We start from the raw sequence: 60,948 nt of genomic DNA, 5'->3' as shown, positions 1-60,948 counted from the left end.
CAAGTATTATCAAGCATGAGAGTATTCATACTTGAGCAAATCTTTACAAATCTAAAGAATGTAAAAAATCATTTATTGTGATATCATGACTTATTAATTAGTAGAAAATTCATAATGGGAAAATAGTTCAAATTGCCAAAAAATGTGGCAAAGTTTTCATCAAAGCCAAACACTTTTAAAATGTCAAGAATATTACAGCAGTCATTAAGCCCTACAAATGTAAAGAATATGACAAAGTTTTTAATGAAAGATTATACCTTACAAATCTCTATGGATTTAGAATTCAAGAGAAGTTTTGTACTTGCCAAGAATATGTCAGAACTTTCTTCAATTTTTTTTAAATCATAATCTATCCAAACCTGATACTTATACTATCTGTAGTGAGAACACTGTAACATGCATAACTTACATGTTAGCAAAATGTTTAGTACTGAGAAAAATGATCACATATGTGAAATACAGCAACATCATTATAGTCCATATATTTCTCAATATGAGAAATATCAGAGAGAATTTCTGTATTTATAGGGTCTGTGGCCTTCTTTTGAATAGTTGCTTAAAATTTAATAAGGAGTCTTAATTAATGTGACAGAAATTTTTTAAAAAGTACTCAAATATCAGCATAGTGCAGATAGCTCAGCCCTGAGAAGATACTTGTGTGTGATAAATCTCAAGTTAAAGAACAAATTTTAAAAAAAATAGACTCAAGTCTTGAAAATTAGATAAAATATTTTTTTTTCTCTAGGTAATGTTATCAATGTTATAGGAGTCACTAATGAGAATTTTCAATCTCTATTTTTAGATTGACGTGGTGGAGGAGATTGAACCCAGGGATATTCCATGCTAGGCAAATTCTCTGCCACTGTGTCATATCTTCAGCCATTTTTCCTATACTGCATGTGTTTTGATCCTATGCAACAGTGAATATTTCTCAATGTGTTTAACACAACCATGTATTCAATTTGATTTTGCTGAATTTTGTAGGTAATAAATAAAAAAAGGATACTGTTTTGTTAATAGTTGGAGATTGCTCTTAATTCTTTAAGGCAGTATGACTAAACTTCCAGTTTCAGTTTAATTATTTATCTTTTTGTATCTACTAGGAAATGAAGACTGGGATAGAGAATATATATATTATGCCCAGATTTCTAAATTTTTAATTACTATTTCAAAATTTTATTCTGTAATTTGTGGCTGTTTTGTTGACACCCCTTCATGTAGGATACATTGCTTTTGTTTAAAATTGATTTGAATATGCACATTTTCCAATCAATGGTCCACTTTAGAACTAAGTATCATTGGACCTTTAATTATGCATGCATATGTGTGTTTGTGTGTGAAAATGGATATGTTTGATTATGCCTCTCTTTAGAAGAAAGGGATTCACATAACTAAAAGAGAATTTTAAGATTTCTTAATGAATTACCATATTCAATTAACATTGAATAGTATTAGCATAATTGCAGCCATCTTTCTTTTACCCATCCCTAATTCATAAATACTGTCTTTATTCCCAAGAAATAGAATGTAGCCTGAGATAAAACCTACCAGCCTGAAAATGTGCTGGTCTCTCCCTGTTCTTTCAGTGAGAGATTAGAGACAACTTGCCAACCCCCGATATGGAGACATACTACTTTCCCTGTTCTCTTCTTGAGAAGATAAAACAGACATACCAGTTTCCCTATTCTTTTTCCATGAAACAGAAAAATTGCCAGCCTTGCTTGTTTCCTAAGAAATAAACTTGCCTTCCATAAGATCAAGAGATGCTAACTATATCAGTAAAGATTAAAACCACCCCTAGTGTGTGGTCATGTTTCTATCCTATAAAAGGTAACATGCAAGGGGGAGTTGGGTCTGATTTTCATCCTTGCTGGTACTGTTCCTCTATTTTTGCAGAGCAGCCTTGTCAGCTCCTGATAATAAACCTGCTTTTTATCCCAAGTGTGTGTGATTATACCTGCACAACTTTTCTTTCCCAAAATGTCCCCTTGAGGTACACTGAAAAATTTCTCTAAAATACATGCTTTCTGATTTAAAATCATGTTATTCTAATTGTTTAGTCTCTACTTTCTTGGTACTCATGGAACATATGAATTCCTCACTCATGGTTTATAACACATTGCTTTTATTAACTGTTCAGGGAATTTAAGAATAATTTTAATGAAAGAAACAGGTATTCAGAAATTAGTTTGATTTCACAGGAAAATAAATTCAATGGATCAACAAACTTATGAAGAAAGGTTCAATATCTTTAGCAATTAGAGTAATGCCAATCAAAACTACCCAAAAATTTTATCCCACTCCATTCAGAATAGCAATCATCAAGAATATAGGCAACAATAAATGTGCCAAGTATGTGGGGGATAGGTACACTCACGCATTGGTGTGGGACTTCAAATTGTTAGAACAACTGTGGATAGCAGTATGCAGCTTCTGCAGAATACATGGAATAAAATCACCTTTAAACCAAGCCATTTATTCCTTGATTTAAAGGAAAGGACTAAAATCAGCATGCTACAGTGATGAAGTTACGTCAATGTTTATAGCAGCTCAATTCCCTGTAGCTAAACTATGGAACCAAACTAGGTGTCCTTCAATAGATGAATGAATAAAGAAAATGTGGAATATATATATTCAATGGAGTATTACTCAGCTTAAAAAAAGAATGAAGTCATAATATTTGCTGATATATGGGTGGACATGGAGAATATTACCTTCAGTGAAACAAGCTAATCCCATGAAATCAAAAGACAAATGTTTTCTCTAATATATGAATGCTAATTTTCAATAAGGTTGGGAGGCACTACAGAAGAATGTTGTTACTTCAGATGATGTAGAGGAGAGTGGGGTAAGGTGAGAGGATATGGAGTAAGGAAGATTAGTATTATGTACCTGTATTATTATATGTATATAATATATAATTCCATATATATGATTATATATATATATATATATATATATATATATATATATATAATGTCATATATATATGAGATAATACAACATGTATAATAAGAAAAATAGAAAATATAACCCATGTATGTATGATATTTCAATCTGCATAAAGACATTCCACTGTCATTTAGAGAAAACAGAAAAGGGGGCTTGCTTCGGCACATTCTTGCCAAGCACCAATCCTGTAGGAAACAGAGTTTAAGATTCCTAATTTCTGGGGCAGGGACAGGTCTTCTCCAATGGGTTAAAATATAGCAGTGGGAGGTGGAAGAACCCACTTGGGAACCAGAAAACATGACTTTCAACGTTATCCACTCAATTGAGGGGAAACATTCAGCAAGGTGTTCAGGAATGACTCCAGAAAAGCCAGCTTTTATCTGCTTTGCATATTGTAGTCATGAGACAGATTTCATTTGTAACAAGATTTGATACATTTAAGGTTTAATAATTGCTAAAGTATAATCTAGAACAGATTGTCCCTTGGCTTGAGCCACGCCTGCCTAGTCAAAAACAAGGAGTCCCTCTACAAAACCAGATACTAGCATAACCACTTACTGGGTGGCTGATACATAAGAGAAGGAATATTTATAAAGCCCCAAGGTGCCCACACTTTGTTGGGTATTTTGACAAAAATTAGTTACCTCAGTTTCCGGTGGCTTGTTAGGTGAATGGTGCACTTCCCATTTTGACCAACAAGGAAAATCTCTGAGGGTTAGATAATCAGAGTGTCAAGGACAGCACTCAAAGCAGGGCTATATGCCTCCAGAGTCTCTGCCTTTCTACATGTCACCTCAGAGGTGGAAAGGAGGAGGAAAACCCAGACAGAGGACAGAGGCAGCAGCCAGCAGCTTCTCTGATCCACCCCACCTTGTCCCCAAAGCCGGGGTCACACAAAGGAGGCCCAGGCCAGGCAGTGCCCACAGCGCACATTCAGACAGCCTGCCTTCCTCCCCTCTTCCTCCTGGGCCTGGTGGGAACATTAGGTTACTCAGCCCCCAATAGAGGACAATGACTACACTGTAGGGAGTCACAAATCCACCACAGCAGAGGGACAGAATAATCCACTAGGGAATCACCTCCACCCACTCTGGAACAGCCCCTTCCTCCCTATGTCGAGCTCACTTTTATGTCCTGCCCACCCCTCCCTGTGACTCAGGGCAAGAAGTCAGCTTCCCAGGGTTAACATGTGTCCCTCATCACCAACACACATGAAGGAGCAGCTCATCACACCTGCAGTTCATCACACCTTCATAGCTACCCTCACTTCCTCCTTCCCCAGGGAGGGGAGCCAAACTCCACCCAGCTAGATTCCCAGCCCTGCAGTCAGGGAGAAAGAGTGGGTGGGCTCTGGAGTTGAAATGAAATCTAGGCTGTTGGGAAGAGGGAGGGAGCTAGAGCTTGGGCTGGGAGAAGCCCCAAAAGAAATGACAAATGAGGACCAAGTCCCTCCACCAACTAGGCAGGGAGCACAGGGCACAGGGTATGGTAGGTAACCTGATCTCTGCCTCAAACCTAGTTTTTCCTCAGTCCCACATCCTGTCATGCTGGGCTGAGCTCTTCTAGTCCCTGCATTCCACCACCTCACATTATATAGCCTGGGTCTGCTTTTTAGGAAGCAGAATACTCCAGCCCCAGGCTGTTTCTCTTCAACAGTGGGATGCTAGGCAGCCCCTCCCTCTCCTCCACTTACACCTTCAGAAAACTGGGATGTGGGGGAAGAGGACATGAGTCACTGAGAATTTATCGGAACCACTCTCCGGATCACAGAGGGGCTCTTGCTGATACCCCAAATGACAGGGAAGATGTGCCCTGCCAGTACATCCCTTTCCAAACAGGGGTTCATTGAAGTCTACCCAGGTGACTGACACTAGGATTTCTTCCAACTCCCCCACCTACTCCCATTAGTTCAACTTATGCAGCTGTGTAAACACGGGCTGGGGTAACTCCAACCCAGGGTAACTCCAACCCAGGCAGTACGGATAGAGAACAATCACTACTGATCTACCAGTCACTTAGGCAAGAGTGCGCCACTGCCATCCCCCAGCAAGGCAACTGGCACCAGATGGTGGGAGGCAGAGGCCAGAACTTCAGAACAAGGACATGAATTAAGTGACCTGGAACCCCCAGCTCAGAAGACTTTCCCTCCAGGCTCTGGTTGGGCCAGAAGAGCAAGCAGCCCAGGCCAAGCCAGGACACAAGGCCACAAGGGGCAACCAAACCCCACGCAGAGACTGAAGTGGAGCTGGAACGGAGCCTGGAACCTCTGGCGCCTCCCCTGAGACAAGATATGTGGGACACCTAGCTCATTCTCTTGATTTTCCCGAAGATCCAGTGGGCCTCCTACCTGGAGTTTGGGAAAGACTCACTCTTCAATTGACACCTCTTCCTCAACTTTAAAGCCAGAACTGAGAGAACTCTGTGCCCTGAGCTCCCCAGCCGACACCCCTAAAATAAATCTTTAGCCCTAGCTGGGGAGTGTGGAGGGTGGATTCCTTCACACACTCGCATGAACGAACACACGAACACACACGGGCTGGATCCTTCCCGGTCTCCCCTACCCCATGCCCCAAGCAGTTTCCAAGGACTGTGGAGGGCAGTGTTCAACCTCCACCGAACAGTGGCAGCCCCCAAGGGTCACACCGCGCCCTTATTCCCGCCATTCCACCGTCTGGGCCTGGAAGAACTCCCAGCCCATCCCCAGCACCCCAGGCCAGGTCCGCGCTGGGCCGTCTAGCCTGGGGCTAGCCAGGGCGTCTGGGCTGGGTTCCCTCGCCTAGGAGGCCGTTCCCTTGTTCCCTGGGGGGGGGGGGGGCTAGGGGAAACCGGGAGGGAAGGGAAAGGGCTCTGATCAGGGCCTCAGCAGGAGAGAGACGCTGCCAGGCCGCTCCTGGGGCCCCTGGCTGCAGTCCGGGGAGGAGCCAAGCAGGCCGGACCCCAGCGCAGCCCGGACGCCTCGTCTAAGGGGAGGGAACGGGCCCAAACCCCTCGCCAGACCCGCCTGAGCTCCCAGCGAGTGGAGAGGAGGAAAGTGTTCTCCTGGGAACTGGGACGCCCTTCTCCCCCTGCCTGGACCCCTGTACCTTCCGCTCCGTTGCCTCGAGTTGCGTGGCCATTGCAGTAGGCTGAGACCGACCCTAGGAGCCGGGCCCCGCCCCCGCCCTCCTTCAGTCCTTGGCTCGGCTGGCCTCTGGCCAAGCCCCAGGCGGCCAAGGGTCGCCTCAGCTGCGGCGCGAGGATTGGGGGCGCCTGCCCTGGGCTGGGTGTGAGGCTGGAAGGAGAGTCGCTGCGAGCTGCCAGGACTGCAGAGGAGTGGGCGATGACCAGAGCGGGTGGGACCCCGGAGGACTAGGCCTCTGCCCCGCCTTCCAGCCCCTAGGGGCAGATGGGCATAGAGAAAGTTGAGAGGCGCTCAGGGTGGCGTCAGGAAGGGCCGCTGCTGCCCTCCCGCGGCCAAACAGCACCCGCTCCTGCCCCACCTGGGCGCTCGCGGGAGGCAGGACTGGGAAACCCGGGTGCCAGCGCGGGCGATGGAGTGGGATGTGGTGTGTGCAGAAGACCACTCTCTGCCACTAGAATCCTTCTGGGACCTGCAGACCCGGAGCACCATTCTGCCTCATATTCCCTTCCTTCCACTTCCTGGAATTTCCGAGTCAAATTCCTACCTACTTCTCCAAGGGTACTCTTGGAAGTGCTTCTGGATCCCCAACCAGGAATATAGTTCCCACTCCTATTGTATTATTGTGCCTTTAGTGACGCTTAGCCCCGTCTGATGTGTTACATACCGTATTTACCTACATGTAGATCTTTCTTGTAAAATGACTGAGGAGGTGGACAAAAAAGGAGGAAATCTATCAACATTTTATTGACTTGTATATTCTAGGAACTACATAACTCAACCTTTTAAATACTTGTCACAATTCTTTCGGGGGAAGTATACCCATCTCCTTTTGCCTGTAAGGAAACTGAGATTTGAAGACGCAGCTTAGCAAATGTTTGAGATTTCTGATAGCAAGAATTCATACAGTCAGTCCTGTGTGACTACAATGCTGGTGCTGTCTTCTGATGACTACCGTGCTCCTCCAGTCTTCCCTCCCCCTCGTCTAGCACAGTGTGTGTCCCATGATTGATTTTTAAGAAATATTTGCCAAATGGATGCATGTTAGAAGTATTACAGACTTTAAAGATCTGAAGTACAGCCAACGCATTTGGTAAATGAGCAAACTGAGTTCAAGAGCAGTTTGGTCCCCAGGCCTCTTAATCCACTCAATAGTTCACTCAGTATGAAGTGAGAGCTATGTGCTGAAGATTGATTTATGCCTTCAAATAATTTATAGTTTAAATGAGGAATACAGACAATCTCAAGATATCTAACGCTTAGGGAACCTGACTCTATATACATTAACTATTTCAGTCCTCACAATAACCTGATGGCCTAGTAGTGTTATCTCCATTTTACTGAGAAAACAAATGGGGGCTCAGAGAGATTACAGAGTTGATGTTGGGTCTGGTCCTAGAATTCAAACCAATGGACTCTAGAGACCTTGCTCTTAATTGCCATTCCCTATGGACAACTCTTGCAGGCGGCCATACAGGAGGCATTTGCTGTTGGGGGGTGGAGAGAATGCATTAGCTGTGGGATGCCCAGCCCTGAAGAACAAATGAAGTATTCAAATTAGGTTGATGTCTATATGTTAAATAACAAATTGAAGCTACTGCAGGCCTACAGAAGACAGTGATGGTGATGGAAGAAGAGGCTGGAGAAGGAAACAGAGACAGACCATGAAGGTCCTTATATGCCATGTCCAGGAGTTGACTGTGAATTTTGCTCAGGTACAGCAAGGAGCTGCTAGAGTTAGGAAACTAATATAATGAAAAAATAAGGAGGTGACAGTGGGAGTGAAGATATGTGGGAAAAGGTACACACACGGATGCATAAATGTATATATTCAACAATACAGTCATGCATCATTTAATGATGGGGATATAAGAAATGCATCATTAGGCAATTTTATTGTTGTGTAAACATCATAGAGTGTACTTACACAAACTGAGAAGGCATAGCCTACCACACACCAAGGCTATATGGTGTATACCATCATAAATGCAGCTCATTGTCATCATATAGCACATGATGGTACTTAGTGACGATTAGCATGATGAAGAGGAAATTAAAGGGTTACCAACTCCAAGATTTCTAATTTGAGCAGCCAAGCTGATGCCCTTTGAGAAGACGAAGTAGGAGAAGTAACATGCTGTGGGGAAAATAGTGGATTGAGGTGTGTTGAGGTGAAGTGTCAGTGGGCTTTCACGGAAATGTTTGGAAGATGATTGGTATGTATGAAACTAAAGCTCAGGAAAGATTTGGGAAGAGAGCCCAATTTGGAAGAAACATCAGCAGATGGATGAAGATACAGAAGTGTCTGAGAACACTTAGGGCAAGTGAGTGGATTGAGGAGAGGAGAGGGCAGAAAGAAGAACCTGGAAAAAATTCATTTTGGGGGGGGCCTGTCCTGATGTCCTTTCCATCACAGCACAGAACTTTTCCTTAACTTTTAGTTTCTAATCAAAGCAAATAAAGACACACACCTTTATTCATCGGGTTTATTTGCCAAAAGCGCTAATTCTGGATCTAGTGGATATCCCTTTTTGGGTTAAACTGCCACTAAAGGGAGACAACTGCAGAATTTGGGCTGAGAGAGGGGTAAGCATGGAGAGGCTGGGTGGTGGTGGGAGGGATGGGCTGATCCCCTCAGAAGTAACTGCCCGGCCCTCCTAGGGGGATGACAAAGACCGAGATGTCATCCCCGGAACCCAGCTTGTTGGTAGGGAGATGCCAGCCATGGTCCTGGGGGGTGCCCCGTGCCCCCAGGACCAGAGCATGGGCCAGAGCTGTATTCCTGCCAGGAGCACATGTGCAGATTCATGTATAAGGGAAGATAGACACAGAGGCCCACATGGGGTCCCCAAGCATTGCTTCCCTTTGCCCTTTCCTTTGCCAGTGCCATCCCCTTACCATCATGTCATGCAACCCCTACCTGCTGGGGTCATTGGGTTCTTAGGCCGACAGCACCCTGTCCACACTGGCAGCTACCTCACAATCATTGGTGATATCCCATCGGCCATCTGTTCCCAGGACTAGCACATCGTCTGGGAAGTGCTCATACTGTGTCAGGTCATATACTTGAACCTGGTGGGGAAAGAGTATAGGGAGGATTGAGGTGTGGGGTTTGCTGGACAGGAAGCTTGGGGATAAAAGGACCCTGGATGAAAGCCAGCTTGAGACCCACAGAGGAGGGAAGGTATAGTTAAGGAGGCCCCCATACATCTCATCTCAGGTAAGCAGGAGAGGAAAGGCTTGATGGGCAGAGTGGCTCTGCAGATATTAAGGTTGTGGTCTCCCAATCCCTGGGTTACCCCAATAGTGGCCATCACTCGGGCCTGAGGGAAACATGGAGGGGGGCAGCTATTTAGTCCTCTGCCAAGCTCTCTGAAACCACACAGCCCTCCCACACCTACCCTCAGGTAGAACCTCCACCTCTCTAGACAAATTGTGGTGGGTCCTCCTGCCCTCTCCCACCTCTACCATGGATTTTACCTTTTTGCCCTCTCTACAGACCAGAGGAAACCTGAAGTCCTCCAACTGGATCTTTCTGTAGGCTCTGGGGAGGGGGGTAGTAGAGGCATCACCTAGGCATCAAAGCCTCCTCTCTTCTAGGAGCTGGACACCCACACACAAACCCCTTAGAAGGGCCCTATCCCCCAACTCCCAGCCTGGCCCAGCCTTCAGCTTCCACCTTGCTACTGGTGAGGGACTGGTTGGGTTGCCATGGGAATGACCCAGCTCTGAGGGAAGTGTTACCAGCCAGTCATGTTCTGGTCCCCGTAGAGCATCCTCTGCCCCAGCTCCTTGGGCTGAGCTCTGCAGGAGAACTCAAGGTGGGTGAATTCACCACCCAGCAGCTCTAGTTTCAGGAAGCCCTGGGGTTGAGAATGGCCAGACAGAGCAAAGGGCCAGGGGGTGTTACACTCACAACATACCCTAGTACAATATATAGATAATGTTAATTTTTTTCTTCTTTTGCAGTAATGGGGATTAAACTGAGGGGTGCTTTACCACTGAGCTACATCCCCAGCCCTTTTTAATTTTTATTCTGAGACAGGGTCTTGCTAATTTTTTGAGGCTGTCATTGAACTTATGCTCTTCCTGCCTCGGGCTCCTGAGTTGCAGGAATCACACGTGTGCCACACTGTATCTGGCTAGATGATATTTATTATAGCAGGCCTTTAAGTAAAGATCCACATGCTACACACTATTCTGATACACACATTAACTCAGTTACTCTTCAAAACAACCCATGGGGCAGGAACTATTACTGCACAGAGAGGTTAAGGAATTGTCAAAGGTCACATAATTAGCAGAGAACAACAAACCAGGATTCAGTATCCAGGCAGTCCAGTTCCAGAGCCCAGGGGCCTTTTCTGTTCCCTCCCCCCACCTCTGATTTTACTTCCTTCCTCAGCTGGGGCCACGGTGGGTGCTGCAAACCATCTCAGGCTCCTTCCTGTAGCATTATCCCCTGGGCTCAGCCCTGCACTCAAGAGCCCACACAGCCGCCTTCCCAAGAAGCTCCCAGTAGGGAGTGTTCTGTGTTTGGTGGTGGTGGTGGTGGTGGTGGTGGTGGTGGTGGTGGTGTGTGTGAGAGAGAGAGAGAGAGAGAGAGAGAGACAGAGAGAGATAAAGAGAGAGAGGGTAGGGTTGGGGGGATGTTCTCAGGGACAAGAGTGCAGAGAGGCACAAGAACCAGTAAACGATGTGGGTAGGAAGTTTGGTTCCTACTTACAAGCAGCTGAAGATGCTGGCTCTCAGTCTCCGGAGTAAACTCCCGGGACATTGGAATGATTTCACCATTCCAGACAATGATGGCCCTGCCCAGAGACAGAAAAGGCCTGGCTCTCCTCAGCCCCCTTCATGGATAATTACAGAGGGACCAGGCCTTCTGCTTAGGATTCCTTACCCAGGACTCCATCTTTCCTCTCCTTGTGGATATATCAGGCCTTTCTTTATATCTATGGTCCTCCAAGTTCCTTCAATCTTTAGGGTTTCTTTAAATATTTTATTTTTTTTACAGTACTGGGGATTTAAGCCAGGGCAGCTTTACCACTGAGCTATATCCCCAGCTGTTTTGATTTTATTTTGAGACCCAATTTATTATAGGGTCTCACTAAAGTTCTGAGGTTGATCTTGAGCTTGTGATCCTCCTGCCTCAGCCTCCTGAGTTCCTGGGATTACAGGCATGTGCCACCATGCCAAGTCCAATATTTGACTTTGAACCCCACCACCTCACTCTTCTATCCCCCCATCCTAGAGAATATGGCCCCTTGTAGCCACTTTTAAAGCCCTTCTCCTTCATACCTGCTGTCACCTGCATTGGCCACATACACCTTGCCTAGCAGATACACCACAACCAGTGCACAGCAGCCCCCTCTACTTGGTGGCCAAGACACTCCTGTTCCCGAGCCATCTGCTCATCCTGCCAAGTGAGGAAGGGTCAAGAGGGAAGAGAGTAAAAGAAGAGTTTGCAGACACCGAGTCACCCTCCCCACTCCCATCTGCAGAAATCATCTGGCACAGCCAAACCACAACTGGAAAAATAGTGAAACACATGGGGGTAACTATCCCTTCTGCCTCCCCTCAGAACCAAACTCTGCTCTGGCTTTAAATAGTGTTGTGGGTTCTCAGGGTCAGTCCCTGAGGCCACCTGACTCTCACACAGAGTTGGCCAGAGTGTCTGCCTAGCCAGCCATGAGCTGGAAGTCATTCTCAATGGCCCCTACTACCAGGCTTTCATGGGTCACTTCCTTCTGTGAAGACCAGCAGGACTGAGGACCAATCAAGTGAGTAGAATCAGAGGAACCTGGGGTCCATGAGGTGCATGGGAGGCAGAGGGGAGGTGGTGGTGGTCTTGAAGTGTTTCTACTAGGTCCTTTAGTTGCTCCCGGATGTGGCGATGCAGGAGCCGTGAGGCCATTTTGGCAGCACCACCACTGGCATGTCCATCAAACAGGCCCCAATAATAGAAGCAGAGTCCCTGGTGGGGGAATGAATGCTAATTCCCAATAAGGTTGGGAGGCACTACAGAAGAATGTTGTTACTTCAGATGATGTAGAGGAGAGTGGGGTAAGGTGAGAGGATATGGAGTAAGGAAGATTAGTATTATGTACCTGTATTATTATATGTATATAATATATAATTCCATATATATGATTATATATATATATATATATATATATATATATATATGATGTCATATATATATGAGATAATACAACATGTATAATAAGAAAAATAAGAAAATATAACCCATGTATGTATGATATTTCAACCTGCATAAAGACATTCCACTGTCATTTATTACTAAATAAAACAAATAAGATATTTCTTTAGAAATATAAAAATAGATTAAAATAGTTTGAAATGAGAATAACATAAATTTTAAAAGTTCACATTCTTATTTTCTTATCTATTGGAAAATCCTGTCATTTCAAATTGTTCCTTCAATTTATTGAGCATCTTATAATTTAGTCAACGTATTGAGCCATCTTGTTTTGGTGAAATATGAATAGGATTCAATAGTCAAGGGTTTTTTTTTTAGTTTTATGAAATTAAAAAAAAGCACAAAACAATTTAGTGTATGTAATATGTGGTCTTTAACTGAGAAAAAAATTGTTTTATGCAATAAGCTAATTGCTCCATGTGGGGGAAAAGAACCAGGTTATCCTTTTTAAGTCTCTACTATAAAGTTCTCTATGGAAGGCTCTTATCCCTTAAAGATACAGTCAGAAGGCACCAGTGGTAAAGGCAAAGTGGAAATGAGGGTAAGTATTTACTCCCCCTGAAGAACCTTTTCATTATACAGAAGTAGCCCTCTGGATAGAAGAATTACCATCTTCTGAGAGAACAACTAAGAACCCACAAAGAGTGAAGTGCAGGTTATATTTTATCCTAAACTTATATCCCTTCAACAATGCTTCTCTGTGAAGAAACACTCTATATGAGCATCCATAAGGACTTGCTGATTGTGTGGGTACTATGTACTAGATGTTTTCTCTGAGCCTGTCTCTTCAGATGACTTAGACTGCTGGCTAGTCTGTTTTTCTGATACTTAAAGGACTGATCATAATTAAACCTCATTGTCTTTGTAGTATTAAATAATAGCATGTTTCAAACAAAGGCATTTTACCCATAGCCTTCCCATTTTATTTTTGTAACATCTGCTATATTTAAGAAAAGAAAAACATTCAAACAAAATTTTAATCAAATTAGATAGCTTTAAAAAGGAAACAAAATATCTAGATCCATGTCCTAAAATTAAATTATTTTAAAGAGCTCCATTTCCAACTGGACAAATTTGGAATACTTGTGTGTAAATGAGAAAGAATTACTGCTTTGTTGGTTTTATTATAGACTGTTTGGGCCACGCATGGGCCATGCAACAACAGTAGACCCTATTATCCCACTTACAATATACATTTCTGCCAAATGTGGTAAGTGTTGTGATTTAAATGTCTTTGATGATGTTGGTATGGTGGCATATTAAGTGCTTTTGAATATTCTGAATTTAAAATATACTGCCAGGTTGTATTAATTAGATAATAATATATACAAGGTAATCATAAAAATAGAAAATTTTTGAGAAATATGTCTGTTTTGATTGCCAGAGCCTCATGCAAATAAAAGTTTAATTTTACATGTTAACTTTTTTTCTGGACAGTTTAGACGTTTTGCTTACAAATAAAACTTAAGAGATTGGTAATCACATTACCCAACACTTAATGTTTGTAAGGCAATGTAGTAGGGCCTTTACTTGAATTCATTCCATGTAGTCTTTAAAACAATGCTATGAGGTAGGTATTCATCACCATCCTGATGTCCGTTTTACAAATGGGGAACTGAAGTTCTAATGCACAGAATAACTTATTCATGATGCCTCAGATAGAAAATGGCACAGTGTCAATCATGAACTCAGGACTTGTCAGTCTTAGGGTTTGAGCTCTCTACTAATTCTGGTATATTCCTTTCTTAATTAATGTTAACAATGAAAACTGAAAGATGGTCTTCTATTGTAAAGTAGATTCAAATTCTCAATAATACTAACTTAGTGATTTGTACAAAAATCAAAACTCCTCCTCCAGGATTCAAATTAGTGGAAATGAATAGTTGGGGCTAAACATATGCAAATACACTTACATAAATATAAACAAATGACCTTAAAAGAAGTTTGGTTCAGCTAAATTTAAGCAACACATTGTATTGTTCCTTTGTGTAGAGATAAATTAATAATAGACCACTCCAAACATGGAATTATAAAAAAAATACTCATCTGTTAAGTCAAATGATGTTTAAACAGAAATTATATTTAAATGCTAAATTTGAAAGCCTTACATCACATGCATTCAAATGTATTCATTAACAAACTACACCAATTGGTATATACAATTTCAAGTGGCTATTCGTTAATATAGAAACTGCAATACAAATATATTGAAATCACAAAAACTGAGCAAGGAAAGACACTGGGTGTTATAGGACATATTTATATTTCTGCAAAATAAAAATCAAGATCTTGACCAGTGTTACTTATTTAGAAGACATCCACTGTTCTTAGAAACCAAATTATTAATGATTTTATTATGGAAAAACTGAAGGAGCTAAGAATACAACAATTACTAATAGGGCATTATGTAAAATTGTGGATGTGTAACCGACATGATTCTGCAATCTGCATTTGGGGTAAAATTGGGGGTTCATAACCCACTTCAATCTGATGTATGAAATATGATATGTCAAGAGCTCTGTAATGTTGTGAACAACCAATAAAAAAATAAAACATAAAGTATAACATTAGGAAATATTTTAAAAAATTTAAAGGTCATATCGGGACTGGGGTTGCGGCTCATTGGTAAAGAACTCACCTAATACATGCAAGAGGCCGGGTTCAATCCTGAGCAACACGTAAAAATAAAAATAAAAAAATAAAGATATTGTGTCCAACTACACCTAAAATATTTTAAAGATTTTAGTGTTATATTTTAGTAGAAGAAAGCTAAAGTGATGATGAAATATCAGTAATATTATGCATTTTCACAACTATAAGAGTAAATATTTGTGAAAACACAAACTTAAATTTCCTTAATTAGTGATATTATTAGAAACTTAAAATGCTTGACAAATAGACTTTAAAAACACTATACATCTTTCTGATGTATGTACAGAATCCAGTGACTGATCAGCACTGGAGTGGCTCCAAAGCTCAGTAACCTCCAACAACCTATCACTGTGTTAAAAACATGGTCACCCATCTTGGTGTATGGCATCTAATAACTCACCTATGGTAGTACTTTAGCAAAATTTTGCTCAGCAGAAACTCTGCTCAAGGTTCCATGGGGAATTAGAACTATCTATCAGATGTAGGTAATCAAGCACTATAGACTCCTAGGGTAGCAGAAAAATTGGGGTTTATATGGACATTTTCCTGATGCTCTGTTTTTATACAGAGTCCCATTTACAAAATTCATTGTCCTTTTAGTGTTTCCCCAAGGATGTTGGTTTTAATGTTATTCTCAATTAGTTCTCTGCAAAAATAAGTTTTCCAAGGTCAAACACATTTGAGAAGAAATAGCTACCATAGAGGCTCTGAGTATTCCTGCTAAAATTGAACCTACTTAAATTAACCTGGAGTTTGTACCAACCAATTTGATTACAAAAAAAATCTTTCACATATTACTTTCAGTATTCTATTTAGTATTGTATTCACAGAAAATGACTCAGTGTATCCTTTTTCAGATAATACGTACTTATTTATAGAAACATAAAATTGTGTTTGGCTTCTTGAACTCATATGTAGCTGTTCTTTGACTCTTTGAGTTTTTTTTTTTTTAGTGTGCTTACTTTTTAGACACATCTTCATGATTTACTTTGCTTGACTTCTTAAATGTAAATACCAGTTTTCTTTCTTTTTTAAAAAATGTTATTTTATTGGATCCAACCTATGTTTCAGCTTTCCATTTTGGATCGTCGGTATTTTATATTAAGCACACATCATCAGTTTGAGATCTTTGCTATTTACAAATGCCATGAGCATCTTTATTTCAATTATAGAAAAGAGATAAGGAGAAGTAATGGTTAATAGTGGAACCATACTATAAACCATCACTCTCTGATTATGACTGTTGATCTCATTAACTAGTGACACATCCTTCAGAAGGGAAATTCCCATAGCTCATGCCTCTAGTCTTTGTGATTTGCAAATGTTTATTCAAGAGGGAAATAATATTTTCCTATTCTTAGCTCCTTCAGTTTTTCCATAATAAAATCATTAATAATTTGGTTTCTAAGAACAGTGGATGTCTTCTAAATAAGTAACACTGGTCAAGATCTTGATTTTTATTTTGCAGAAATATAAATATGTCCTATAACACCCAGTGTCTTTCCTTGCTCAGTTTTTGTGATTTCAATATATTTGTATTGCAGTTTCTATATTAACGAATAGCCACTTGAAATTGTATATACCAATTGGTGTAGTTTGTTAATGAATACATTTGAATGCATGTGATGTAAGGCTTTCAAATTTAGCATTTAAATATAATTTCTGTTTAAACATCATTTGACTTAACAGATGAGTATTTTTTTTTATAATTCCATGTTTGGAGTGGTCTATTATTAATTTATCTCTACACAAAGGAACAATACAATGTGTTGCTTAAATTTAGCTGAACCAAACTTCTTTTAAGGTCATTTGTTTATATTTATGTAAGTGTATTTGCATATGTTTAGCCCCAACTATTCATTTCCACTAATTTGAATCCTGGAGGAGGAGTTTTGATTTTTGTACAAATCACTAAGTTAGTATTATTGAGAATTTGAATCTACTTTACAATAGAAGACCATCTTTCAGTTTTCATTGTTAACATTAATTAAGAAAGGAATATACCAGAATTAGTAGAGAGCTCAAACCCTAAGACTGACAAGTCCTGAGTTCATGATTGACACTGTGCCATTTTCTATCTGAGGCATCATGAATAAGTTATTCTGTGCATTAGAACTTCAGTTCCCCATTTGTAAAACGGACATCAGGATGGTGATGAATACCTACCTCATAGCATTGTTTTAAAGACTACATGGAATGAATTCAAGTAAAGGCCCTACTACATTGCCTTACAAACATTAAGTGTTGGGTAATGTGATTACCAATCTCTTAAGTTTTATTTGTAAGCAAAACGTCTAAACTGTCCAGAAAAAAAGTTAACATGTAAAATTAAACTTTTATTTGCATGAGGCTCTGGCAATCAAAACAGACATATTTCTCAAAAATTTTCTATTTTTATGATTACCTTGTATATATTATTATCTAATTAATACAACCTGGCAGTATATTTTAAATTCAGAATATTCAAAAGCACTTAATATGCCACCATACCAACATCATCAAAGACATTTAAATCACAACACTTACCACATTTGGCAGAAATGTATATTGTAAGTGGGATAATAGGGTCTACTGTTGTTGCATGGCCCATGCGTGGCCCAAACAGTCTATAATAAAACCAACAAAGCAGTAATTCTTTCTCATTTACACACAAGTATTCCAAATTTGTCCAGTTGGAAATGGAGCTCTTTAAAATAATTTAATTTTAGGACATGGATCTAGATATTTTGTTTCCTTTTTAAAGCTATCTAATTTGATTAAAATTTTGTTTGAATGTTTTTCTTTTCTTAAATATAGCAGATGTTACAAAAATAAAATGGGAAGGCTATGGGTAAAATGCCTTTGTTTGAAACATGCTATTATTTAATACTACAAAGACAATGAGGTTTAATTATGATCAGTCCTTTAAGTATCAGAAAAACAGACTAGCCAGCAGTCTAAGTCATCTGAAGAGACAGGCTCAGAGAAAACATCTAGTACATAGTACCCACACAATCAGCAAGTCCTTATGGATGCTCATATAGAGTGTTTCTTCACAGAGAAGCATTGTTGAAGGGATATAAGTTTAGGATAAAATATAACCTGCACTTCACTCTTTGTGGGTTCTTAGTTGTTCTCTCAGAAGATGGTAATTCTTCTATCCAGAGGGCTACTTCTGTATAATGAAAAGGTTCTTCAGGGGGAGTAAATACTTACCCTCATTTCCACTTTGCCTTTACCACTGGTGCCTTCTGACTGTATCTTTAAGGGATAAGAGCCTTCCATAGAGAACTTTATAGTAGAGACTTAAAAAGGATAACCTGGTTCTTTTCCCCCACATGGAGCAATTAGCTTATTGCATAAAACAATTTTTTTTCTCAGTTAAAGACCACATATTACATACACTAAATTGTTTTGTGCTTTTTTTTAATTTCATAAAACTAAAAAAAAAACCCTTGACTATTGAATCCTATTCATATTTCACCAAAACAAGATGGCTCAATACGTTGACTAAATTATAAGATGCTCAATAAATTGAAGGAACAATTTGAAATGACAGGATTTTCCAATAGATAAGAAAATAAGAATGTGAACTTTTAAAATTTATGTTATTCTCATTTCAAACTATTTTAATCTATTTTTATATTTCTAAAGAAATATCTTATTTGTTTTATTTAGTAATAAATGACAGTGGAATGTCTTTATGCAGGTTGAAATATCATACATACATGGGTTATATTTTCTTATTTTTCTTATTATACATGTTGTATTATCTCATATATATATGACATCATATATATATATATATATATATATATATATATATAATCATATATATGGAATTATATATTATATACATATAATAATACAGGTACATAATACTAATCTTCCTTACTCCATATCCTCTCACCTTACCCCACTCTCCTCTACATCATCTGAAGTAACAACATTCTTCTGTAGTGCCTCCCAACCTTATTGGGAATTAGCATTCATTCCCCCACCAGGGACTCTGCTTCTATTATTGGGGCCTGTTTGATGGACATGCCAGTGGTGGTGCTGCCAAAATGGCCTCACGGCTCCTGCATCGCCACATCCGGGAGCAACTAAAGGACCTAGTAGAAACACTTCAAGACCACCACCACCTCCCCTCTGCCTCCCATGCACCTCATGGACCCCAGGTTCCTCTGATTCTACTCACTTGATTGGTCCTCAGTCCTGCTGGTCTTCACAGAAGGAAGTGACCCATGAAAGCCTGGTAGTAGGGGCCATTGAGAATGACTTCCAGCTCATGGCTGGCTAGGCAGACACTCTGGCCAACTCTGTGTGAGAGTCAGGTGGCCTCAGGGACTGACCCTGAGAACCCACAACACTATTTAAAGCCAGAGCAGAGTTTGGTTCTGAGGGGAGGCAGAAGGGATAGTTACCCCCATGTGTTTCACTATTTTTCCAGTTGTGGTTTGGCTGTGCCAGATGATTTCTGCAGATGGGAGTGGGGAGGGTGACTCGGTGTCTGCAAACTCTTCTTTTACTCTCTTCCCTCTTGACCCTTCCTCACTTGGCAGGATGAGCAGATGGCTCGGGAACAGGAGTGTCTTGGCCACCAAGTAGAGGGGGCTGCTGTGCACTGGTTGTGGTGTATCTGCTAGGCAAGGTGTATGTGGCCAATGCAGGTGACAGCAGGTATGAAGGAGAAGGGCTTTAAAAGTGGCTACAAGGGGCCATATTCTCTAGGATGGGGGGATAGAAGAGTGAGGTGGTGGGGTTCAAAGTCAAATATTGGACTTGGCATGGTGGCACATGCCTGTAATCCCAGGAACTCAGGAGGCTGAGGCAGGAGGATCACAAGCTCAAGATCAACCTCAGAACTTTAGTGAGACCCTATAATAAATTGGGTCTCAAAATAAAATCAAAACAGCTGGGGATATAGCTCAGTGGTAAAGCTGCCCTGGCTTAAATCCCCAGTACTGTAAAAAAAATAAAATATTTAAAGAAACCCTAAAGATTGAAGGAACTTGGAGGACCATAGATATAAAGAAAGGCCTGATATATCCACAAGGAGAGGAAAGATGGAGTCCTGGGTAAGGAATCCTAAGCAGAAGGCCTGGTCCCTCTGTAATTATCCATGAAGGGGGCTGAGGAGAGCCAGGCCTTTTCTGTCTCTGGGCAGGGCCATCATTGTCTGGAATGGTGAAATCATTCCAATGTCCCGGGAGTTTACTCCGGAGACTGAGAGCCAGCATCTTCAGCTGCTTGTAAGTAGGAACCAAACTTCCTACCCACATCGTTTACTGGTTCTTGTGCCTCTCTGCACTCTTGTCCCTGAGAACATCCCCCCAACCCTACCCTCTCTCTCTTTATCTCTCTCTGTCTCTCTCTCTCTCTCTCTCTCTCTCTCACACACACCACCACCACCACCACCACCACCACCACCACCACCACCAAACACAGAACACTCCCTACTGGGAGCTTCTTGGGAAGGCGGCTGTGTGGGCTCTTGAGTGCAGGGCTGAGCCCAGGGGATAATGCTACAGGAAGGAGCCTGAGATGGTTTGCAGCACCCACCGTGGCCCCAGCTGAGGAAGGAAGTAAAATCAGAGGTGGGGGGAGGGAACAGAAAAGGCCCCTGGGCTCTGGAACTGGACTGCCTGGATACTGAATCCTGGTTTGTTGTTCTCTGCTAATTATGTGACCTTTGACAATTCCTTAACCTCTCTGTGCAGTAATAGTTCCTGCCCCATGGGTTGTTTTGAAGAGTAACTGAGTTAATGTGTGTATCAGAATAGTGTGTAGCATGTGGATCTTTACTTAAAGGCCTGCTATAATAAATATCATCTAGCCAGATACAGTGTGGCACACGTGTGATTCCTGCAACTCAGGAGCCCGAGGCAGGAAGAGCATAAGTTCAATGACAGCCTCAAAAAATTAGCAAGACCCTGTCTCAGAATAAAAATTAAAAAGGGCTGGGGATGTAGCTCAGTGGTAAAGCACCCCTCAGTTTAATCCCCATTACTGCAAAAGAAGAAAAAAATTAACATTATCTATATATTGTACTAGGGTATGTTGTGAGTGTAACACCCCCTGGCCCTTTGCTCTGTCTGGCCATTCTCAACCCCAGGGCTTCCTGAAACTAGAGCTGCTGGGTGGTGAATTCACCCACCTTGAGTTCTCCTGCAGAGCTCAGCCCAAGGAGCTGGGGCAGAGGATGCTCTACGGGGACCAGAACATGACTGGCTGGTAACACTTCCCTCAGAGCTGGGTCATTCCCATGGCAACCCAACCAGTCCCTCACCAGTAGCAAGGTGGAAGCTGAAGGCTGGGCCAGGCTGGGAGTTGGGGGATAGGGCCCTTCTAAGGGGTTTGTGTGTGGGTGTCCAGCTCCTAGAAGAGAGGAGGCTTTGATGCCTAGGTGATGCCTCTACTACCCCCCTCCCCAGAGCCTACAGAAAGATCCAGTTGGAGGACTTCAGGTTTCCTCTGGTCTGTAGAGAGGGCAAAAAGGTAAAATCCATGGTAGAGGTGGGAGAGGGCAGGAGGACCCACCACAATTTGTCTAGAGAGGTGGAGGTTCTACCTGAGGGTAGGTGTGGGAGGGCTGTGTGGTTTCAGAGAGCTTGGCAGAGGACTAAATAGCTGCCCCCCTCCATGTTTCCCTCAGGCCCGAGTGATGGCCACTATTGGGGTAACCCAGGGATTGGGAGACCACAACCTTAATATCTGCAGAGCCACTCTGCCCATCAAGCCTTTCCTCTCCTGCTTACCTGAGATGAGATGTATGGGGGCCTCCTTAACTATACCTTCCCTCCTCTGTGGGTCTCAAGCTGGCTTTCATCCAGGGTCCTTTTATCCCCAAGCTTCCTGTCCAGCAAACCCCACACCTCAATCCTCCCTATACTCTTTCCCCACCAGGTTCAAGTATATGACCTGACACAGTATGAGCACTTCCCAGACGATGTGCTAGTCCTGGGAACAGATGGCCGATGGGATATCACCAATGATTGTGAGGTAGCTGCCAGTGTGGACAGGGTGCTGTCGGCCTAAGAACCCAATGACCCCAGCAGGTAGGGGTTGCATGACATGATGGTAAGGGGATGGCACTGGCAAAGGAAAGGGCAAAGGGAAGCAATGCTTGGGGACCCCATGTGGGCCTCTGTGTCTATCTTCCCTTATACATGAATCTGCACATGTGCTCCTGGCAGGAATACAGCTCTGGCCCATGCTCTGGTCCTGGGGGCACGGGGCACCCCCCAGGACCATGGCTGGCATCTCCCTACCAACAAGCTGGGTTCCGGGGATGACATCTCGGTCTTTGTCATCCCCCTAGGAGGGCCGGGCAGTTACTTCTGAGGGGATCAGCCCATCCCTCCCACCACCACCCAGCCTCTCCATGCTTACCCCTCTCTCAGCCCAAATTCTGCAGTTGTCTCCCTTTAGTGGCAGTTTAACCCAAAAAGGGATATCCACTAGATCCAGAATTAGCGCTTTTGGCAAATAAACCCGATGAATAAAGGTGTGTGTCTTTATTTGCTTTGATTAGAAACTAAAAGTTAAGGAAAAGTTCTGTGCTGTGATGGAAAGGACATCAGGACAGGCCCCCCCCAAAATGAATTTTTTCCAGGTTCTTCTTTCTGCCCTCTCCTCTCCTCAATCCACTCACTTGCCCTAAGTGTTCTCAGACACTTCTGTATCTTCATCCATCTGCTGATGTTTCTTCCAAATTGGGCTCTCTTCCCAAATCTTTCCTGAGCTTTAGTTTCATACATACCAATCATCTTCCAAACATTTCCGTGAAAGCCCACTGACACTTCACCTCAACACACCTCAATCCACTATTTTCCCCACAGCATGTTACTTCTCCTACTTCGTCTTCTCAAAGGGCATCAGCTTGGCTGCTCAAATTAGAAATCTTGGAGTTGGTAACCCTTTAATTTCCTCTTCATCATGCTAATCGTCACTAAGTACCATCATGTGCTATATGATGACAATGAGCTGCATTTATGATGGTATACACCATATAGCCTTGGTGTGTGGTAGGCTATGCCTTCTCAGTTTGTGTAAGTACACTCTATGATGTTTACACAACAATAAAATTGCCTAATGATGCATTTCTTATATCCCCATCATTAAATGATGCATGACTGTATTGTTGAATATATACATTTATGCATCCGTGTGTGTACCTTTTCCCACATATCTTCACTCCCACTGTCACCTCCTTATTTTTTCATTATATTAGTTTCCTAACTCTAGCAGCTCCTTGCTGTACCTGAGCAAAATTCACAGTCAACTCCTGGACATGGCATATAAGGACCTTCATGGTCTGTCTCTGTTTCCTTCTCCAGCCTCTTCTTCCATCACCATCACTGTCTTCTGTAGGCCTGCAGTAGCTTCAATTTGTTATTTAACATATAGACATCAACCTAATTTGAATACTTCATTTGTTCTTCAGGGCTGGGCATCCCACAGCTAATGCATTCTCTCCACCCCCCAACAGCAAATGCCTCCTGTATGGCCGCCTGCAAGAGTTGTCCATAGGGAATGGCAATTAAGAGCAAGGTCTCTAGAGTCCATTGGTTTGAATTCTAGGACCAGACCCAACATCAACTCTGTAATCTCTCTGAGCCCCCATTTGTTTTCTCAGTAAAATGGAGATAACACTACTAGGCCATCAGGTTATTGTGAGGACTGAAATAGTTAATGTATATAGAGTCAGGTTCCCTAAGCGTTAGATATCTTGAGATTGTCTGTATTCCTCATTTAAACTATAAATTATTTGAAGGCATAAATCAATCTTCAGCACATAGCTCTCACTTCATACTGAGTGAACTATTGAGTGGATTAAGAGGCCTGGGGACCAAACTGCTCTTGAACTCAGTTTGCTCATTTACCAAATGCGTTGGCTGTACTTCAGATCTTTAAAGTCTGTAATACTTCTAACATGCATCCATTTGGCAAATATTTCTTAAAAATCAATCATGGGACACACACTGTGCTAGACGAGGGGGAGGGAAGACTGGAGGAGCACGGTAGTCATCAGAAGACAGCACCAGCATTGTAGTCACACAGGACTGACTGTATGAATTCTTGCTATCAGAAATCTCAAACATTTGCTAAGCTGCGTCTTCAAATCTCAGTTTCCTTACAGGCAAAAGGAGATGGGTATACTTCCCCCGAAAGAATTGTGACAAGTATTTAAAAGGTTGAGTTATGTAGTTCCTAGAATATACAAGTCAATAAAATGTTGATAGATTTCCTCCTTTTTTGTCCACCTCCTCAGTCATTTTACAAGAAAGATCTACATGTAGGTAAATACGGTATGTAACACATCAGACGGGGCTAAGCGTCACTAAAGGCACAATAATACAATAGGAGTGGGAACTATATTCCTGGTTGGGGATCCAGAAGCACTTCCAAGAGTACCCTTGGAGAAGTAGGTAGGAATTTGACTCGGAAATTCCAGGAAGTGGAAGGAAGGGAATATGAGGCAGAATGGTGCTCCGGGTCTGCAGGTCCCAGAAGGATTCTAGTGGCAGAGAGTGGTCTTCTGCACACACCACATCCCACTCCATCGCCCGCGCTGGCACCCGGGTTTCCCAGTCCTGCCTCCCGCGAGCGCCCAGGTGGGGCAGGAGCGGGTGCTGTTTGGCCGCGGGAGGGCAGCAGCGGCCCTTCCTGACGCCACCCTGAGCGCCTCTCAACTTTCTCTATGCCCATCTGCCCCTAGGGGCTGGAAGGCGGGGCAGAGGCCTAGTCCTCCGGGGTCCCACCCGCTCTGGTCATCGCCCACTCCTCTGCAGTCCTGGCAGCTCGCAGCGACTCTCCTTCCAGCCTCACACCCAGCCCAGGGCAGGCGCCCCCAATCCTCGCGCCGCAGCTGAGGCGACCCTTGGCCGCCTGGGGCTTGGCCAGAGGCCAGCCGAGCCAAGGACTGAAGGAGGGCGGGGGCGGGGCCCGGCTCCTAGGGTCGGTCTCAGCCTACTGCAATGGCCACGCAACTCGAGGCAACGGAGCGGAAGGTACAGGGGTCCAGGCAGGGGGAGAAGGGCGTCCCAGTTCCCAGGAGAACACTTTCCTCCTCTCCACTCGCTGGGAGCTCAGGCGGGTCTGGCGAGGGGTTTGGGCCCGTTCCCTCCCCTTAGACGAGGCGTCCGGGCTGCGCTGGGGTCCGGCCTGCTTGGCTCCTCCCCGGACTGCAGCCAGGGGCCCCAGGAGCGGCCTGGCAGCGTCTCTCTCCTGCTGAGGCCCTGATCAGAGCCCTTTCCCTTCCCTCCCGGTTTCCCCTAGCCCCCCCCCCCCCCAGGGAACAAGGGAACGGCCTCCTAGGCGAGGGAACCCAGCCCAGACGCCCTGGCTAGCCCCAGGCTAGACGGCCCAGCGCGGACCTGGCCTGGGGTGCTGGGGATGGGCTGGGAGTTCTTCCAGGCCCAGACGGTGGAATGGCGGGAATAAGGGCGCGGTGTGACCCTTGGGGGCTGCCACTGTTCGGTGGAGGTTGAACACTGCCCTCCACAGTCCTTGGAAACTGCTTGGGGCATGGGGTAGGGGAGACCGGGAAGGATCCAGCCCGTGTGTGTTCGTGTGTTCGTTCATGCGAGTGTGTGAAGGAATCCACCCTCCACACTCCCCAGCTAGGGCTAAAGATTTATTTTAGGGGTGTCGGCTGGGGAGCTCAGGGCACAGAGTTCTCTCAGTTCTGGCTTTAAAGTTGAGGAAGAGGTGTCAATTGAAGAGTGAGTCTTTCCCAAACTCCAGGTAGGAGGCCCACTGGATCTTCGGGAAAATCAAGAGAATGAGCTAGGTGTCCCACATATCTTGTCTCAGGGGAGGCGCCAGAGGTTCCAGGCTCCGTTCCAGCTCCACTTCAGTCTCTGCGTGGGGTTTGGTTGCCCCTTGTGGCCTTGTGTCCTGGCTTGGCCTGGGCTGCTTGCTCTTCTGGCCCAACCAGAGCCTGGAGGGAAAGTCTTCTGAGCTGGGGGTTCCAGGTCACTTAATTCATGTCCTTGTTCTGAAGTTCTGGCCTCTGCCTCCCACCATCTGGTGCCAGTTGCCTTGCTGGGGGATGGCAGTGGCGCACTCTTGCCTAAGTGACTGGTAGATCAGTAGTGATTGTTCTCTATCCGTACTGCCTGGGTTGGAGTTACCCTGGGTTGGAGTTACCCCAGCCCGTGTTTACACAGCTGCATAAGTTGAACTAATGGGAGTAGGTGGGGGAGTTGGAAGAAATCCTAGTGTCAGTCACCTGGGTAGACTTCAATGAACCCCTGTTTGGAAAGGGATGTACTGGCAGGGCACATCTTCCCTGTCATTTGGGGTATCAGCAAGAGCCCCTCTGTGATCCGGAGAGTGGTTCCGATAAATTCTCAGTGACTCATGTCCTCTTCCCCCACATCCCAGTTTTCTGAAGGTGTAAGTGGAGGAGAGGGAGGGGCTGCCTAGCATCCCACTGTTGAAGAGAAACAGCCTGGGGCTGGAGTATTCTGCTTCCTAAAAAGCAGACCCAGGCTATATAATGTGAGGTGGTGGAATGCAGGGACTAGAAGAGCTCAGCCCAGCATGACAGGATGTGGGACTGAGGAAAAACTAGGTTTGAGGCAGAGATCAGGTTACCTACCATACCCTGTGCCCTGTGCTCCCTGCCTAGTTGGTGGAGGGACTTGGTCCTCATTTGTCATTTCTTTTGGGGCTTCTCCCAGCCCAAGCTCTAGCTCCCTCCCTCTTCCCAACAGCCTAGATTTCATTTCAACTCCAGAGCCCACCCACTCTTTCTCCCTGACTGCAGGGCTGGGAATCTAGCTGGGTGGAGTTTGGCTCCCCTCCCTGGGGAAGGAGGAAGTGAGGGTAGCTATGAAGGTGTGATGAACTGCAGGTGTGATGAGCTGCTCCTTCATGTGTGTTGGTGATGAGGGACACATGTTAACCCTGGGAAGCTGACTTCTTGCCCTGAGTCACAGGGAGGGGTGGGCAGGACATAAAAGTGAGCTCGACATAGGGAGGAAGGGGCTGTTCCAGAGTGGGTGGAGGTGATTCCCTAGTGGATTATTCTGTCCCTCTGCTGTGGTGGATTTGTGACTCCCTACAGTGTAGTCATTGTCCTCTATTGGGGGCTGAGTAACCTAATGTTCCCACCAGGCCCAGGAGGAAGAGGGGAGGAAGGCAGGCTGTCTGAATGTGCGCTGTGGGCACTGCCTGGCCTGGGCCTCCTTTGTGTGACCCCGGCTTTGGGGACAAGGTGGGGTGGATCAGAGAAGCTGCTGGCTGCTGCCTCTGTCCTCTGTCTGGGTTTTCCTCCTCCTTTCCACCTCTGAGGTGACATGTAGAAAGGCAGAGACTCTGGAGGCATATAGCCCTGCTTTGAGTGCTGTCCTTGACACTCTGATTATCTAACCCTCAGAGATTTTCCTTGTTGGTCAAAATGGGAAGTGCACCATTCACCTAACAAGCCACCGGAAACTGAGGTAACTAATTTTTGTCAAAATACCCAACAAAGTGTGGGCACCTTGGGGCTTTATAAATATTCCTTCTCTTATGTATCAGCCACCCAGTAAGTGGTTATGCTAGTATCTGGTTTTGTAGAGGGACTCCTTGTTTTTGACTAGGCAGGCGTGGCTCAAGCCAAGGGACAATCTGTTCTAGATTATACTTTAGCAATTATTAAACCTTAAATGTATCAAATCTTGTTACAAATGAAATCTGTCTCATGACTACAATATGCAAAGCAGATAAAAGCTGGCTTTTCTGGAGTCATTCCTGAACACCTTGCTGAATGTTTCCCCTCAATTGAGTGGATAACGTTGAAAGTCATGTTTTCTGGTTCCCAAGTGGGTTCTTCCACCTCCCACTGCTATATTTTAACCCATTGGAGAAGACCTGTCCCTGCCCCAGAAATTAGGAATCTTAAACTCTGTTTCCTACAGGATTGGTGCTTGGCAAGAATGTGCCGAAGCAAGCCCCCTTTTCTGTTTTCTCTAAATGACAGTGGAATGTCTTTATGCAGATTGAAATATCATACATACATGGGTTATATTTTCTATTTTTCTTATTATACATGTTGTATTATCTCATATATATATGACATTATATATATATATATATATATATATATATATATATATATATATAATCATATATATGGAATTATATATTATATACATATAATAATACAGGTACATAATACTAATCTTCCTTACTCCATATCCTCTCACCTTACCCCACTCTCCTCTACATCATCTGAAGTAACAACATTCTTCTGTAGTGCCTCCCAACCTTATTGAAAATTAGCATTCATATATTAGAGAAAACATTTGTCTTTTGATTTCATGGGATTAGCTTGTTTCACTGAAGGTAATATTCTCCATGTCCACCCATATATCAGCAAATATTATGACTTCATTCTTTTTTTAAGCTGAGTAATACTCCATTGAATATATATATTCCACATTTTCTTTATTCATTCATCTATTGAAGGACACCTAGTTTGGTTCCATAGTTTAGCTACAGGGAATTGAGCTGCTATAAACATTGACGTAACTTCATCACTGTAGCATGCTGATTTTAGTCCTTTCCTTTAAATCAAGGAATAAATGGCTTGGTTTAAAGGTGATTTTATTCCATGTATTCTGCAGAAGCTGCATACTGCTATCCACAGTTGTTCTAACAATTTGAAGTCCCACACCAATGCGTGAGTGTACCTATCCCCCACATACTTGGCACATTTATTGTTGCCTATATTCTTGATGATTGCTATTCTGAATGGAGTGGGATAAAATTTTTGGGTAGTTTTGATTGGCATTACTCTAATTGCTAAAGATATTGAACCTTTCTTCATAAGTTTGTTGATCCATTGAATTTATTTTCCTGTGAAATCAAACTAATTTCTGAATACCTGTTTCTTTCATTAAAATTATTCTTAAATTCCCTGAACAGTTAATAAAAGCAATGTGTTATAAACCATGAGTGAGGAATTCATATGTTCCATGAGTACCAAGAAAGTAGAGACTAAACAATTAGAATAACATGATTTTAAATCAGAAAGCATGTATTTTAGAGAAATTTTTCAGTGTACCTCAAGGGGACATTTTGGGAAAGAAAAGTTGTGCAGGTATAATCACACACACTTGGGATAAAAAGCAGGTTTATTATCAGGAGCTGACAAGGCTGCTCTGCAAAAATAGAGGAACAGTACCAGCAAGGATGAAAATCAGACCCAACTCCCCCTTGCATGTTACCTTTTATAGGATAGAAACATGACCACACACTAGGGGTGGTTTTAATCTTTACTGATATAGTTAGCATCTCTTGATCTTATGGAAGGCAAGTTTATTTCTTAGGAAACAAGCAAGGCTGGCAATTTTTCTGTTTCATGGAAAAAGAATAGGGAAACTGGTATGTCTGTTTTATCTTCTCAAGAAGAGAACAGGGAAAGTAGTATGTCTCCATATCGGGGGTTGGCAAGTTGTCTCTAATCTCTCACTGAAAGAACAGGGAGAGACCAGCACATTTTCAGGCTGGTAGGTTTTATCTCAGGCTACATTCTATTTCTTGGGAATAAAGACAGTATTTATGAATTAGGGATGGGTAAAAGAAAGATGGCTGCAATTATGCTAATACTATTCAATGTTAATTGAATATGGTAATTCATTAAGAAATCTTAAAATTCTCTTTTAGTTATGTGAATCCCTTTCTTCTAAAGAGAGGCATAATCAAACATATCCATTTTCACACACAAACACACATATGCATGCATAATTAAAGGTCCAATGATACTTAGTTCTAAAGTGGACCATTGATTGGAAAATGTGCATATTCAAATCAATTTTAAACAAAAGCAATGTATCCTACATGAAGGGGTGTCAACAAAACAGCCACAAATTACAGAATAAAATTTTGAAATAGTAATTAAAAATTTAGAAATCTGGGCATAATATATATATTCTCTATCCCAGTCTTCATTTCCTAGTAGATACAAAAAGATAAATAATTAAACTGAAACTGGAAGTTTAGTCATACTGCCTTAAAGAATTAAGAGCAATCTCCAACTATTAACAAAACAGTATCCTTTTTTTATTTATTACCTACAAAATTCAGCAAAATCAAATTGAATACATGGTTGTGTTAAACACATTGAGAAATATTCACTGTTGCATAGGATCAAAACACATGCAGTATAGGAAAAATGGCTGAAGATATGACACAGTGGCAGAGAATTTGCCTAGCATGGAATATCCCTGGGTTCAATCTCCTCCACCACGTCAATCTAAAAATAGAGATTGAAAATTCTCATTAGTGACTCCTATAACATTGATAACATTACCTAGAGAAAAAAAAATATTTTATCTAATTTTCAAGACTTGAGTCTATTTTTTTTTAAAATTTGTTCTTTAACTTGAGATTTGTCACACACAAGTATCTTCTCAGGGCTGAGCTATCTGCACTATGCTGATATTTGAGTACTTTTTAAAAAATTTCTGTCACATTAATTAAGACTCCTTATTAAATTTTAAGCAACTATTCAAAAGAAGGCCACAGACCCTATAAATACAGAAATTCTCTCTGATATTTCTCATATTGAGAAATATATGGACTATAATGATGTTGCTGTATTTCACATATGTGATCATTTTTCTCAGTACTAAACATTTTGCTAACATGTAAGTTATGCATGTTACAGTGTTCTCACTACAGATAGTATAAGTATCAGGTTTGGATAGATTATGATTTAAAAAAAATTGAAGAAAGTTCTGACATATTCTTGGCAAGTACAAAACTTCTCTTGAATTCTAAATCCATAGAGATTTGTAAGGTATAATCTTTCATTAAAAACTTTGTCATATTCTTTACATTTGTAGGGCTTAATGACTGCTGTAATATTCTTGACATTTTAAAAGTGTTTGGCTTTGATGAAAACTTTGCCACATTTTTTGGCAATTTGAACTATTTTCCCATTATGAATTTTCTACTAATTAATAAGTCATGATATCACAATAAATGATTTTTTACATTCTTTAGATTTGTAAAGATTTGCTCAAGTATGAATACTCTCATGCTTGATAATACTTGAATTGTACATAGAATTTTCCCCACATTCTTTACCTTTCCAGTGTGATTTCCCCTGTGTTGAGTAAGGCCTACTCTTCAAATAAAAGCCTTGACACATTCTTTACATTTTTATGCATTTTCTCCAGTATGAATTCTCTGATTTTATTAAGGTATGATGTTTCATTAAAAGCTTTCTCACATTCTTTACATTTATATGGTGTCTCTCTATTATGAATTCTATTGTGAACAATAGGCTTTGCCTAACACTAAACTTTTGCCACATTGTTTACATTTATATCTGTTTTCTCTAGTGTGATTTCCTTGGCGCACATCAAAGCTGTTCTGAACAGTAAATTCTTTGCCACATTCCTTACATTTCTACGGTTGCTCTCCAGTGTGAATTCTCTGGTGCACAATAAGTGTGCCTAACATTAAAATATTTGTCACATTCTTTATATTTGTAAGGATTCTCTCCAGTATGAATTCTCTGGTGTTGAATAAAATGTGATCTTTGATTAAAACCTTTGCTACATTCTTTACATTTGTATGGTTTCTCTATAGTATGAATTCTCTCATGTTTACCAAAGAATAAAATTTGATTAAAAGATTTGCCACATTCTTTACATTTGTATCATCTCTTCAGTTTGAATTCTCCGAGTTGAGAAAAGTATTGTGTCTGCGTCAAAAATTTTGCCACAATATTTATATTTGTTTCATTTTTCTCCAGTATGAATCCTCTGGTGAATTATAAAGTTTGAGATTTGATTAAAATGCTTGCCACTTTCTTACATACTTCTAGAGAACAACACAGTTTTGTTAAATGTGTACTTAATTTTTGTTATAACTTGCATATTTTTTACTATCTAATGTATGTTTAGCAGAAGAGGAGGAAACCCTGATGAAGGGAGAGAGAGAGAGAGAGAGAGAGAGAGAGAGAGAGAGAGAGAGAGAGAGCGCAAATACACCATAAACTGTACATATTCAGAATTATGGCACATGTATTATAGTTAACTGATTATATGCCTATCTCTCATATGTACCAAAATTTTCTCAGATGTGAGCAAGATCTTTAATGACACTGTTTCTGTGAGACTAAGCCCAATATCTTTCACACACTAGAGTATTCAATGAGCATTTATCAAATGAATGAAGCCAGAAAGCACTCACAACAGGATAGTGAGCATAATTATTTGCCAGAGATAATGATATAGGAGCACAGAAAGGTTATGTTACTTACCCTACATTATAGTAGTAGATAGAGGACTTATTTCCTATACTGTATGGCCCATATGAAGTCCAGAATATTTACAAAAATATGTTAAATTTTTCTGATATATTTTAGATTGCAATCTAAGCTTGGAACCAGACAGGGTTTTTACAAGCACTCCTTTTACAATATGTTTATATAATTAGAAAATGGCAAACCCTTTAGTCTTAATGGAAATGGAAACAAATCTGTTCTCCACAAACAATGAATAGTTGGTTGTCCATTGGTTCCAACTTTTCTCAAGTGGATGTAGTTTATTTGATTTTCTCTTCCCATTCTCGTTCACTCTCAGAAACTCAGTAACTTTGAATTGTTCTTGTCACATACTAGATGCCCAATAAGTATTTGCTGAATGAAGGAATGAATGAGTAGGAGGCTGGTTTCATCTTTCGCCAAGATCTCCCTGATCTCCACATTCTCATATACCAGTTTTGCTGCACCCAGGGCCCTGGTGGGTTTTACACACTGTCTTTTGTAGTAGCACATCTCTTGTTAATTTTCTTTGGACTGATGTGCCTACTGTAACTGAGTAAATCCCAGATCTGCTGCCCAGTGTCACAGAATCATTTCAGAGGCTCTTTAATTGCTGGTGATGTGACTATCATAATCCTGTCCATCTGACTTTCAGGGGCTCATTTTGGTGACCCTGTTATTCATGTTTCTCACTTGTCTTGGGATTATTGCTCTAGTTTTCCCAAAAATTTCCATTGCCAAGCCAGTTTTATTTTTTCTCAGTACTAATGCCAGCTGTTAATCTCATTCATTACATCTCTAAGAGTCTGGAAGCCAGTGGTGTCCTTCTCATCAGAAGTCAGGTAAGTGCCATATGTGTGTGTCCTCTAATCTACCCACCAACTTCTTGTTTATTAATTTATACCCATCTTGACCCTCACTGGGATGTCCTTGCACTGAGACCCTTACATCTTTACTGATCCAGAACTTCGTATGCCTGTTTTTGGCTCTATTTCTGCCCACATTATAGTCATCTGTTCCTGCATATCTGTAGTGACCTGAAAATGTAGGGACATTAAACAACTGAATTTTATCATGTCACCCCATTTTGTCAGTGTTCAGCAGGGTTTGGCTAACGGGAATCAGCTGGTTTACCTGGTGGTACTTAGCTGGTGTGTAGGTATCACTCACATGCCTGGCAGCTTGGTGAGGATGGCTGGCCATTGGGCTCACATGGGTCCTTCTCCATCTCCCCATACTCTTGGAGTTCCTCTGTGTGATCTCTCCATCAGTGCAGTTGGAAGTAGTCAGTAGCACAATGCTTCTAGAGAGTAATTACTTTTGAAGTCATACCTAGAGTTAGCACAGTACTTCTGATATAACCCAGAGACCAAATCACTCAAAGGCCAATGCATTCGGGGAAAGGCAATACATACTGCAGTTCTTGATGATAGATATATTTTTTAAATGTAGTCATTTTGAATTTATTATACCTACTCATGCTATAACTAGGAATTTACTCTTCCTGGAGTCACTTGAGACTAATCTGAGCCCAGATATCCTCCGCTTAGGTTTATTGCTTCCAGACTGGCACAGACACGTGGTAGTGTGGCCTGAGAAGGCATTTGACAGAAATGCTTCCTCTACTTAGGTATTGTAGCCATGCAGAGGCAGCTTCTGGATTTCTCTTTCAAGGAGGTTTGCTGCCTAATACAAAGGAGTGCAAATGGCAGCCTTTACCATCAGTCTCTACCTCAGTTGCAGAGAGCCTTTCCCCCAGCATCATGCCTTTCTGGGCAGGCCACATCCAGTGGTGAGTGAAGTAGGAAGATCAAGGCCTGGCCACTTTGGTGTAGACATTTCCATCTGAGTAAGATAACACTTAGTAGTGACACTTGTTTCAGAACTCTCTACTGTCTTATACAGGCACTGTCAAGCTACATTGAAATTTCACTTCTTCTATTGCCAAACACAACATCTTTTCTCTTCCTTTCATGAGTGCAGATCACCAATAAGCATGTTGTACACAGACAATCTCAGCCTCTGTTTCCAGAGTATGTGGTCTATGACACACTTCAACAACTATTTATCCATACCTAGGTAAGCACACTTGTATGTCTATATAAACCCACACATGTGCATACACACTCATCATGCATTGATAGATGTATACATCCACATACATATAGAATACATAGCGTATATACAAATATATAAAACACTCACATATACAGTGTTAGAGAGATCCCTTGGTTTCCATCCAAGACTAACTACATTTAGGTGATACTGTTTCTGTGTCCCTATATATGAGTTCTTCCTAACCAGAGAGTTCAATGTACATACCTTTTGTGGGAGAGTTGAGAAGAGCTTCTCCAACCACCCTGTGTTTTTCCTGTGGACTGTCAATCTTAAGACCGTCTTCTCCCTCTTTCTGTAGCCTTAGGTCTGGACACAAAACAGACAGGACCAATCAGAATCCTGATGGCATTGAACTGTATCTGGGAAGAAATCCTTTTGGTTCTGATGGAAATGTTGGAAAATGTGTGCCAGGAGCAGCTTGTGGAGTGGATCTATTTTATGCTTGGCTTTACAGAAGAGAAAATCAGCCATATACAGAGGGTGGCATTGAAGAACCAGTGGTCTGCCACTCTCATCCTCTGCTGCACAGAAACATTTCTTTTAATTGTGGAGCAGGCACACTCTTGCATCCCTATTACTATTTTCTTAATGCCCTACTTTTATTTTTCCCTTCTCACCTCTCTTCCAAATCCAGTTATCTACAAACAGCCACCACAAAACAGCTTCTCATCAGGCTCACCATGGATCTATTTCTCACCTATGACATTGCCATCACTCATCTTGTTACTCTCTCTTTCAATATGTGGCCTTGGACTTCTCCTCCTAGAGACCCTTCATTCCCCTGCTATTCCTGAGGAGGAAGGTTAATGTAGTCACAAGGATGGTATCAGCACCTTCAGAATGAGGCTCACCTTTACTTTAGTGTTAGACAAAATCTCTGTAGAGGTGGTTTGAAGACCAGCAGTTGGAAATTGAGGGAACTTGTTTGTGTAAATTTGTTCTTTTTCCAGAGACAAGGCCATCAGCCCACAGTGTGGAAGATTAAATAGAAATGTCAATCTTGAAAAAAGGGAGTGGATGTTAGAAATATTAGGAATTTTAAAAGAAAGTTCATGTACAAACAAGCAACAAGTGCCTAGAGAAAGAATATAGCTTGGATTTCTCAATCTCATAGATTTTTGCCAAAAGTCTATGTTGGAGAAAACCAATTAAGTGACATTTGCCAGCTAATAGGCATCATGGAAGCGATCTAGAGTGCGTAAGGGCAAGGCCAGTAGATAATCTAACCTCTAGATCATGGCAAATATTAGTTTAGCAAATTTAAGGGCCTGGAAATAAGTGATGGCAAGAAAATGAAGAAGAGATATTTTGGAGTATAATGTTTCCAACTGATGATGATGTACATGATCCATGGTGTCGCCATACTTAGTCTTGGTAGATCTAAAAGTTCAGTGTGTCTGAATGACCTGCAGAGCCTGGTTAAGCAGACTGGTGCTTCACTCTCTGTTAGGTCTGATATTTAACCTGAATAGGGTAGATCTTGAGAATTTGTCTTTCTAACACAATTCCAGGTTGGTTATGCTACTGTTCCAAGGGCCATGCTTTGAGAAACAGACTGTGTTATGAGAAAGAGAAAGGAGATGAAGATAAATGATGTTGAGTTGATTAAGATCCTGAGAGGCAAAGAACATCAGTTATCAGCAAAATTTAATGGGCTGATGAAGTAAAATTCAAGCAGGTGCTCAAAGGGTTCAGGGTCAAAAGATCACAACAAATATTCAGGAAGGAAAACTGCAAAGAAGGGCTCTCATGCAATGTGCTGTAAAGCAGAAAAAAAAAAATCAGGATATTAAAAAGTGAGAATTTTCTACTGATATTAGTACATAAAACATAACTCTGACATAAACTCTGTCCAATAATTTGCAAAATATTTTTGATTTTTCAGAAGTAATATTTTATAAACATCAATTTAAAAATCTCCAAGCTAGAACTCTATAGATATTTGAAAAATATATTCCAAATTTCTCACATTGACATAGAGATTACCATACTGATTTACTTACAAATTAATAATACTCTTTCATGGGCTCTATTTACTTTCTACATGTTGGCTCTCATTTTTTTCCAGAGCCCTTTCATTAATTGTTCTTAGGTAATCAATAAAGCATTTGAAAAAGTATACTCTCAGGAAGCAGCAAACAAGTAAAGTATTCAAGCAAACAAATAATATATATTTCTTACTGATGAAATTCAGCAGAGTCATTGTAAGGAAATTTTGTAGGCAATAAATTCTGGACCATTATTTCCTTGTGATTCCTCAGGTAAAAGATATTGACTTGCTTTCATCATCTGGAATTATGCCAACAATGTATACTATATTACTAAAATAGTTTCAAAATACTTATTATAAAAGGATTTCCCATGTAATAAACTATAAACTCATCATTCCTTCAGGAACTATTTATTGAGATGATAAAGATGAATGGGATACAGTTACTGTCTTTTAGAAGCTTATAGGCTTGAGAAAAAGAACTCCATAACAGGTAACAAATCTATCCAAATAAAGTGATGGCAATGTAGTACCTCTTTTAGGAGAATCCAAGAAAGACTTCAGTGAGGATGTGACTTCCAAGCTGTTTGAGTCTTTTGGGACAGCTGTGTGAGGGATGGTGAGTGATATGTGAATTCAAAGGGGTGTGAAGGCTAAAATAGATTAGAATTTGGCCGTGTCTATTCTCGGAGATTTTCACAATGAAGCTGATAATGGAAACTAAAATCCTTTAATAGGGTTGGACATTTCTTTAATACAATGTATTAAGGTGATGGACAGCTTGACACTTAAAGATGGTACTTATTATTGGTAGGGGCTAAATCTTGCAAGAAATTCTGAGGCCATTCTTATACACAATTATGAGTCTTTTCTCTTTCATTCTACACACACAACCTCAGAACTTGGTTTGCCTTTTGGGGGTGGGTTGGTGGGGATTGAACTCAGGACTATACCCCCAGTTCTTTTCTTTTCCTTTTAAACAGACATTGTCCAAGGCTTATTTAAGAAGGTAGATACACATTCAAGGAAAATGTAAGAGAGAGAGAGAGAGAGAGACAGCCCTGACTTGGGCTGAGGATCCAATATGTATAAAAGGACTGTACCAGCAGCTGAACTAAAGGTGGATCATGGTGCATTTTCACAATTTTGCATCATTTTCAGTCCTTTTTAAATTTTATTTTCATACCAGGTCTCACTAAATTCCCCAGGCTGGACTCAATCTTGCAATCCTCCTAAATCTTTTATGGTATTTAGTGTATCTGGTTGACTTTACCCTATCTTTTAAATTCTGTTGTTAAAAACTGTTTTTATTCCAGTTAGGAATTAAAAGGCTTTTATATTTCTATTATTAAAAAAAAACTGTTTTTATTCTTTGGCTATAAACCATAAAGACTTGATAAACAATGATGTAGATTGTCACTTAATTTTTGAACTTGTCTATGAATTTAGGGCAATGAACAAAGGCTGATTAAGCCACACAGATGTGTATACATTTTGTATGAGATAAAGAAAAGGCAGAAACATACACTTCCGGCGACGCCTGGGCGCTGACAGCCCCGCAGCCCTGGAGACACAGTGGAGCCCAGCCGACTGACAGCGGCGCGATGGACGGTCGGGTGCAGCTGATGAAGGCCTTACTGGCCTGGTCCATCCGGCCCGCGGTGCGTCGGTGGAGGAACCCGATTCCCTTTCCGAGACGTTTGACGGCGATACCGACCGGCTCCCCGAGTTCATAGTGCAGACCGGCTCCTACTTGTTCGTGGACTACAAGACCTTCTCCAGCGACGCCCTGAAGGTGACGTTCCTCATCACCCGCCTCACGGCCCGGCCCTGGAGTGGGTGATCCCCTACATCAAGAAGGACAGCCCCCTGCTCAATGATTACCGGGGCTTCCTGGCCGAGATGAAGCGGGTCTTTGGATGGGAGGAGGACGAGGACTTCTAGGCCTGCAGACCCTCGGGCCTATGGCCGGTGCTCTGGGGAGGGTCAGCTGAGCCAGGCGCCCTCCCGCCGCGCCTCCCTCCCCACTCGCTAGCTAGCTCGCTCGCGTCACCGCGGTCTCCCTGCGCTGCTGTCCCCTCCCGCTTAGTGCTTGCCTTTGTTCCAGGAATAGCGCTCCAGGCTCCCGCAGCTGCCGCCACAGGGCCTCGCTCTGGAGCGGGCCCCCCGCCCTGTGCTGCCAGCCCAGCCCCTCCCATGCCCATTCGGATGCTGTCCTGTGCTCCAGCGGCACGCAGGCTGGGCCCCGTTACACACTGGACGCACCACCCACAGCCGGCCGCTGCCCACCACCCCTGCCAGACCACCTGACCGCATCGCGCTCTGCCCACACGCCTGTGCTGCGCTGCGCTGCCATCGCCTTCCACCACACCCACCGACAGACTGCCGCTCCTAGTGATCTGGACTCTCCTTGGAGGTACCTGAGCTGGCCACAGCCCGTGGACATTGATTCACACAGCTGGCTGCCACCGCCCCCTCCCCAGAAGGGGCCAGCCAGCCTTTCATCTTCAGCACATCCCATTCCCTTCCTCCTCCCAGAGACCTCTTGTGTTCCTGGCAGCCAAATGGAGTCTCTCATTTTCTCCTGTGGACCACTTAGTTTTCCCCAGAATCCAGTTTTCTTCTGAATGTGCAACTGTCTCTCTGATGTGTGTGCCCTTTGTTAAACACAGTAACCCGTCTTTCCAGCTCTTCTACACTACCTGTACAAAAGTTTCTTTTCCTTACTTTCAATAAATGTCAGACACTATTTAAAAAGAAAAAAAAGAAAAGGCAGCATAACATTTCCACATCTTTATGTTCTTTTTCATGTATGTTGAGGACTCATACATGGAACAGATCTAGCTGGTAGACTATGAGTCATTCTAGGCCTAGAGAGGGATCTTTTGGACATCACTGTTGATGGGCAGTAGAACTATTTATGTTAAATTGTTTCTAACTATTTTAATCTTTGTCAAATTCTACAAAATAAGGATTATGTTTTGATATTTTGTTTGAAAGGAAATTATATTGAAATGCTATTCTATATTAAGCCACTGAGATAAAAAATATTTTGATTTTGCTGGGATTTATTTCATCTGATTGTTCATGACCCATAGTAAGCATTCTAGTGTTAGCTTCTGCTATTATAATTATTATAATTTCCTTGTACTATGTGATTGCTACTTTGTTTATCCACATTTTAAGAAACCAAGTTATGCTGGGTATGGTGGATTTAGTCATCCCAGCAACTTGCAAGGCTGAGATAGGAGGTTTTCAAGGTCAAGGCTAGCTTCAGCAACTTCTGCCCTAAACAATTAAGCAAGACCCTGTCTCAAAATCAAACAAATAAGCAAGAAAAACAGCTAGGGATAAAACTCATTGGATAAGTGCCCCTGGGTTAAATACCCAGTTCCAAAAGTGAAAAAAACAAAAACTGAGTTATGCACAAACTTGTACAAGGTCACTCACCTAAAAGATCTCCCTAAGTTTTTCTGCCAGTTAAAAGGTCTATTTCTCATTATTATGGGTTCCTTATTCCAGAGTCCTTCAAGGATGACTGAATTTGTGAAGTAGATATTTCTATCCCACCATAAGCCTTCTCTGGCCTGTTCACTATGGGCAATCACAGGTAGTAACTAGGCAGGCAGATGAGTTTACCTGGTGAGCACTTCTGTGTTCAAAGAAAGAGTAGGGAAGTTATTGACCCAGCAGCCAGCTGGGCATGAGGAGAGAATGTGGGGCAAACACACTTCAACCTCAACATGGCCTGTCAAAGTGCTAATTAAACATACACATGTGCACATGCACACTCATACATGGACTGCTTAAAATCAAAGAGTTCCTAGTTAATATTTTTTTTGCTACCCATTTGCCCTACTTTTATATTTCTAGTCATAGATTTCTGTGAGATGGATGAATGTCAAATAAAATGTATCTTTTGGGTACCATGTATCTTTCTAGGTAGAAGTTCTTAACTGGTACATTTTTAAAATTCAAAATGACATTTTACACCTTTTATCTAGTTTAGAACCCAAGACAGACTTAGGTTCATCAGGGAAGCTTTCTCTGGCTCCCTGAGGTGGCATGAGCACCTCCCTATACAGCAGCCTAATGCACATAGTGCTTGTCCCTGTCACAGTAACAGTGGACATTTGAGTTTTCTTTAAGTTATTGGCACAGAGACACTGATCATTTATAATCTTAACTATTCTTTGTAACCATCGCTCCATGAAATTCAAAACTGCTGTGAAATGTACTCAGTGTTTCCAGCTTATAAGTGGTGGCCAGGTTTCTAAACTCTTGGCCTGGGCCTCCACTGATGACAGAACTTTAACCAACCACCTGCCTGCATCTGTCTCCTGAAAGAGTTCCGGTTTCAAACTTAGAGCACTCCATAATTCCCAAAGTTACTTCTGCACATTTAAGATGCTCTGAAAAACAGTTGTGTTATCACTTTTATTCCATTGTTGTTTGAATTAACTCTCAAAGGCTTGAAGTACAGGAGAAGGGAGATTATGAAAAAGTTCTTACTACCAAGTAAGAGCTTCTTGTATTCTTGTGATTCCTATACATAATTACTAAAGTCTCTCCTTAACTTTCAGAAGGGTCATTGCACTTGTGAGTATGTTTGACCAGCAAATCCTTCATTTCTCACCTATCTGTGTCATTTGATGAATGTTTTACTTAAAAAGACTGTCCATTTTCAGAATTTCGGTTATGTGCACATTGATTTGATTTGTAATTTATGTAATGGCATAATATTTAAATGTTTCTTCACAAGAATTCAACAAAGAAGTTTTTGTATGTATTCTCACTTTTCCAATAAACTTTTTTTTTGTGTGTGTTCTAGACATACTCCATTTTTTATCATTCCTATTTATTGGAGCCAGAATGGACAGGTGGCATCATGTTTAAATTATGGTGATGATAAAATGTGTATATTCATTTCTAGGCGACGACAAACTATTGTCTGTTAGTACTGTTGCTGGGATTACTAGGAAATAAAAATATCTTCAAGTGTAGCACATAAAATTCTGTGCTTGATAAATCTCTAAATTGAGAATTTCATAGCACATCTTTTGTGTTGCTTCAAAATTATAACTTGATATTGAGTCTGTGGAATTGTTGGATGAATAGACACAGTAACTTAAAATATGCAATTAGTTCTGTCTCCCTTTGTTCAGTTACTGCTATTTAACAGATGCTAATGTTAGTCTATCAGAGGGAGTAATTATGCAATTGGAAATCAATTTCTCAAGAGAGACTCCCATAATTCAGGTAGAAGTAGCGTCTCATTCAAAATTGAGGGTTGACTCTTAAAAGAAAGAAGAATACCACCCTCTTGTCCTCATCATGACAGAGGTAAGTTCCTGTCCTTTTTAGACTGTGGACAGTCTCAGTGGGAGCAAACCAGTTCTCAAACAGCACAGGAATGGACACGGTGTGGAGCTAGTGATGGAAGTTCTTTGGAGGGCTTTGAATAGTTTGTGTTTTTCTTCTAAGCCAGGTTATAGGGTCTACTTCACAGCATTTAGTCTCCCAAGTTGAAGAAAAATGAACTAAATTCCTTTTTGCTTGGTAAAGCAAGACTCAAATCCTGGGTGTTTTAATAATGTCTAGTACATAGGGGCTGGGGTGTTTCTTCATATGTCATAAGGCCTCAAATTGGTATGAGCTGTATAAAATTAATGGAAAACCAAATGCTTCCAATTCACCCCTTGGATGATGAGGTTCTATGTAAGCAGGTTGGCTGAGAAAAAAGGGGAAGTGGAAGAGATGACAAGCTAGTTCCAATGCAGGCTGAATTAGATATGCAGCCCCCAACTAGATATGAAGTGCTAGAAGCACTGATGTCAGTGACAAGATTAGCTATTTGGTATTTTACTTAGTATTTGCAGAATGAACTTAGAATTCAGTTTTGTAGTTGAGGAGTAGATTGGTCCTCCACTTGTATGTTTGAAATGGAAACATAGTGGACATATTAATGTAAATGTTGATTTGTACCCCAGACCAATAAGACTTGGGTATATGAATTCCTCTGATATCTGAAGATAAAAATCACTTGAAAAGATAATGTACTTGATCAGTTTTCCATAGTCTCTTCATTCATTTTTTAAAATATCTGTTCAACTAAATTTGAGGGTCTTAGCTCATCATCAAAATAGAGGACTTGCATAGCCTGTGCTTGCCTTGGTCTTCATGTTTTCCTATTCCAGTGTTTTCTCCCATATATACTTCACTGATTTAGTCATTCTAAATTTGGAGTTTGTAACATGGAGGTTCATTTTTCCCTCTCCCTCACTTTCCATCCCCAACTTCCCAACCTCACTTTCTTCTTTTTCCTCTCGTTTCCTTTTAGAAACTGGTCACTTTCTATTCTTTCAGGCCAATAAGTTAAATAGCTCTGCAGACCACCTTGAACATCTAAAGGCAAGGATATCTGCAAGTATTTGTCAAGATCTTATGTATCTTTTGTCCACATCTAGACTTTCTTTCTTGATTGCTATCTTTTGAGTAGCTATACTCCTTCCTCCACCATCAAACATCCATCACACAGTGACTTCCCAAGTAGTGGAAACAGCAAACGACTGGGCAGGGAGGTCCAGCCTCCACAAGCATTTACTCTAGTATGGTCAAAAGCATGTCATTGTGATGAGAGCAGTTACTGCTGAACATCTTCAAATTCAGCTGCTTTAGATAAGCATGGAGCATAATTAACTGCCAGGGGCCAGCCTTGTATGGGGTCTCAGAAGACAACTGGATGACAAGGAGTTGGTGAGGAGTGGAGGAGAAACAACACAGACACAAAAGTGAAGGTCCTGAATCTGAATCTTCACTTATGTCTTGAATCATATACGCTATTCTTTTTGGAGTGATTACAATACTTTGTGTTCACAAGGCAGGAAGCACAGAAGTTGTTATTCAAGGAAGTAGTTTCATTTTTGAGTAAGCCTAATCAGACAAAATTCATCATTAATCCTAAGCATCAGTAAGCACTTTTAACTTTCATTTTGTGTTTTGCCTTGAGCTGTTACACTTATCTAAGCTTAAAAATAGTTGCCTATGACTCAAACATTTATCCTATCTCTCAAGCTGATTTATCTTATTTCAAACCTGGACCAGTGCTGCGGTTAGAGCAAGTGGTTAACTTGAAATATTTGACTATTATTTTTAATCACTCTAATGGTGAAGAGTCATACCATTCATCTCTGCTAGCTGGTCCCTGAGTCCAAAACCATCAACTTATTTGTTTTCTAATGATTAACTTTTCTTCTCTAGGTTTAAGCATCAAGGGGTCCCCCTAAGTCTGCTTCATTCCCATTTACTTAAACCTCTATAGCATACCCATTTATTATTAACATTTAATATCAACCCTACATTGGGATAATATTTTCCTGCCCAGGACCAAGGAGGCAAGGTGGAAGTTGGCTCTGGTCCGGGATTATGAGGAAATGCCAAAACCTACCCCCAGTCATGTTAGATGGCCCATTGGGGCCCATGACTGTTGGCATAGGCCTATATTTTTATTATTCTTTTCCTTATGACCTACTTTATCAGGAAGGGCCTTTAGACTTTCAGGAATGGTTTCTTAAGCTTATTCATTAAATTTAACAAGCTTTTTATAAATTTCCTAAACTATTTTTTTTTTCTTAGGGAGTTTGGCTATAATGCTTAACTGTGTATGAGAATTGGCTGCATTATTGCAGTTGTTGCAAGCTGACCTATTTTCCAGGATTGCTATGTTTACCTAGAGAGTAATGTTAATTCCCCTAGACTCAATGGTCACATGAGAGGTGAGTAATATTCCAATAAAATAAAGCCAAACAAAAACCATTCAATTCCCAGAAACATGCTGCACTCCCCTGGAGGTGGGTTCCCTAGCACCATCCACCTCAGGAAGACCTTGCCTTTTCCTGGGTCGGGGGAGGCGTGAAGCAATTAACCAGTCTTCTAAAAGTTTTACCTAAGAGTACCAACTTATTTGTAAGATAAAGAAAAGTCAGATTAAACTAATGTCCCCTAGTAAGTCAGATCTCTAAAAGTAAGAAATTTTACTTTCTTCAGTTCCAAGATGAAGAAAGTACCCTACATGTGAGTGTACTCAAATCAATCAATGAAAAATAAATGACATTAGGGTCAGAGTCGTTTATCCATATAACTACCATAAAACACTCAAACAACAAGTGCAATGACCATGTTACTTTCATCTTTGTGCAGAAATCCCAATAATACCAGCAGGAACTGCTGCTGCTACTATGTCCTCTTATACAGGTGATAGAAATGTCTTTGCACATCAACCCTGTGGATCCACTCTGTTATCCAACTGTTATTTCAAAAGGGAATGGGGACATGTCCCAAATAATAGCACTCAAACAACACAGAGCTACTCAAGTCACACTTACATTTTACTATGGGACACAGACACTTGAGAAGATGTACAGAAGAAATCAACATAATCTAACATAGCATAAAGAAAGCATGGCTGAAAGAAGGAAGAGAGAACAAAGGAGAGAAGATCATGATACTACTACTGAAGCAGTTCCTACACTGGGGCACTGTGCTGTGTGCATGAAGAATCCTGCTCAACAAACAGGGGACCCCAAACTATATTGTATAGTATCTGTTACAGTTTCAATATTAGATATCCCTCAATAGCTCATGTGTGAGACAATGCAAGAAGGTTTAGAGGTGATATATTATTGAGTTATAAGAGCCTGAACACAATCAGTGAATTAATCCCTTGATATAGATTAATGGTTTGGTAACTGTAGGCAGGTAGGTTATGGCTGCAGGAGGTGGGTCTCTGGGGATGTGTCTTTGGGATATATGTTTTTTGAGCTGGGCTTAGTTCTCTGCTTCCTAGCCTCTGACCAATTCTCCCACCAATGTTTTGCCTCACATAAATTCCCAAGGAATGGAGCCTGCTGGAAATGCACAGATATCTGTGAAACTGTGAGCTCCAAATAAACTTTTCCTTATCCAAATTTGTTCTTGTTGGCTGTTTTAGTCACAGCAGTGAGAAAGTTCACTAAAACAGTTATCACATTTCATATATGAGAAATCAATCCAGATAAACCAATGGTTCCAGGTCAGTCAGTCAGATTCTCAGGTCCTCCTCATGTAGAGATGGGAGCTCCACACTGTCTCAGAGGAATTTACAAATTAAGTGAAACCTTATTACACTATTCTACTGTGTGTATGCTTAAAAATTTCCATAAAGCTATTTTTATAAAGTTGCTCATCTAAGTGATCCAAAATGTACTTGAACCATTTATTTGAGATCAAGGAAATAGAAAATATTTTTTTATATTTACTATCAACTTAGATTTTAAAACTACACAGGAAATTGTCAAAGGTATATATAGCATTCTGATTATGTAAATATTTTTAAATCACCTAGATGGATATCAAATTTAACATTCACTCATTCATCCATCTATTTTGGTGCTAGGGTAGAACCCAAGGCCTTGAGCATGTTAAGAACATGTACCACCACTCATCTACACCCCCAGCCTCAACGTTAATTTTTGATTAACCAACTGGATTGTACCACTTTTGTTGGCAAGAGAAGTTGTTTGCAGTTTGTTTGTTTTCAAGATCATCCTTATTTTGCTATTTCTTTTTCAACAGCACTGAATCTGGCACGCAAGAACTGAGGAAGTGGTAGATATAAACTATATTATTATTTATAAATGACTAATAAGCCCTTTTCCCCAACCTATAATTTCCACTGTTAAGCAATCCAAAGAAGTACCAGAATATGAGAAAAGAGAAACTGCTTTTCATATATGTAAGGAGGCTCTATTTATTTAGTCACTGGTGATATACAGTGGTAGTTTTCCCATGAAGGATGCTTAATAGAAATGTTCAAGAGCAACCTTAGCAGGTTAAATCATCAAGAGTTCCATAAGCCACTGCAAACATTTGATACTAAAGGGCATAGTTGTCTTCCCTGGTTGGTGTCATTAAACAGACGATAAGCATCACAGACCACCAACTGTGGCTGATCAGTTACATTTATCTCAATTTATCAAAACCCATTACATTTTTATTGACTACTTCACTTATTTTTCTGCTTAATGCATCCCGTAACATTACTATCTACACAAGTTCCTCCTCTGCTCAGTCTTCTTTCACATGTTCAAACTGAGTCTCTCAAGAAATGCCTCCCCACTCTACTGAAGACATCATCTATGCTCTCCTTCAGCTTGCATGTTTCCTGAATAAAGAAACCCAAGGAGTTCCCCTTTCTTTACAGGGAAGCATGCCTCCAACTGTCACACCCAATCTCTTGGTCCAGGCATGGCTATGTTTTTGGATTCTTTATTCCAAGAAATGCCTGGAACACCTAAATGAAGATTTTTAATGAGAGGGAAATCTCTTCTATTCTTAGAGTAAAAGTGAAGAATCTAATCTCCTCAGGTTTACACATACAACTGTTCCTACAATGCAGTGCTCCTCACTTCAAGGCTCTCCAGAAAATACAGCATTACTTGTCCTTGGCATTCTTCAGCATCCACGTGAAAAATTTCTCTATCACTAACAGAGTCTCAGATGTAATGGGGTTCCCAAGCTGATGTAGAGCATATTAGCTGATGAGGATTTTTTTTGCCCCCACAAACTTCATGCTACAAAGCAAGACAATGTTTGTAAAGAACAGAAGATCAGTATGAGAATAGAAATGTACAGTCAAAAACATCACTCAGTTTCTATCCATGCATTTCACCAAGTCTTTTTGATGGACATATCACTGGTGACTGCTGGATTTCTAACTCAGGTGGCTGGGATTGTGAAGTCTCAGGTAAATGAGATTCCCAAACCCACTATCAACAAACATTGCCTAACTTCTAGTCCTGGCCCCCAGAATATTTTACACAAGCTGAAAATTGGAAATGAGGATCATTTAAGATTATGGATACCACCTGGCTATTTTATAAAAACATAGTGCCACGTCTCTTGGAACTATGAAAATAGTGACAGCCAAAAGCCTCACACAACTTACCTAGGAATGCAGCCTAGATATAAAATGATTCTCCTGAGATCCCCCTGCCATATACTGTCATGATTGCTGTAGGCTGAAAATGTTAAAAGGGACCTCCCTGCTTATCTCTACCACCTAAAAAACAAACATTGGGAACACATTTAGACTAAAGAGCATGAGATGAGACTCTCTACTCTCCATTTCAAGTCGAATGTTCTCATCTATTCACTCAGTCCAAATGATACCTAAGTCAGCCACAGAGTGTGGAAGAACCACTCAATTCCCAAGATTCCTCAGGTCATCTGAGCTGTGTAAAGCTCAGAGGGACTCAGAAGAACAAGTCTTAGTTTGAAGGACAAATAGAAGGTTCAGCAGATGGCTTGCCTTTTCCTTCAGTGTGTTGGAAGAATGCCTTCCTTTAAGTTAATATGTGGGGAGAAAATGTTCTTCTGTGTGTGTGCTTTCTTGCCTCTCCACTCCTTTCTCACCACCACTTTCCTATGCCCTCCTCTGCATTCTGAACCTTCTTTTGTTCTGCATCACTTAACTGGGTTCTTAAAAGTCTTAACAGGAAAAAGAAAAGAATGCTATTCAAACGTTATCCCAATGATGACTTATTAAATGTGATATCTGCTGCATGTGACCACCAATAGCCAAGCTTTGTCAAACTCTTTCACAAAGTCACACATACAAAAAGAGAAAGATGGGCAAGAAATCACTTTAGAGAACTAGATTAGCTCAAGGACTTTTGAAAAATTACACCATACACCAGGAGTACAAATCTCAGGCAGGCATATTTCTCATTGAAAGGAACACAATTCAAACACAGTAAGACTGGGTACTTTTGGTGAAACTGTCATATTTACTCTGTATTTCTCTCAAGGTTGTTAGTAAAGTAGAAAAGGAAAATAAATCCTTCTATAAGAGGTCCTTCATTTAGATTTATGACTCTGATCATCTCTCTTCAAAAAAATCTCACACTTCAAGTTATAATACAAAACTCTTAATTATTCTGTATACCAAAATTAATTAGCAGGGATAAAATTAAAATCCAAGCAAGGAAACAACAAAAATACCTTTCTTTAATGTGATCAAAATAATACACAATGCTGGGTGCAGAGGGGCATGCCTGTAATCCTAGCAGTTTAGGAGGCCGAGACAGAAGTATTGCAAATTCAAGGCCAGCCTCAGCAACTTAGAGAGGTCCTAACATCCTTTCTGAAAATAACAACAAAACAAACAAACAAAAAATCTATACACACAGCAGAAGATGCTAGTATTTTGAAAACAAATTTTATCAATATGTTTTTTTTCTAATTTTCTAGAATGATTACACACATTCTAAACAGTATGAAACTTAATTCTGACTGTGAATACTTAAAATGATTCTCATGTACTGTCTACTCATGTAAACTAAAAGAAGTCTTAATTAAACATCTGTAACTCAGTTATTTAGACAATCAATGGGAGCAACACCAAATCACAGATATCAATAAATCCTGACCATCATGAATGGTTAACATAAGAAAGGGACAACCAGACTCTCCCAATAAATTCCCCACAGAACCAAATGCCACCAACTATTTCACCTTCCTACCCTGCAAAATAAGCCAAGTCTCATCAAGCCTCAAGACCTAACTCATAGTTTACAGGGAACTCAGAGGAAAGAGAAACATAGTGAATGACCACACAGGGACACAATGAACAAAATATAGAATGATAAAAAATCTACAGTAAAACACTCAACTTCTTCACTTAACAAAGGAGGGGATAAGGCAAAAAAAAGCAAGAAGGATGAAAAACTTATAGATGAAAAGAGACTTATCAGGTATCTTAACCAACTGCAACATACACTTGTTAAGAAACATTGAGAGACAAGCAAGGAAATTGAATACTGATTGGCTTTTATGGATTAAAGAATGACAATTCAATTTTAGATCAGCTAATGATAGTGGGTTTTTAAAAAATTACCTTTTATGTATATGTGTGTGTGTGTATATATATATATATATATAAAATAAACACAATAAAAAATATGTATTATTTATATATATTATAAATATGTATATATATTATTTATAAGCAAAATTTGCAGGTCTAAAATTTATGTCAAACTTATCCAGAGCATGGTGTGCACACAAATGCCATACATGTGATGTTTTTCCTGTATATGCATACCTACGATAAAGTTTAACTTATAAATTAGTTATTATCAATAACTCAATAAAAGAAATTAATAACAACTCAATAAAGAAACACAACAATAGGTTGTAATAAAGAATTTTCTCACATGCTCTAATCTCTCTGGAAAGAGTGAAGACATACTGGTATTTCAACCACAGCTTGACCATGGGGTGGGTAAATGAAACCATGGGTAAATGAAACCACATCCTCAGATAGGGCAGGGGAGACTGCTGTGTATAAACCACATTCAATATAAAGTGTAGAACACTTCATTAACTAACTCTGACTTATTCCACTTGTGCAACTAGAACAGAATACCACAAATGAATAACTTATAAGAAACAGAAATGTATTTTCTCCTGGTTCTGGAGGTTGGGAAGTCTAAGATCCAGGTGATGGCAGGTTGGGTAACCTGGAAAAGACCACTTCTTCCCTGGAGGAGGGTTGGGGGCTATGCTGCATTCTCATACAGTGTGCAGCTTGCCCAACCTGGGCTGATGATTGAAGCCAGGCTGCACACACACAAAGCAAGAGCTTTGCCACTGAGCTACATCCACAGCCTATGCAGCCTTTTCTAAGATGATCATGCTACTAACTGCTTAACTGTGGAGAGAACACATTCAAACCACAGTGTCAGATGTGCTAGGTAATTTCATTTAATTCATCCTAAATGAAGGACATAATGTGTGGCAATCTTACTTCAATGCAATGAGTATTTTTAGCGTAGCTAGAGATAAGACGAATGATCCAAAATATTCAAGTTCAAGAAATTCTAAGTGTTTATTTTTTTTTAGAGATTCTGCCATTGTAAGTATGTCATAGAATCACTTACCTTTTATCCTGCTTTTACTCAAGCCGCTCTTATACCTCGGCTACTATACCTCCCCAAACACACGCTGCTGCCATGCCTGGCCTGCCATCCTTGGGCCAAGGGCCAGCACAGTACTTGAGAGGACAGCCCATTTTGGTTGACTGCCTTCCAGGCCTTAACTACTCCGCGGTGCCCTCCGACCTGGGTGAAAGGGTGGGTGGGGGAACCCCCCCCTGCCCACACCAAGGGGAAAGGGCACTCCCACCTCCAGGGGGAGGCACATGGACCTGGGTGTCAGGGTGGGGGAGCAGCTCCCCGCCGAAACCCAGGGAATAGGGCACTCCCCCCTCCGGGGTGGAGGCCTCTCAGACCCTGGTGTCTGGGTGGTAGTGGGGGGAGCTCCCCTCCGCACCCAGGGAAGAGGGCACTCCCCCCTTGCGGGGAGGCCCCTCGGACCTGGGTGTTGGGGTGGGTGGGGGGAAGCTCCACCCACCCGCACCCAGGGGAGAGGGAACTCCCCACTGGTGGGGGGGAGGCCCCTTGGACCTGGGTGTCTGGGGGGGAGCCCCACCCCTCTGATCCCAGGGGAGATGGCACTCCCCCCATTTGCACTCAAGGGATAGGGCACTCCCCCCTCCAGGGGTGAGGCCCTCTAACCTGGGAGTGGGAGGTGGGAACTCCCCCCCTCCGCACCCATGGGAGAGGGCACTCCGCCCTCCAGGGGGGGAGGCCTCTCTAACCTGGGTGTCGGTGGGGGGAGCTTCCCCCCTCCACACCTAGGGGAGAGGGCACTCCACCATCCAGGGGGGAGGGCCCAATAACCAGGGTGTGTGTGTGGGGCTCTCCCCCTCCCACCCAGGAAAGAGGGCACTCCTGCTTCAGGGGTGAGGCCTCTCTAAACTGGGTGTCGGGGGAGCTCTCCAGTGCACCCAGGGCAGAGGTGCACTCCCCCCTCTAGGGATGAGGCCCCTCTAACCTGGGTGTCCAGGGGAGCTCCCCAGCACACCCATGACTGACAGGCACTCCCCCTTCCATGGGGGAGGCCCCTCTAACCTGGGTGTCAGGGGGAGCTCCACAGCGCACCCAGGGCAGAGGGGCACTCCCCCCTCCAGGGGGCAGGCCACTCTAACCTGGGTGTGGAGGGGCGCTCCCCCCTACATGGGGGAGGCCCCTTTGACGTGGGTGTGTGGCAGGAGCTCCCCCCTCACCACGCACCCATGTAGAGGGCACTCCCCCCTCCAGGGGTGAGGCCCCGCAACTGGGTGTGGGGGTGGTAGTGGGAGCTCCCTAGCGCATCCAGGGCAGAGGGGCACTCCCCCCCTCCAGGGACAGGCCCCTCTAACCTGGGTGTCAGGGGAGCTCCCCAGCGCACCCAGGGTAGAGGGGCACTCCCCCCTCCTTGGGGGAGGCCCCTCTTACCTGGGTGTTGGGTGGGGGGGGTGGAGCTCCCGCCCCGCACCCAGGGGAGAGGTACTCCCCACTCGGGGGGAAGGCCCCTTGGACCTGGGTTTCAGGGTGGGGGGGAGCTCCACCCACACAGAGGGGAGAGGGCACTCCCTGCTCTGGTGGGGAGACCCCTCAGATATGGGTGTCAGGTGAGGGGGGAGCTCCCTAGCACACCCAGGGCAGAGGGGCACTCTCCATGGGGGAAGCCCCTCTGACCAGGGTGTTGGGGGGTGGGGAGCTCCCCAGTGCACACAGGCAGAGCGACACTCCCCCCTCCAGATGGGAGGCCCCTCTGACCTGGGTGTTGGGGTGGGGTGTGGGGGGAGGAGCTCTGCCCAGCACCCAGGGGTGAGGGTATTCCCTCCTTGGGGGGAAAGCCCCTCGGACTTGTGTGTCAGGCTGGGTGTGGGGGGGAGCTCCCCCAGCACCCAGGAGAGAGGGCACTTCCCCCCCTGAGGTGGGGAGGCCCCTGGGACCTGGATGTCAGGGTGAAGGGGGAGCTCCCCACCCCCACCCCTCACCCAGGGGAGAGGGCACTCAGTCCTCCAGGGGGGAGGACCCTCAGACCTGGGTGGGTGGTGGGGGAGCTCCCTAGTGCACCCAGGAGAGAGGGGCACTCCCTCCTCCAGGGAGGAGGCCCCTCTGACCAGGGTGTCCGGGGAGCTCCCCAGCTCACCCAGGACAGAGGGACACTCCCCCCTCCAAAGGGAGTCTCCTCTGACCTGGGTGTGTGGGGGGGAGCTCCACCCTGCACCCAGGAGAGAAAGCACTCCTCCATCCAGGGGGAAGGCCCCTCCAACCTGGGTGTGTGTGTGCGCGGGGAGCTCCCTCCCCCACCTAGGGGAGAGGGCAGTCCCTGCTCCACGGGGGAGGCCCCTAGGACCTAGGTGTCCTGGTGGGGGTGGAGCTCCCCTCCCTCCACCCTGCATCCAGGGGAGAGGGCACTCCACCCTCTGGAGGGAAGGACCCTCGGACCTGGGTGTCAGGGTGTGTGTAGGATCTCCCCCGCACCCCACACCCAGGAGAGAGGGCACTTCCCCCTCTGGGTGGGACGCCCCTTGGACCTGGGTGTTGGGATAAAGCAGGAGCTCCCCACCCCCACCCCGCAGCCAGAGGAGAGGGCACTCAACCCTCTAGGGGGAGGCCCCTCCGACATGGGTGTCAGGGTGGGGGGGAGCTCCCCACCCCCACCCTGAACCCAGGGGAGAGAGCACTCCCCCCTCCAGGGGGGAGGCCCCTGGGACCTACGTGTTGGGGTTGGGGAGGAGCTCCCCAGCGCACCCAGGGCAGAGGGGCACTCCCCACTCCAGAAGGGAGTGCCCCTCTGACCAGGGTGTGGGGGGGAGCTCCCCAGGGTACCCAGGGCAGAGGGCCACTCCCCACTCCAGGGGGGAGCCCTCTCTGAACTGGGTGTTGGCAGGAGCTCCCCAGCTCACCTAGGATAGAGGGACACTCCCCCCGCTCCACAGGGGAGGCCCCTCTGTCCTGGGTGTATGCTGGGGGAGCTCCCCCCCAACCTAGGGGAGAGGGCAGTACCCTCTCAGGGGGAGAGGCTCCTCTGACCTGGGAGTCCCCCCACCCCCACCCTGAACCCAGGGGAGAGGGCACTCCCCCCACCATGGGGGAGGCCCCTTGGACCTGGATGTCAGGGGAGCTCCCCATCAGACCCAGGGCAGAGGGACTCTGCCCCTCCATGGGGGAGGCCCCCTCTCACCAGGGTGTCACCAGGGTGTCAGATGAGCTCCCCAGCACACCCAGGGCAGAAGGACACTCCCCCAATCCAGAGGGGAGGCTCCTCTGACCTGGGTGTGGGAGGGGGGAGCTCCCCGCCACCTAGGGGAGAGGGCAGTCCCCCCTCAGGGGGGGAGGCCCCTCGGACCTAGGTGTCAGGGTGGGGGGAGCTCCACCCCGCACCCAGGGGAGAGTGCACTCTGCCCCGGGGCGGAGGCCCCTCAGACCTGGGTGTCGGGGGAAATCCCAAGTGCACACAGTGCAGAGGGTCACTCCCCCATTCACGGGGGGAGACGTCTCTGACCTGGGTGTGTGGGGGGGAGCTCCTCCCCACACCCAGGGGAGAGGGCAGTCCCCCATGGAGACCAGCCCTGGGACACCAGCCCTGTTTCATTGATTTTGTTGTAATTAAAGGGAGCAGATGTTGATAGCACTGATAATACTGATTGACCCTTCTGAGGGTCATTAAAATGAGAAGGTGCAGAAGGAACATTATAGAGTACCCTTTCTGCTACCTAAAGCATGGTCTTTGTCCCCATTGCCTATCCAATAAAGATGGCAGGGTTTGAGAAAAATGGGGAAAAGCGTTTTATTGTTTCGCTAGCTAAGGAGAAACATGGTGGTCTCCTGTCCCAGAGGGTGTGATTCTCTCTGCCTTGGGGAGTACAGGGCTGTTAAGAGGAAAATGGGGGCTAGCATTCAAATATCATGGGTAGATATAATTAATGGGTATCTATTGGGTGTCCTTGACAGCTGTTTTTGGAATTCATAGGGTTGAGATTCTCTTTCTTCTTGTGGGCAGTGACAATTTTCCAGTGAATAGCATGATAGCTAAGCCTGGGACTGGGAAAATGTTAATCTTGTTTCCCTTATGTTAAAGATAGAGTTGGAAGAAGTAAAAAACATGTCAGTTTTAAAATAAGCCACCTGATCTGGTATGGTAGCACATACTTGTATTTCCAGTGGGTGCAGATGTTGAGGACAGGAGGATCACAAGCTCAAAGCCAGCTTCAGCAACTATGAAAGACCCTAACCCATTTATCCAGAGCTGTCTCAATATGAAAAGGGCCAGAATTGTTGCTCAGTGGTTAAACACCTGTGGGTTTAATCCCTACTACCAAAAATAAATAAATTAATTAATTAAAATGAAATAAGCCACCTAAGGTGTATCATCAGAAAATGATCCCAACTACATTTCCTTCTTTCTTGGTATAAACCGTGATTAAGTAGGTGTATGCATAGGTAAACAACCACGGTGCTGCACTTTTAAGATCAGTATATTTTGTGCACTTTCAGATATATGTTTTCTCTCAAAAAATAGAGTAGGTACAAAGATCTTAGATTAGAATTTCAAAATGATATGAGACTGGTAGGACTATAATAAGTAACACTCCTCCCCCAAACATTTGGGAATACAAATGCACACCAAAATGTGCACTGTCCCCACCAATTAAGTGAAAACAGTTGTGATTACATTTATCATCTCAACCACCTCCACTCCAGTTATGTCCTTCCAAAGGATACTGCTGTGCTATATGTGTTACTCCCTTGACGTCTTGGGTTCATGAACTCTGTGCAGCAAGAAATTGAAGAACATGACACAGAGACTTATTGCAAGTGACAGCAATAGACTTCTCTGAAGAGAGTGGTCTAGAGTCAGAAATTTTGGAGTGTTCTTTTTATAGATTCTGGAATTTCTCCTTTTCTTATCTTCTCTACTTTCCATGCTTTTCTCTCTGTTGTTCATTTTTGCCCTCACAGTTGTCCCTGCCTCTATTTTAGTTGTTTCCTTGGATACCCCACTTAGATGCATGAATACGGAAGTAACTATCTGACTAGGTTCCCTTCTTGTGCTCATAAGCACTTTTCATCAACCCAGAAGTTGATCTCATTGGAGGACCTTCTCCATGCTCCTCTGGTCTGCACCCACCTATGACTTCTTCACTTGGCATCTTGTCCTGCCTGGCTATGCCCTTCTACATCTCTCTCATATGGATAAAGCCAATGGTTTTTATGCCAGTCTTGGATATCAGGAACAGGTCCAAGTTCCTCCAGTGTTGAAGATTAACCCCCTGAGAAATGTTAATTAACCAAGCATAGAATGCAAGATTTTTAATTTTTTAAAAATTTGTTCTTTTTAGTTATATATGATAGTAGAATGCATTTTGACATATCATATATACATGGAGTACAAATTCCCATTTTTGTGGTTCTATCTGATGTAGAGTTACACTGGCCATGTATTCATATATGAATGTAGGGAAGTTATGTCTGATTCATTATACTGTATTTCCCATTCTGATCCCCAACTCTTTCCCCATTTCCCCCTGTCCAATACTGTGGACCTCCACTCCTCCATGCCACCTATTGTGAGTCAGTATCTGCATATCAGAGATAGAGCATTCAGCCTTTGGCTTTTTAGAATTGGCTTATTACTTAGTATGATAATCTCCAGTTCCATCCATTTACTGGCAAATGTCATAATTTCATTCTTATTTATGGATAATATTCAATCATATATATGTAACACATGTTCTTTATCCATTCATCTGTTGAAGTACACCTTGCTTGTTTCCATAGCTTAGCTATTGTGAATTCAGCTGCTTAGAAAAATAGCTGGGGTCATGTGGAATACTTCTCCCTGATGAAGAAGCAGTATCTAAATGGCTTTTCCAGCAAGTTTTATTTATATATGTCTCTTCATCAAGTTAAAGACTATAGAAGCATTATGCTTTGTGCTCAAGAAAGTTACAGGACAACAACCATCTATGTAGCTTTACCAAGTTGCAATGTTCAACATTAGGAGCTTTGGACAGCAGTCAAGAAGCCCAGTGTCTAAAGTTACTGGTAAGCAGGCATGCTCAGGAGAAGCAGTACTGGTGAGATATTGTGGTTGTCCTGCATGCTCAGAATTACTCTATCCCTAGGAGTTATGCACCTGAGAATAAGGTCAAAGCTGATAGGACTCTTGCACAGAGCCTCTCGGGGTGGGCCATCACCAGGCAGCAGACATGCCACAGACATGAAGTTATTAGAGACCTCCAATCTCAGTCACTGCTCTCCCACTCTCTGTCATTGCTCTCCACACCCTTCTTGTCTCTTGTCTTCTTGCTCTTATTTGAATCCTTGTCTGTCATCAGGTAATTCAAACTAAAGCCATCAAATTTCTAGTTCATTTATCATATACAACTGTTTACAAGTCATAGTATCTCTGAATTTCTGACCATTTGGTTAATAAATCCATTTTATTGTGCTTTAATAATTTCTATTGTGTATTATAATAACAAGAATTGTTATCATTTTCTTTTTCAAATAACTTTTACAAGCATATTAACCTAATTCAGTGTTCCTTCACTCACTTATATTTTTCTTTTAAATGTTTTTTGTGAATTATGGAAATATCAATTGACAAGAGATCTGAAAGATTACTATTAGTAGACCATTATCACTAAATCCCTAAGTAAAAATGAAAATAAGAAAAGAAAAACTGTTTTTGAAAAAAAGAGAGGTGGGGCAGATGCAGAAGAGCTTAAATTCCACTTAAAAGGTCTGGAATTCCTGAAGATTTTAATTTCTTCTTCTGCAGCTAAATGGGCTTTGCTCTGTCCTAAAAAATCACTGTCTAAAAAGTGACCTAGAATTGTAAAGGTGATTGAACTCTAAAAAATTCTTAAGTTGTTGGAGGTAAATCATCTCAGTGTTACCAGGCATTACACTTCTTAGAGAGAAGGAAAGGGTTTAGGGATGTTAGGAGGAAAGTCACTTGATTCAAGTCCCCCTGGGGTGGATTGTTGCCTGCCTTTTTTTGAACACTATTTCTGTGCTGTTAAATTCTCCAACTTTTGATTCCAGGCCTTCCTGTGCCAGAGTCAGACACCTTCTCCTACCTCCCACGTAAGTTGGAACCAGTGAGTGACACAGGATATTCTAATAAGACACACTCATGCAACACCTCAGAACAAAGACGAGCTTCCAAAAGACTTTCTGGGTCAGCCGTGAGCTGCAATGATGATGCCATTTGGTGACGCCACTGGGACCCATCTTCTGGTAGCATTTGCACATATCTCTGGGCCTTATGACCTTCAAAACTGATGTTCTGCTCCTCCTGAAGACACTTGTGCTACCAATAACATATGATACATTTCATTACTGCTTAAAACATTTAGAATTAATTTCCCTTACTAGGAACTATAACTTTAACTATAACTTTCATTAGTTCTGTTATATATAAAACACTTTTGTTGTGGATAAAGTATCTCTGGAAGTTATAGTCTCAATGAAATTCTAATCTCAAAATTGTATGTCTAAAACAGGAAGATTTGTCCCTGTATTCCTTGGTTAAATTTTGTACCATTTTACTGGAAGTTTAAAAGTAAGGGAGGGTGCTGTGGTTGTGACTCAGTGATAAAGCACTCTCCTAGCACACTGGAGGCCCTGGGTTCAATCCTCAGCACCACATAATTAATAAGTAAATAAATAAACAAGTAAATAAATGTATGTTAAAGAGTTTAAAAAAAAAGCAAGGGGGACTTTTTCTTTTGTTGTATTTGGAGAAAACCATTATTAGCCCAGAAGCAAGTGAATTAACACTCTCTAAAATTTCCAATAACTTTGGAAATTGAACATAAATTATTTTTATATCATATATTTACAATTTTCATTTGTACATTTTTAATCAGTATGATTTGGGTTCCAGTAATGTTAGAACTGTTATGTTTTAAATTACAAATTAAATACTAATTTTATTTTATTTATTTTTTCCTTTTTTATTGGTTGTTCAAAACATTACAAAGCTCTTGACATATCATATTTCATACATTAGATTCAAGTGGGTTATGAACTCCCATTTTTACCCCAAATACAGATTGCAGAATCACATCGGTTACACATCCACATTTTTACATAATGCCATATTAGTAACTGTTGTATTCTGCTACCTTTCCTATCCTCTACTATCTCCCCTGCCCTCCCCTCCCATCTTCTCTCTCTACCCCATCTACTGTAATTCATTTCTCTCATTGTTTATTTTCCTATTCCCCTCACAACCTCTTATATGTAATTTTGTATAACAATGAGGGTCTCCTTCCATTTCCATGCAATTTCCCTTTTCTCTCCCTTTCCCTCCCACCTCATGTCTCTGTTTAATGTTAATCTTTTCTTCCTGCTCTTCCTCCCTGCTCTGTTCTTAGTTGCTCTCATTATATCAAAGAAGATATCTGGCATTTTTTTTAGGGATTGGCTAGCTTCACTAAGCATAATCTGCTCTAGTGCCATCCATTTCCCTGCAAATTCCATGATTTTGTCAATTTTAATGCTGCGTAATACTTCGTGGTGTATAAATGCCACATTTTTTAATCCATTCATCTATTGAAGGGCATCTGGGTTGGTTCCACAGTCTAGCTATTGTGAATTGTGCTGCTATGTAATTTTAAGGACACAGAGTTGACTTTTCAAATACTGACACTAAATTCTCACTTTACCTCAAAATTTTGGTAATATTAAGATACTAGGACAATGAACTTAAGGATCCCTGAGTTCAATCCCTGCTACAAAAACAATAAGGCAATACTTAGGACATTATTTTTTAATAGACTGAAAATAAGACTAGTTATTGAAAACATATCCTGTAACAGGCTACATTTGGCTGTGGCCTTGATTGTTGTTACTTTACTTCAAAATTGGAAGTGAAAAGGAAAATCCCTTATTCCAAGTATTGAGAAAGCAGTCAAGGTATCACCTATGCATCTCCCCAGCATCTCCTCAATTCACATCAACATTCTATTATGTGGCTCTGTAGATAATTGGGAAACCTGTATAGTCTTCCCTAACTTCTTTAGGAGATTGTGATGTTCCAACCTCCTTATTCAACAGATGTGACTTGTTCATAGATTGATAATTCTCTAAGATCCAACCTCCAAATTTTCAGGACAATTACCCTACATCCTACTCTCATATGTTTTTCCCATGGGGAAAAATGAAGTTGACCATGGAAAAGCCTTAATATTTTTTCTGTGAAAGACCTGCATTTTAATTATGGCAATTTACATGAGTCTCATTTTTAATGGTGAACAATATGAATTGAAATGTTTGCTAATGTGACATGACACTTAAGGAAGGAACAACCCTTCACAGGCAACATGTGGTAGTGAGTTAATTTGCTGTGGTAGTACCATACCAGAGCCTGAGTCATCACCTCCCTTTATGAATAATTTTACATAAAAACTTATGGGTGTCTGCCATTTTATTTACATGTGCCATGGGGAAAAATACAAAAAAACCCAAAAAACTAACATTATTTGGTTTTCTGTCAAATGTTGTCTTTATTTTTGTTGTCTGCAGTGCTCTCATTCAATGCATTCTAATAAGTTTTTAAGAATGCATGAATTACAGTCAGAGAAAGGCTGGGATGACACACACTCATTATAGAATATAAAGGAATGAAACATTATCTATTGTTTGGCATGCCAGAAAGTCTTAATACTCTTTATCCTTAAGAACTGAAACATTCTCAGTGCAACTGGGCATTCAACACTTGGCATAATTTGAAGTGCTTCTTTAAGAGGCTTTAAATTTTAAGTCATGCTTGAGGTATTCTGCAAATTTGATCTCCTCCAGATTTTATCAGGCTACATTAGTATCTGGGCTTTGGAAACCTCTTCCCTCCATGGCTATTAGAGGTTCATAGTTCATTGGGTGTATCTTGAACCAAGCAAAGGTAAATGTGAAATACAGTGTTGTTTCTGTGAAGGCATGAAGGATGCATGCTCATCCTCTTTATCTTTGGCATGTTATATCCAGTAAATGATGAAACAAATTTAAAAGTTATAGCATTAATTATATCAATTGTTTTAGGTGAAAAAATAATCTGAATTCTTATTTGTGCTTCAATCATCCCTATACAATGGCAAATCAGTATATTCAAGTTGCCTGCCTATTGCTGGAAGTAGAGCTTGTATTTTAAGTGACCAGAACTAAGAAACTTCCCCCTGGATCCATAGCCAATTTATGCATGCTAAAGCCTTCAGCAAGAAATTACCTAATGCCAAGAACAATCCTAGTATATTCTAACACTGGCTGATATTCCCAGCAGCTGCAAGTAGAATGTGTAGCCTTTAGGAGAGGATTCTGTACAGGATACCACAGTATCTGGAACAACTAGGTAAGGTGCTCATGATCACAGAAATAGTAAAATGCTGAAATCTAATCCAAGTCTGTCCAACCTTAGCCTGCCCTCTTAGCTTTGATACTATATCAGTTCCCATTGCCATACCTATCTGGCCAAATTGCTACTATCTGATAGAAAAATTATATTTATAATACTTTTTTATGGTTTAGAAATGTCTAGTACACCTTGTCCTTCAAATTACCATCTGCTGAGGTTCCAGTTCATTGCCTCGTGTTCTCCCTGGGTCAGAGACAGGGTAAACCACTCTAAAATTGAAACAAAGCCAGATGTTAGTTTAGGAGTAATGATAGATCTTAATAAATAATACACTGTTGCAATGGAGAAGA

At 42.2% G+C, this 60,948-nt stretch overlaps 2 pseudogenes across 2 annotated transcripts; one reads left to right on the top strand and one right to left on the bottom strand.

Annotated features, from left to right (window-relative positions):
• Positions 1-8,689: 8,689 nt before the first annotated feature.
• Positions 8,690-13,486, bottom strand: LOC308633232 (protein phosphatase 1J-like; annotated as a pseudogene). The gene is made up of 9 exons: positions 13,478-13,486; positions 11,758-12,044; positions 11,369-11,486; positions 10,797-10,881; positions 9,815-9,933; positions 9,551-9,614; positions 9,279-9,393; positions 8,991-9,135; positions 8,690-8,852 (listed from the first exon to the last, which is right to left on the bottom strand). The product of its transcript is annotated as a protein phosphatase 1J-like (transcript).
• Positions 13,487-17,482: 3,996 nt separating this feature from the next.
• Positions 17,483-22,280, top strand: LOC308633231 (protein phosphatase 1J-like; annotated as a pseudogene). Its single transcript has 9 exons — positions 17,483-17,491; positions 18,926-19,212; positions 19,484-19,601; positions 20,089-20,173; positions 21,037-21,155; positions 21,356-21,419; positions 21,577-21,691; positions 21,835-21,979; positions 22,118-22,280. The product of its transcript is annotated as a protein phosphatase 1J-like (transcript).
• The last annotated feature ends 38,668 nt before the right edge of the window (positions 22,281-60,948 follow it).

Source organism: Spermophilus citellus (genome assembly GCF_964194105.1).
Source record: "Spermophilus citellus genome assembly, chromosome: 14".
In the NCBI taxonomy this organism is placed as follows: Eukaryota; Metazoa; Chordata; class Mammalia; order Rodentia; family Sciuridae; genus Spermophilus; species Spermophilus citellus.
Note: the sequence above shows the minus strand (reverse complement) of the source record. Positions and strands in the feature narration are given on the sequence as shown.